At 35.9% G+C, this 72,089-nt stretch overlaps 1 protein-coding gene across 1 annotated transcript; it reads left to right on the top strand.

Moving 5' to 3' along the window:
• Positions 1–15,084: 15,084 nt before the first annotated feature.
• On the top strand, positions 15,085–69,828 carry LOC134845039 (uncharacterized). The gene is made up of 5 exons (XM_063861869.1): positions 15,085–15,727; positions 58,157–58,343; positions 63,319–63,539; positions 68,793–69,008; positions 69,515–69,828. Exons 1-5 carry the CDS (start codon positions 15,682–15,684, stop codon positions 69,826–69,828), a joined length of 984 nt encoding a protein of 327 aa, XP_063717939.1. The 5' UTR covers positions 15,085–15,681.
• Positions 69,829–72,089: the final 2,261 nt, after the last annotated feature.

Raw genomic sequence — 72,089 nt, 5'->3', positions numbered from 1 at the left:
AAACAACCTAATGAGTTAAGTATAAACTACAGCAATTTTTTTCAATAGCAAAAGTAGTAAACTTAAAAACTAAAAACATAATTAAACAATCAGTAGTTCTTCAACCTCAATCTGATAACAAATCATTCTGAATAAGAGTGTAAATTTGTTTTTAGACACCTAAATCAAAGACATACATTATTTGACACCTTGTTGAATAAATACTAGATTTTTTTTACAATAAGCTAACTCCGAACGAAACCAAGAAACTCAAAAAAGCTTAAAAAGGAATTAGACGTCCAAATAACTCAATTGATAATTTCAAAAACAAAGAAAAATAACATAGAAAGGGATGATAAAAACAAGCAAAAGCAAGTACTTGCGCTGAACTAAAAAAAAGAATTCAAAAGTTTACAATATACAACTCTCTTGTCAATAAAAAATCCACACGGAATTTTAATCAGCTACAAACATTTAGCCAAAAGAGATAACGAGACAAACAGACGTTGTAGAGTATCTGAAATCACTCTATGAGATAAACGGCGTTGTTCCCATCTCATCTAGTGCAACCATCACATATGGGAAAAAAATCCAAATTATGAAAACAATTATGGAACATAGGTAAGTAGTAGCTGGGCAAATAGCAAAAATTTTTCTCCATCAGGTTCTCACAAAAAACTAAACATTTTTATTTAATTTATTAACAGGATAATTTTTTGAGTTTTTTAAAATTTTCATTCCCAAGATGGCGTTAGAAAATCCTCAAAAACGAATTGCGCTGAAGAAAAGCTTATTTTTTCAGGGTTTAAAAAAGTTAGCCCCGCCTTATCAACCTATAATAAACCTGCTCGCTTCCGTTTTTTGCCCAAAGCTAAAAACTCCTAAGTTTCTTACCAGAATTTCTTGACGAAAATTGTTCTCAACGCTATTTGTCGTAAACTTAAAAAAGTGATCGACTCAGAATTGAAAGTTGTTTAGTTTGATATATCACTGAAAACTTTCTGATAAACCTTTGTACCACCTGAATTTATTCAAAAAGAAACAATATCAATCCAAATACCAAATTCCTCTTCATTTTCAACGGTCGGAAAAAACCGATCAAGTTAATTGAGAGTGCAGTTTTTTTGAGACCTATGGAAACCCTGAGATGATTTTTGTAGTAAAAATCACAACCAGGGAGCGATTCAGGGATTTCGAGAACCACGCCGCCCAAAATGTACCCTTTTTCCCTTGGCACTACTTTTCAACACCGATTTTTGGCCGACCATTTTCTAAAGTAGAATTTGACGCCAAGTTATTTTAACTTTTTGGAGGCTAATCCCTTAAAATATTATTAGGAAAAAAACATTTAAATAACGTATCAAACTTTCTCATTCGTATCCCCTTCTCATTTAAAATTTTCGGTACCGGAACATTCAATAAACCTTATTAAAAAGCAGATCGATATAATTTCAGATTCTTTTCTGTTATCATAATCTAACAAAACTTTTTTAAGTTTTCAAATCGAAAAAGAGCAAACTGTTTATTAATAACTCAACTTGATGTCAAAACATTGCACATACTAGCTCTATTCGAAACAACTTAATGAGTTAAGTATAAACTACAGCAATCTTTTTCAAGAGCAAAAGTAGTAAACTTAAAAACTAAAAACATAATTAAACAATCAGTAGTTCTTCAACCTCAATTTGATAACAAATAATTCTGAATAAGAGTGTAAAATTGTTTTTAGACCTAAATCAAAGACAAACATTATTTGACATCTTGTTGAATATATAGTAGATTTAGTTACAATAAAACCAACGAAATCAAGAAAAAACAAAAAGCGTCTAACAACGATTTAAACGTCCAAAAAAACTCATTTAAAATCAAAACAAAAACTAAATACAGATCACAGCAAGTGCTTATGCAGAACTGAAAATCAAAAAGAAGTCAAAAACCCCAATGATAGAACAATTTTGTCAACAAAACATTCACAAGGAATACTAATCAGCTAAAAAACGATTGCAGCAGAAGTTAGAAAAATGTTCTTGTTCGAACTGACAAAACAAAAACCCAATTCAAAATTGTACATTTCAATTACATATAAACTATCCCGTACTGAACTTTTTGTGCCATTTCACGGCTGATCATCCATTTAGCAGGGGAGAGAATATTCTCAGGACTGTTCCCCCATTATGCAGGGCTGTTCACAAGTGAGCATGCGTATTTTTCTACAGACATGGTCGTACCTGGATCTTACATGATCAGACCTGAGTGAAACATGTTCATGCCTGCCGCAGACATGATAACGCCTGACTGAAAACTTGACAAATTCATATTTATTTACACATTACTTCGCGTATCTTGACTAATTGGTCTTTGTTGTTAAAATTTCACTTTTTCAGATTTTGTTCGAAATGAGTTTATCCAAATTTACTTCCTCGAGCCAACCATCTTCTAATGAAGGAAATTATGTCGTATCTACATCCCAAAAAAGAGGACGTCAGGTTAGTTTCAGGGGGTCAACGGGAGGGATAGTCGAAAAAACTAAATATCCCCGGTTTGAACTATAATTAAAGCAATTCGTCACAAAATTTTTTGGCCAATAATCCTTCAATTTTTGCGAACCAGTAGCCGCAATAATTGCAAATAAATTAAAAAGATTTGATTGGTTTATACTATTAATCTCATTGAATAAATTAACAACAATTGTGCGACTACTTTTTAACGCATGATTTCTGCAAAATTTGATTGGAACATAAAAATCTTTAAATTTTCGCAAACCAGTAGCCACATTAATTGCGATTAAATTAAAAAGATTTGATTGGTTGATACTATTAATCTCAATGAATAAATTAACAACAAATATGCGACTACTTTTTTAACGCATGATTTTTGTCTAATTTTATTTGTTGAGCATTTATTTGAAGTGATGCAAGTAAATTGTAACAAAGTGAAGTTAAAACAGACAAAACTGCTCGCATGAGGGCAAAGCCCTGAATGTTCCGACTGCCTTTTAAGGTTTCTGGAGCAGTAATAACATTCAAAAATTAAACGAAATTAAACAAAATGAAAATTTTTTTTTCTAAAATTTTAATTTTTTTTTAATGAAAATCATCCCCCCACACGGCATACAAAGTAAAAAAGGATATTTTTTGCTCGTTGCAACAAATCAGTTATGGCAAATAAGCTGTTTTTCAGAAGTTTTTAATCAAAGTTAGTACATATTGGCGCCGGAGGTGCCTTTAGAAAAATTTTAGGTCCGTCGGCCAAAAATGGAATTCTTAAAAAGTAACAAGGCGGACCCTTTGGGTCGGCAGGTGGTCGAATCCCTGAGGAGGGGAACGTCCGCATCCCCGCAACCACTTAAATATGCCCCTGCCGTGGCCAAGAAAGCCGGGGATAACTGATAAAAAACTAACTCATTCGAAATTTCGACCAGTCCGTATGATGCAATATTCGAAATATAAAGAACGCTCTAGTGCTAATTTACTGCTTTTCATTATAGGGGTGAAACTTTTTTAGTAGAAACCATAGGGGTTGGAGGGAAATTTTAAGAAGTTAACTATTCTTTTTCCTTAGTCGTTTTTCTGTGATATTAAAGTTATCGTAAAAACGATAACGTAAAAAACGATAATTATCTTTTCATGAAAAGCATGAAAAGTCGAATGGTTTAAGCTCCTCCCCTAGAGATTGTGTGACCACTTCGATTACTCAAATTTATTTGATTCTACAAAAGAATCAAATTTTTAGGCTAATACTTAGCTTTTTTATATGAAATTTTAATAAAATAAGCAAAAATTACTCAAAACCTGGTAGTTTTAGTATCTTTTTCTATTCGAATGGCTGTCAAAAAAGTATCATATTCAGAAGAGGATCTAAAATTTTCTGAAAGATTAAAAAATAATTTGAAGCGCTTTGTCAATCTTTTTTTTGATGTCAGTCACTTATAACTTCTGAGCTCATCTGAATCGACAAACAAACTCACAAATTAAGCCAAAAATTAAATTAAAAACAAAAAAAAATGCAAAATCTAACAAACAAAAACAACACAAAAAAACGATACGTAGTAATGAAAAATATACGTAAGTGCTGAAGTTTTGACTAACAATTAGTTTTATGTTGACAGAAAACAGAGAAAAATATCCACACGCCCCGCTACCAACGACTCCCTGCTTGCAATTAAAGAAAGATGCATCTACCCACTACAGTAAATTTCAACAAAAAACATCACCGATGTCAGAAAAAATCTGAAAAAAAAACTAAAAGTTTGAAGTAAAGTGTCACATCATCAAGCTGAGTTTATGATGTTGTTACAATTTAACCATTTCTTTAATTATCTTATAATACTGAAGATAACGATTTGAGCATATTCGGTTCAGGCATGGTCATGTATCCTGCAGATGTGAGCATGTTTGGTTCAGGTATGATAATGTATCCTGCAGGAGCATATTCAGTTCAGGCATGATCATGTATCCTGCAGGTGTGAGCATATTCAGTTCAGGCATGATCATGTATCCTGCAGGTGTGAGCATATTCGGTTCAGGCATGATCATGTATCCTGCAGATATGAGCATGTTTAGTTCAGGTATGATCATGTATTCTGCAGGTGTGAGCATGTTCAGTTCAGGCATGATCATGCATGCTGCAGGTGTGAGCATATCTTCAGTTAGCACACCTGATGCATGTCTGATGCAGGTATGTGCATGCCGAATATAGACATGCTGCACATCTGTTACAGACATGAAGTTTGCATGATTTTACAATGATCAGATATGATTATGGCCAAAAAGTTCGGTACGGGATATGACATAACAAGACTTGAAACAAAAACTCGATATCTGTCAGATTAGTTCTAAGTTACACCCAATGACTGGACATACAGAACATACCTAATTTTCTCAACAGTAAACAATACATATATTGAATCGAAACGAAATTCATTTAATTATCAACAATCTAATTTATATTTAAACAGTAATGTAGTACTTTGTGAATTGCCAACCTATCTATCCAGTAAACTAGGTTAAATAAAACTAAAAATTTCGTAATTAAGACTTGAAATTAGTAAATGTAGATTAGTTTCTTATATAAAAAGCTTGACAATTACTGTAACCTTCCAACGGTTTCCAGATAAGAGTGGGAAGCTTGAGACAACAAGTGTGGTTCTTATGGGAGACTCTAACACTCTAAGTGATTACACACAAACTAATTGGTCACGGCTAGACATGACCTTCTTTGCCAAACAACATTTCCCCCTTGTTATAATCATAGCACTGGCAAAAATCTTTTCACAATTCAAAGCTTAAAGTTTCAGAATCAAATCTCAATTCCAATTTTCAGATTTCAATTTACTTTTTACTCCTTTTTAAATGATTTTTTTGAATACCCTCATGATTTTTTTGGAGACGATATAGATGAAGAGAGATACCCCGAAATGGTTTCTTTGTTGGACGAAGTTTTACGAGACGGGGAAATATGTTGATTCTGAGAAATCTCTTTCTGATGGTAATTTTCTTTCTGAGAATCACCGCATGGCTGAGGGGGCTTCAGTAAAATTGTGTTTGTCTCTTCGGCCTTCCTGGAATCCTCGAAGAGTTAGAAGCTGAGTCGTCTTCAATGTCGTCTGAGTCTGGCGAGGGGTTCTTTGTTTTCGGTTTCTTTTGCTTGGAGGCCTTCATCTTGCCTTGTTGAGGCTCTTGACGAATTGATGGGCTGAGTATCTAATCACCCCTCCGACGAAACCGGTATCACGGCCTGTATTTCAGTTACTTTTGATCTCGAGGTTGAACTCGTCGGTGCATCAAGTGGGGCTGTATCTGTCTGTATTAGTTTCTGGGATGAGGTGGCCTTTCCAGTCCCTGTTGGCTTAGACGGATCTAGTGCACTTGTTCCTATAGTTTCGGTTTGGACTATAGTTAGCGAGAGGTTTGCCGATTTAGGTGGTAATGCTTTGTCACGATCTGAGCCGGGAAAGAGTACGTGATCAGGTGGTGGAATCGCCCTCCGGTGGTGGACGATGACAACGACATATCTACAACTGGAGTGCTGGCCGGTCTCGTTTTTGTCCCTGAGAGAGATGGTTGGTCTGGTGCTGATGTTCTCAAGGTTGACTTGGGGGAGATTTTCCTCAGACGAAATGGTAGCTGTGTAGATGGTGGCAAGAGTGTGTTTTATTCAAAAACTTGCTCGTCGTGGGTTGAAACATTTTGCGACGTCGTTGTACTATCCTGTACTTTAGGCCTCTTTGTCTTTTTCTGAGAGGTTGTCTTTGATGAACTCTGTTTGCCTGAAAGGGAAATACTTTTCAAACTATATGGTGTATGGTTGTTCCGGATGACTTTACCCGACGCTGTCGTGTGTTCATTTTCGGAAAGTTATACGATATGTTCGTTGAATGCTCTGAACATTTGTAGGCCGGATCTCTTGTCTAGCGTTTTGCTAAATACCTCTACTTTAGATGGATCCGAAAGCAATTAATTATCGGTTTTGGAACGTCGGATCTGAACCTTAGGGTTCTTGATGCTGCCAATACTTGATTCCTGTCCGTCAACGTCTTCAGTGCTTCTGCACCCTGCTTGTTATTGGAACGAAAATTTAACAAATCTTTTCCAACACCAAACATGTTCAGTGGGAGTACTCAATAATATATCGAACCTTTACTTGAGGATATTTATTCATAAAATAAAACATGGTGACAATTAGGATTTTTACATGGTGACCATTGGTTGTCAGATAATACATGGTGATAATTATGATTTATACCTAATGTTCATCCATGTATGACAACCCCCTCATCATAGTGTACTATATGCATACTACTATTCATTACAATCAGACTTAACCAAACACCTAACAGATTCATTGCACTACGCGCAATTAGCCTCTGCATCAACCACTACAATCACGCAATAACACGCTACATGGAAGATACCCCAAATGAGGACGACCCTAACGGTAACCCACAACTAACAGAAAAATTCTTTATTAAATATGAATATGTAATTCACTTGATAATACTAACAAAAAATTCGATAACATCATCGCTACAGCACTAAAAATACTAAAGCATATGAATCATACCTTAATAAATTTAACCAATCAGCACTAACTTTTCAATTCCCCACATTTAAGGAACGTGACTTACACTGTTCGCATGAAATCATGTTACGAACAAAATTAACACATACACATACGTAATACAAATTGATACAACATCACTATGCACCTATCACAGCAACACGTAACCCACAACACAGATTAACATTCATTAACTCAAACGCACTTCGCCATTTTTCCTAATATTCACTTTCTGCATAAAAAACACCAATCTCCACAGCATCTCCCGTAGGTATGATCCCATTCGCCAAATGTATATATTCTGCCCACTAAACAAATCCTTTGATGCCGAACACTCCCGCCCAATAATTTTCCCCCACGAATATGTACAGCCCATTCATGTCACTATACTAGAATATATCCAAATAACTAAATATAGTCCTCAATTATTTAATTTAATCCAAAATACACGTCATGAATTCTCACTTGATTAAGAAGAACACCATCAGAGCGCCGGAGCATTTCTGGCCCCTACTTCAAAATAAAAACATCATCCATATGCTTGCAAACTTTTTCACTTCATCAGACACAATCCGCACTAACTTCCCCTACGGATTTTTCACTGATGACACCCTCCGTAAGTATGCATCAAATATTTCAACCAATCAATAAATCAAAACACTCACCATAATTTATCAGTTTCTAACTTTCCTTTTTTAGATTTCACCAATTATTCATCTAAAAAAAATCCGAATTAAGAAAAATAAACTCTTTTTAAAGCTTCAAATTTTTTCTTTAATAATGACATTGATATAATAATGCAGTAAATTTTGATAAATTAGTAATAAATTAAAAACTCAGCTGTAAAATTCGAAGCTGTAATTTCACAAATTTGCAAATAAATTGAAATAAAAACTAATCTGTTCATATAACGCTTCTTTTATACATTTTTGAAATCTTTTCACTCGCCCGCAATTCACACACTGTTTCCACCAATTCGCATTAACTCGCCCGCAAAGAATCGTTTAAACAATGAATTTCAAGATTCAACTCTAACTGATAACAATTCTACCTTGCTTCCACACGTTTAAAACTTTCCTTTAGCCCGGTTGGAAGGAATTATAAAAATAAGCTAAATCTATACAACGCAGCTTACTAACGCCACAAAACCACAATTTTATAGCATGAATAAGAAAGAAAACCCCGTGGTACCCAAACCAGACTAAAACTGGATAAATTGATCTTTTGAAACCCACTTTCAAGTTTTATTGAAAACAAGTGAAACACTGAAAAGCCAAAAAAAAACACAACAAAATACTCTAAATGTGAGAAAAGGACACAACCAAAACAAAAAAGAAAAAAATATCTGAAAAAATGAGACAAAAACTCAAACACAATAAGGGACTTCGCCAAAGGAGACGGTGAAATTGTAACCCACTCTGGCCTCACCACCCAGAAAGCTGTCGCTCGAAGTACATGCCCCCACCATGTGCTACGACCCCGATACGTTTTTTTTATATGAATGGCTCCAGGGTTAGCAACTCTTTTAAAATGACCGATTGAAATGAAAACGCTTAAGCGAAAACAACTAATTAAAAATCATAACTATAAACTGACTTCACTAACAGGATGTTAATGAATAAATGCAATGTAAAAAATTTCTAAGAGCCAAAGAAACGAGCAGCAAAGGAAATGAAAACTCGATTACATTGCAATTCTGGAATGGCAATTCTACTGGTTTGATGCCGTAGTCACTACCCTCAAAGGATTTGAAGTATGATTACATTCCATTTCTGGAAAGGAAAATCTAGTGGTTTATTGCCGTAGTCAGTACCCTCAAAGAATTTAAAGTATGGACTAAACATCGCAGCAAAGGAAACCATTGAAACAGAACAATGGCGAACTCGATGTTGATCTCACATACCGATCCTAGTCACTTGGCACTTCACTCGGAAAAAACAACCTCATCTTTCACGTACTCTCGCTCTAAGCTAAACGAGGTCGACCCATCATTGCATTGATCTAAAATCTTGACACAATCACTCAAGACGACTCACGATAAAAACAAGACCCACTTGTGGAACACGAACAACTGTTTTTCTCTACTCTGCTCAAAAACTGCATTTCTTCGCTCTTCAAGAAGTCACTACTCAAACTACTCAAAAAAAACTACCACAAAGGAAAGGAAATCTCTCTCCATCTATCGTTCACTACAATAAACAAGTTGAAAAACTAGAAACTCTCTAAACCCCGGATGAGTGGAACCAGTTCTGGACTAGTATTTATAAACAATTTATATTAAGAAATTATCTCTATAAATTATCACTAACAAACCAATTATGTTTCATCACTAACACTGAAAATTGATTGTAAGTGCTGAAATTACTTCTAGTTTCAGCACCAGAACAATTTGAATAAATCTTAGACTACAGTTGTTCTCCTATTGGACAAGCTCCAAGACTTACTCGCGAATACCAGTATACACTAGATCTATTGAGACTAGGAGATATAAGAGTAAGATTAAGATTGGTGTTAGACCAAGACGTTGCACGAATCTATCCGGCCGAAAATATGATAGCGTGACAAACAGACGGTGTACCATAACTGAAGTTATTCTATGAGAATGCTACCTCTGGCTTAAACTCAAAACAAAACTCTCTGAATTGCTACTGCGTGTCAACTCAAACCGCATAAAACGAACCAGTATAGGTCTAAAAAGATTGGAACAGTAATTCAACTACAATTTGAGGAAGAAACTTAAAAAAACACAGATAACCATTCAAAAAACCTCAAAAAACGTAATTTTTCTGCATCGTTTGATATACCCTGGATCGGTACACCTGGCTTAGAGTTTAAATTTGGTTGCTTCTCTTTTTCGTCTGTGATTATTGTTGTAAAGTTTTGTTTTACTACCCACTCCTTGTCCATAACTCATACCACAAAAGTTATTGTAAATTTGTTCATTCTGTAGTCAGAACGTTTTGAGAACAGATTGGCTAGAGCAAATTGGATTTTCAAGGCTAGTTGTTTTCTATTACTTGTTTAGGATCAATTGAGACCTAAAAATAATTAAGTAAGTTAGTTTGAAAAAAATATGGACCGAAAAAATTCACAATTCTTTGCGGCTAAAGATAGACCCCGATACAAACAGACGGGGTTCTTGATCTCAAATTACTCAATGAGAGACGAATCGAGTACCAGCAGACGTAACAAGAGAAAGTTACTTTCAAAAAATTATAAATGCAGTTTGTCCTTTATCCTACTTGAACTCTTTTTTTTTGTACAGTTTTGCGACATTCACTCACTTATGTTTTTTAAAAACTTTTTAACATATTTACTGATTCACTATTTAAATAGTTTTTTTTTCTATGCGAAAAGATAATTAAATTTTCTACTTAATTGATTTAACGAAGAGATTTTTCAATAAATTAATTGTTTGCCGATTTACTCATTTTTCTAGATTTTTAGTTGTTTATTTGATACTTCATTTTTTGATATCAAATCGTAATCTTATGTTTTTTTTTCTGGTTAATAAGGATGTCAACAATATCAATTTAGTCATTTGTTAAATTAATTTCCGAAGTATTCAAAATTTTTCACTTTTGCTTCTCTTATGGTCTGGAGCGAATGAATAATTTGGGAGTGTTAAGAATCTAGGTTCAAATGCGGTCAATTCATACTCTTTTGAAAAAAACTTTCGGTTTCAACAAACTTTCAAGCCAATCGTTGGTTTTATTTTTGTCAACTTGTTTTAAACTAATTGTTAGCTTTGTTACCACATCATTGATTTTTTTTATTGTTAAAGTTTTTTCTTTGTAATTGCACTTTATTTGATTTACCCTCAAAATTTATAAAATTACGAACCCAAATTTTTGCTATAGGCATAATTTTGCCGAAGTGGTTTTGTATAACAATTTTTGAGCTAAATTTTTACATAAAAAACATACAAAAATTGTTCTATTTAGTTTTTGGCTCAGCAGAAATTTTTTTGACACTTTCTTGGCCTAGTTGAAGCTCCATACCTGCTTCGGAACATTTTTTTGGTTTGTTTTTACTTAATGGCCTTCAATTTCTGTCTGATAGCTCGCGATGCTATATTTGTTTGGTATTGCAAGTAATTGTTCAATTAAATCTTTTAAATTTATTGATTAATCATTTAATCATTTAAGGTGTAAATTAATGTTTTGCTCATTTATTAGTGCTTTTTTGTTTATTAAGTTTTGTTTATTTGTTTAATTGCGTATTCCTTCATTTATTTTTCAACTTCCATTTTATTTTTTTATAGTTTTTGTTTTCAATAATTTTGAATTGTTTTGGTTTAATTATATCTTTCCTTATAGGTTTTTCAATTGTTCTTTTAAATTTAATCTTTCGCGTTTTCTGTTTTTGTTTGGTTTTGGAACTGAATTCTTAATTTAATTTTGATTTTTATTCTTCATCTAAATGTAATTTCTATCTATATAAATATTCGTTTGTCTCAATTAAATTTTTAGTTTTGTTGATTAATTTTTTGCTAGTTTCAATTTTTCCAAATTCTTCATTCTTTTTTTTTAATATTTTTCGAAAAGTTTATTGAATGTGCTTTTTAGTATAATTTTTTTCTTTGTATGTTTTCAGTTGGTTGTGCAATAATTGAATCCTTTGTTTCTGTTTCTATAGACTTGAATAATTTTCGTTTAAATCCATATACTTTTTTTGTGCTCTTTTTCTCAAAGAGTTAATTCATCAAAAGTATAATTATCTTTCAAAGTTTTGAAGCGGTTTTTACTTTCTTTTTTCATTTTTGCTTTTTCAAATAGTTTTTTTGCTTGAATTTTTCTTTACCACTTTTTCTACTTTATTATGTTTTTTTTTGTTACATATTTTGATGTTTATTCTTTACAGAAAGTTTAGTTGTATTTTTTGTTTTTGTTATTTAATTCTTTTTTGTTTTTTTATTCACTAGTAGTTCAATTTGATTGTTACTAAATAATTAGTAAGCGAACTGTATTGTTTTAATGATAAAAATAAGTACACCAGACAACTTACACCAAAAAAAAATAAAAGCCAATATATCACAAATAAAAAATTAAACAAAAGAATGGGCAACTTAAAAAAACATTTTAGGGAAACAAGCTAAGAAAAAAGAAGTAGGTAGATTAAAAAAACTGCGATTTTTATCAAATTAAAAAGAGCTCTTTTTCCTTTTCCCACACCACATACGAGCACGAATTTTGTGACGAAACGAGTACTTTTATATAGTTAATTTTGAATACCAAATTTGTCATGGTCTAATCAGGAACCTATTTTTTTTGATTGTTTATTTTCTCAAGTTTTTTCTACAGTTTTTCCATTTTTTATTGATTGTTTCATTTGTTTTTAAAATAATTTATTTTTTTTGTTTTATTTTCGAATGTATTGATTTTTTTATCCAATGGCAAAACAGGGTAGTATGTGTCCTAATCTTTCATAAGCAAGCTCTCACACAGCTTTTGTCTTAATAAAATCTCAACTGTACAACTTTTTGGACAAAGCGGGAGGACTTTTGTTTCCTTTTTGTCAAACATTATCTGATATCACTTACTATGCCCAGAGTTTAACTTATTCCAGGTTTCACTTGAGTTCGGTTGTAGTGTAATTATTTTTTCAAAGAAGCAATAAGTTGTTTTCTGAAACGCCTGAAGTTCATTCATGAAAAACGCAGCAACTCAACAATGAATCAGTGAGAAATCAGTTATGAAATATTGTTAAATTCAGCTTGAATCTCAAATTTTGTATGAGCAGCAGTTTTTGCTAAGTTACGCAAACCTTGCTTACTACAAAACTGTTGATGGACGCTTAGATCTTAGATTCCTGCAATGAAGTTTGAAACAAAAATGATTTGGCGCTCATTCAGTACTGATATTTTGATCGCATTTGTTTTATGATATGGAGTGTTGATAATGTTCAGAATGACACTGCTCAGAGCCTAAATAAACGATTTTGGTGGTCTCTGAATGAAACAGAGATAATCGATGCTGAGTGCTCAACTAGGGAGTTAAATTTAATCAGTTACTATGTGATGTGAGATTAGACTTGAACTCTTTTATATTCATATTCATATTCATGCCTTAGCTACCAGAAGGCTAACTAGTCGATTCCGTTCTCCATATGAAGCTTCAAGGAACTACCAAGCACTCAAAGCTCATACCAGTTGGCTTAAAAACAATGGGGCTTTTGTCCAAATGAATAGTTATCGTCTTTACGTGAGTGGTTTTTATAAAAAATTGGAGACTGTGACTTGAATTTTAGTGCTCTAATTGGCCTATATTATGTCTAACTTTCCACTCTTTTTCAATGGGTTCTTACCCGCATACTTTGCCCTCCCCCATTGATAGCCTTGATCGCATTGTTCAGCGGAAAGCCCAGGATCAACTTACTTTTGGATCTCCTTAACTGTTTTCCTTCTTTTGCAAAATTGGGGAGACTTGTTAAGTACAAAATTCACATGTGCTTAACCGTTGAATTAATTCTTCATAGGAATGGCAATTCAATACTACCCGCACTGACAAAAATGAATTAAGATCGATTTTAGTATGAAAAAAGTACGTTGATTAAATTAAGATCGATTTTAGTATGAAAAAATACGTTGATTAAATTTAGATCGACTTTAGTATGAAAAAAGCACGAAGATTAAAAAAAGATGAGGACTGATTTGGATTGATTTAAAATCGATTTAATTTGATATTAAATCTCAGCTAAAAAATATGATCCAGATCAATTTTAAATCAATTTTATTGCAATTTTTTCCAGTCTGAATTTGTTTTTATTTTTCGAATTTAAATCGAATTTTTCCATTCGAGATTTATCAGTTTTGAATTTTGATTGCATTTTTTTATTGATCATTTTTCATTTTACATCCATAGCGTATTGTAGCATAAAAAAGACCAAATAAAAATACCAAAGTATCGATAAAATTCTAAGAATTTTTTTGCATATTTTCAGTTCAAAAAGTGATCTATATTGAGCCTTTTCTTGATTTGTTTTATAAGTTTTGCCCAAAATCTGATTTCTCTTCATAATTTTCTCTTATTTAATTGCATATTAACGAGATCAATTTTTAATTTATTCTCACCCTTTTCTTGTTTGTTACATAATATTTTGCAAAATCTGAGATACAAAATTTTTCTATTTTTTCATTGCCTTATTTCGAGCTTAAAATCTGATATATGTGGATCTTTTGATTGAATTCTATAGCATCTAGTATGGTGTTTATGTTTAATAAATCGAGAATAGAAATTCCAACAATTTTTTAAAGGGTATGTTTTTTTCTCCTTGTCAGCAAAAAAAAAAAGATTTTAGTGAGTCTGAAAATCCATCCAAATCGATTTGATCGATTTTTAAGACACTCAAATCCATTTGAAGTTTTCAAAGAAGATCGATTTAATTCGATGTAAAATCCATTTAAGTTCGTAAATTGTACATTGTTAATCGATTTGGATCGGTTTAAAATCGATTTAAAATCAATTTAAATCGATCCGAAACCATTTTGGTCAGAGCGGGTAGGTATACGATAGAGGGGGGGTTTATTAGAGAGATCCTCACTTTTTTCGAAGAAAGTCAGCCATCAGCTCTGGGGATATTTTGTATTGAATGACGATTTTCTTGTCTTTTTTCACGTTTTTTTTCTCAATCCTTTGTTTTTTTTTTCACTTACCGTGCTTTTAAGTTTGCTCATTACTTTTTGAAATCTAGTTTGTTCGCTACTATGGTTAAATATTCTGAATAACGCAAGCTTCTTCATCATCTCATGCTGAAAAGAGTCTTATTGTTCATGCCGATATGTTGCAATCTGATTGGCCCCAAAAACAGGCTTGTAGCATGAAAATGTATGCGTTATTTATTGAAGCATAATTTGTTTTTGATTGAATGCGGAACTGAAGTGATGAAAAACAGCTTCAGTTCATCGAACACCTTTCGCTTATTTTTTTTTGGCTGAACAATAAGTGGCTGCGTGATCAAGAGTCATTGCGGTGATCCCTTTTCCAAGCTCGCCTCGTTTGTGGGCGGGTTGGCTTCTATTACAGGTAAGCCACTTAATATCGGGAAAGGAAGAGATGCGGGGCCACAGTTATCTTCTATCCACCGGCTTTCCCTAATTGCCAATTCAAGTCGTATTGACTGTTAACAAAATGCGTTTTTTGTTGTTGTTTGACAGAACTGAAAATTAGTTGAACAATTTTGTTATTTCAACAACTTCTGGAAGGAAAGGAGGAAAACTATAGGGACGATAAAGTTTGGGTTTCCGCTGCCTTGAATTAATTCACAGCACTTTCTTAGTCGGTTTGAGCAAAGGAAAGGAAAGGAAAGGGAGGTAGTTCACTTATCTGCAGTTAAGTCAAGCCATCGTCAATAATTGCTCCAAAGCAAGTCCATTTTTATCATATCTAACTTGAAAACAGAACAACTACAAAAGTGTTCTTCTCTCCGTATAGTTTAAAAGGAGGAATTGATTTTGTGTGACATTTGACGTACCGGTTGTTTATTTTTGTTGATTATCAGCGTCAGCAAAATAATTAGAAACTGCGTCATTTTTGACTAGCTAAATTGGTGGGACAATCAACGCTATTTTCTGATTTGGAAGTTTTCTGAGTCTGTTTTTAATAGAATTTCCTTTTACTTATCATTTCCGACCTTTGGGCTGAAATGAACAGGAAAAGAAGCTCCGGCTACAAAGTCAGCTCAGATTCACGTTAGTTGCTTTAATGATATTTTATTGTAAGTTCTTGTATTGTTTTTGAATAGCTCCCCCCCCCCCTTAAATTCTAAAGTGACTCCTAATTCTGAATATATTACCTTGATAGCTAGAACACAATGACTTTCATCAGCCGTTTAAATATTCCGGTTTGCTTATCGGGATCGTTTTGTTTGAAATACGATCGTCTCACAGCAGTCTAGCTTTTAACCTGTTTGTGGTATAGTTTTGAAGTCATATATTGGAACCAGATCTAAACTAGTATTTATAATTGGTTATTATTATCATATTTTATCTCTATAAAATATTAAATACTAACAAATCATATTCCATAAAACTAACAACCTATTTATTTGTAAAGTGTTGAAACTACTTGTAGTTTCAGCACCAGAACAATTTGAATTAAACTTAGAAAACAGTTGTTCTCATTCTGGAACTAACTCGCGTAAACCGGTGTACACAAGATCTATTGAGACTAGGATATATAAGAGTAAGATTAAGATCGTTATTAAACTAAGAAGTTGCACGAATCTATCCGGCCGAAAGTAAGATAGCGTGACGGGCAGACAGTGTACCTTATCTGAAATTACTCTATGAGTACAGTGATCTATACATAACTCATCTGGTGCGACCAAAAGTCTCGAACAGACCTTAAAAAACCTAGCATTAGACAAAATGAGATTAGAGTTAGACAAATACAACATTTCATAAAAATGATATATGACAAAAACTTAGTAGATAGGTCTCTACGCCTCAATAGATCAGATCCAATATTCCGAACAATACGAGAACTACACGGTATTGGAAGGAGACGTCGAACAAGAACCGACATACGACTAGGAAGAAATCTACCAATTGATTTCATGATAGTACGACAAAAACGAGATCAAACTTTTGTTTTTAGAATACTACCAGCAGTAAATTTAAATTTTCATTTACTGACATAATATTTGAAATTAAAAATACTTTCAAATAACCTTTCATGGCGCTAAACCTACTAAATGTACAATAACTACTGATAAAAACAACACTTGTCATTTTCCTTAAATCAGATAACATCTGTAAATCAGATAACATCTTGAAAAAACATTTATTAAAAAAAAATACAAAAATTAGTTAGTATAAATTATAAATTGTTAGTATTATATTTCATCATATCATCCCAGCTTCATCACCTAAAACATAACAGCAAACTAATTTAAAAAAGGAGAATGTCCATGCATAAAAAAAAGAATGTCCAGATGTAAAAATAAAAAGACAACTTCTCGATCACTATCTTAAAGGAATAAGTAGTCTCACATCACACTTTGAAATCTACACAATAGGAATCATATCACCAAATGCATCTCATAACAGATATCTCATTCAAACTGACGTTGTAGATATAGAATTCTCAAAGGTTTTTACACAAAACATCAAAAACATTAACAGTAATCAGCCACCAGAGAGTATATTTGAAATAAAAAGACAACTTGGGTCGCACTAATTTTAAACTATCAAGGCTTAGATTTACTTTCACTTAAATTAATTTCATTTAAATAACAGATCATCAAGGCTTGCCTTGGATCTTTACATTGAATTATATCTTAAATTTTAAAATATTTAAATTTAAATCCCAGCATTAACAGAAACTTATCGAAAAACCAACCATTTTAATGAAGCTAAACAGTGAAGAACTTCGGTTACTCATCCTTCACTTGATCCCACTCCTCTTAGATAACCCAGGCTAAAACACATAAACTTAGTAAGTCATAAAATATTATCTAACCAACTACTAGCGTTGTAATTATACCTGAACCTAGTGGATCGATTTACTTTTCTCCAAACCTTGATCACAAATCATAACCCCTAAGTAAGATTAAGTAGGTCAAATCTTAGCTTAGAATTAGCCACCAGAGAGTACAAATCATTCTTCGGAGTCGATATACGCTTTCTCCCCAGCCCGAAAATACGACCCAAGTTAGGCTAACCACAAAAAATTTAAGAACTAACAGTTTAAGGAATTAAAATCACTAATCGAGATTGTGCATCAATCATCCTAAACCTTATGTCAAAGACAATTTAGGAAACAAACAAACAATCATAATACACAATTGTTTAATTAACAACGAGAAATACGACCTTGTAATCACACCACACAGACAATCAGTAGGATATTTACGAACAAAAAGACAAAGACTAAGAAAAAAGATAATAAACAAACTAAAACAAATTATTATGAAAAAGTTCTCCAAACGAAGAAACGCAGTTTCAGAATCAGAAACAACCGCAAAACACGAACTTCATAATTTAAAAACTCAATAAACAAAAATCACCAGATAGACGATCAACTATATTTCACAGATTCAGAAACCCCATCACAATCATCAGTAAAAGGCAAACGGAAAATAAAAAAATGCTACGCAAACAAGCCAATACAATTGTACAATTGGAATCAACCAACAAGACACATTGAAAACTACACATTAACAGTAATACAACACAAAAAAGATCCCAAATGAAGATAACTCAGAAAAATCAGTACTTCCATTTTTAATATCACAACTAATATCTCGCGGACAAATAGAATTTTGTAAAAAAACTTAATTGCAAACTTCTCGATCACTATCTCAAAGGAATAAGTATCCTCGCATCACACTTTGAAATCTACACAATAGAAATCATATCACCAAATGCATCACATAACAGATATCTCATTCAAACTGACGATGTAGATATAGAATTCTCAAAGGTTTTTACACAAAACATCAAAAACATACAACACCAAAACTCTCAAAGAGCAAACTCGATATTTACAAGCGACGTATTCTCACTTATCTATAGCTATATATCTATATTAGAATTAGATGAAATCCAAAGCGAATTATCTACTCAAACATCTCGACATACAGTTGTAAGGCAGGAAATACACATATTTTCAAAAATTTTAAATGCAATTCGAGAAAACCTAACAAATGATCAAATAACACAAAATGTTAAACACGATTCACGAAAAATCTTAGCATGGTTCATAATTGATTATTTTAGTCACAATATTGATCTTATTGAACAAGCCAGAAAAAATTTTTCACCACAAAGTACAGATGATGAAACTGTACTAGCAGAGCAATCTGACTATGTATGGCACCCTGAATTATTTATCAATATACCAGCAGATATATCAAGTCAGGCAATTAGCACTATTTTTATTAATAAAGATTATGTTAGAGAATATCCACTTACTGTTGACGCAACACCTTTACACTACAATTCATTTTTACCTGAAAGAACACGAAATAATAGTTTAAATTCCAAGCTCATAAAAAATGATTATCTAAACGGAACAAGAAATCTTACACAACAAGATGTACAAACCCATCACATTCTGTAAACGATGAAATTGTTGAAAGAATAACAACAATAGAAGCACAACGAAGTATCTCACCTGTTCAACCAAAATTTACAACTCCAAAACTAAAAAATCCAACGTTACAACAAACAATCATACAATCCACAGTAAAACCCTCTGTTGCAAAATAAGTATTCACTGATGGATAACCAAAGATTTCGACCCGTAAAAAAGCCATCATACAGACAACACAGAAATAATTTTGCAGAACACAATTACAAGTATGTCAACTAACCAAAAACGACAAAAACAAAAACAAATACTCAAATATATTCACACAAAGTCAAAATGTATCACAACCAATCTAAAACTCAGTAAATTTTCATAATCAACCACGATCCTTGCAAGAACAAGATGGAAACTACCCATTTTTCCAACCACGGAAACACAATGCAAATAAATACCATACTAGAAATCAACCTCATCATTACGCACAAAATTATTTTCCATCAGACGATGATGAATACTATAATCAAAATCATCAACGACTTTCCTCAAATCCAAGAACTCGTTCTTACAGTATTGATCAACCAGATATTTTTGAACCATACTCTTGAAATGAACAAATAGGACAACCTAGAACTAACCCAACACCTTACAACCATAATTTTAAACAACAAAATCCAGTTAATACAATTTCATACCAACCAACTCAGATGCAAAATGAAAATCCACTACCATATTGTTTACAACAACACGAAATAACAAAAAGCCAACTAAAAAGGTTTTCTCAAATGCCACATGCCGCAGAATCTCTACAAATGACTATGAATCCGTACCTAATGGGTGGATCATCAATAACATCAAATAAACCAGTAATGGTATTCAAAGGCACATATCCTGATTACTCTGTAGAAGATTATCTAAACGCAAACACAGCAAATTTAATTTTAAATATAGGACCTGAACCAGTAAACACGCCACTTCATCAAAATGGGATTTATAGACGCACAGCTCTAATCCAAACTACCTTTGACAGCGCAGCTGAAAAATGGTTTTCAGTTTTACCTATAGAAATAAAGTCAGATTGGAAAAGATCCGCACAAGAATTCTCTACAAAGTTTGACTCAGGAAGAAACAAACAACATCAAAGAGTTTTATGCAACAAAATTCGTAGACTACCTAATGAAACAATAAAACAACTGGCAGTAAGAATAGAAACACTAATCCGAAAAACATATTCACTTAATTTTCATGATTATAAAAACACAAAGATGACAGAAATCCTAAGGATGACTCTAACACCTCAATTACGAAAAAAAGCAATAAAAAAGAGAGCAATCCGAGAACCAGATTTAGATTTTAAAACTTAAGTTTTTTTTAGAAAACTTAAAACTTCAATATGTAAACAACATCCAGACCACTTTTTTGCACATAAACAATATCAACGACTCTGATACTGATTTATCCGAAAAAAATCACCAAAATTTTGAACATTTACGAAAAAAAACCCAAATTTCAAAAGCAAACCGTCATTCAAAAAATGGTGTAATTATTGTCGATGATACGGACACAGTATCGCTGAATGCAGACAAAAACAACAAGATAACCAAAATAAACCAGCAAAACATAGAGAACCCAACAATTATTTTCATCAAAACACAAAGAAAGATCAAAATCTACCCAACAAAAACATTCATAGCAATTATAGTTCAGGAAAGCCCCTTCCAGATTACTCCAACTACTCTAGACAACAATCACCCTATAATACAAATTATAGTGGATGATCACCATACCAAAGAATTTCAAAAAATTTCTCACAAAACAGATATAGTTGATCAAATAGTCGAAATAATCAATATCAAAATAATTATTCAAGATCAAATTTAAATCAACACAGATTTAACGACAGATCCCATTCAAATTCTAGAAATCGAAATTATTCAAATAATAGATCTAGAAACTGCTCATACAATTGGTAAGGAAATTATTCTAACGATCGGTATAGACGCTATTCAAACAATCGAAACACTAGATATCAAAATAATCGATCACGCGATTATTCAAACAATAGATCAAAATATAATAATTATCAAAACAGATCAAGCAATATTTCACAGAACAGAAGCTCAAGCTATAACAACAGACAAAGAAACTACTCTCAATCACCACATAGGAATAACACACATTATCATAATTCACAACACAATTATGGAGTAATACACCTAAACATCAAAGACAAATCATTCAAGTACAATCAATTGAAAAATCTCAACCAGATCCCCCCGGTATTGAAAAAAACGAAAGCACAGAATTGCAATTAAACACAACATCAATTGCGAATTCACAGATAGCAAAAGTGATACAGAAAACACAATTTCAATTAACATGATAAATGTTGAAAATGACTATGAGCCCATTATATATGAACAACCGATATTTTCAAATATATATCAAAACCATGACCAATTTCATTTAAACTATTTTACAAGACCAGTATAAGATCACATCATCTGGCAGTTGTAGCTCTGAGAGTGGATAAACTACCATTATAATTAGTTCAATAGAAAAAGGTCACATCATCTGGCACTTGTAGCTCTGAGAGTGGATACCCTAACTTTACGTCTAGTTCAATAGAAAAAAGATCACACCATCTGGATTTTGTAGCTCTGAGAGTGGATACCCTACCATTACGTCTAGTTCAAAAGAAAAAAGATCACATCAACTGGCAGTTGCAGCTCTGAGAGTGGATACCTTACCATTACGTCTAGCTCAATAGAAAAAAGATTACATCATCTGGATTTTGTAGCTCTGAGAGTGGATACCCTACCATTACGTCTAGTTCAAAAGAAAAAAGATCACATCAACTGGCAGTTGTAGCTCCTAGAGTGGATACCCTACCATTACGTCTAGTTCAATAGAAAAAAGATCAAATCATCTGACAGTTGTAGCTCTGAAAGTGGATACCCTACCATTACGTCTATTTCAAAAGAAAAACGATCACATCTTCTGGCAGTTGTAGCTCCTAGAGTGGATACCCTACCATTACGTCTAGTTCAATAGAAAAAGATCACATCATCTGGCATTTGTAGCTCTGAGAGTGGATAACCTACTATTACGTCTAGTTCATTAGAAAAAAGATCACATCATCTGGCAGTTGTAACTCTGACAGTGGATACCCCACCATTGCGTCTAGTTCAAAAGAAAAAAGATCACATCAACTGGCAGTTGTAGCTCTGAGAGTTGATACACTACCATTACGTCTAGTTCAATAGAAAAAAGATCACATCATCTGGCAGTTGTAGCTCTGAGAGTGGATATACTACCATTACGTCTACTTCAATAGAAAAAAGATCACATCAACTGGCAGTTGTAGCTCCTAGAGTGGATACCCTACCATTACGTCTAATTCAGTAGAAAAAAAGATCACATCATCTGGCAGTTGTAGCTCTGAGAGTGGATACCCTACCATTACGTCTATTCCAAAAGAAAAAAGACCACATCATCTGGCAGTTGTAGCTCCTAGAGTGGATGCTCTACCTTTGCGTCTAGTTCAATAGAAAAAAAATCAAATCATCTGGTTGTTATAGCTCTGGGAATGGATACCGTACAATTACGTCTAGTTCAATAGAAAATAGATCGCATAATCTGGCTGTTGTAGCTCTGAGAATAGATACCCTATCATTACGTCTAGTTCAATAAAAAAAAGATCACATCATCTGGCAGTTGTAGCTCTGACAGTGGATACCCTACCATTACGTCTAGTTCAAAAAAAAAAAGATCAAAACATCTGACGGTTGTAGCTCTGAGAGTGGATACCCTACCATTAGGTCTAGTTCAATAGAAAAAAGATTACATCATCTGGCAGTTGTAGCTCTGAGAGTATATACCCTACCATTACGTCTAGTTCAAAAGAAAATAGATCACATCGTAGATCACAAAACGGCAAAACAAAAACAAATACTCAAATATTTACACAAAGTCAAAATGTACCACAACAAATCTAAAACTCAGTGAATTTTCATAATCAACCACAATCCTCGCAAGAACAAGATGGAAACTACCCTTTTTTCCAACCACGGAAACACAATGCAAATAAATACCATACTAGAAATCAACCTCATCATTACGCACAAAATTATTTTCCATCAGACGATGATGAATACTATAATCAAAATCACCAACGAATTTCCTCAAATCCAAGACCTCGTTCTTACAGTATTGATCAACCAGATATTTTCGAACCATACACACGAAATGAACAAATATGACAACCTAGAATTAACCCAACACCTTACAACCATAATTTTCAACAACAAAATCCAGTTAATACAAATTCAAACCAACCAACTCAGATGCAAAATGAAATCCCACTACCATTTTATTTACAACAACACGAAATAACAAAAAGCCAACTAAAAATTTTTTCTCAAATGCCACATGCCGCAGAATACCTACAAATGACTATGAATCCATACATAATGGGTGGATCATCAATAACATCAAATAAACGACTAATGGTATTCAAAGGCACAGATCCTGAATACTCTGTAGAAGATTATCTAAACGCAGTCACAGCAAATTTAATTTTAAATATAGGACCTGAACCAGTTAACACGCCACTTCATCAAAATTGGATTTATAGACGCACAGCTCTAATCCAAACTACCCTTGACGGCGCAGCTGAAAAATGGTTTTCAGTTTTACCTATAGAAATAAAGTCAGATTGGAAAAGATCCGCACAAGAATTCACAAAAATGTTTGACTCAGCAAGAAACAAACAACATCAAAGAGTTTTATGCAACAAAATTCGTAGACTACCTAATGAAACAATAAAACAACTGGCAGTAAGAATAGAAACACTATTCCGAAAAGCATATTCACTTAATACTCATGATTATAAAAACACAAAGATGACAGAAATCCTAATGATGACTCTAACACCTCAATTACGAAAAATAGCAATAAAAAAGAGAGCATCATGTCCTTCCTCAATCCGAGAACCAGATTCAGATTTTAGGCAACTAGTAGATGAACTAGAACAAGCAGAAATCATTATGAAAATGGAAGAAACAGAAAATTTAAAACTTCAATATGTAAACAACATCCAGACCACTTTTTTGCACATAAACAATATCAACGACTATGATACTGATTTATCCGAAAAAATCACCAAAACTTTGAACATTTACGAAAAAAAACCCAAAATTTAAAGGCAAACCATCATTCAAAAAAATGGTGTAATTATTGTCGACGATACGGACACAGTATCGCTGAATGCAGACAAAAACAACAAGATAACTAAAATAAACCACCAAAACATAGAGAACCCAACAAACGTTTTCATCAAAACATGAAAAAAGATCAAAATCTACCCAACAAAACATTCATAGCAATAGTAGTTCAGGTAAGCCCCTTCCAAATAACTCCAACTACTCTAGACAACAATCACCCTATTATACAATTTCTAGAGGATGATCACCATACCAAAGAATTTCACAAAATTTCTCACAAAACATATATAGTCGATCAAATAGTCGAAAAAATCAACATCAAAATAATTATTCAAGATCAAATTCAAATCAACACAGATTTAACGACAAATCCCATTCAAATTCTAGAAATCGAAATTATTCAAATGATAGATCTAGAAACTCCTCATACAATCGGTATAGAAATTATTCTAACGATCGGAACACTTAATCGGTTAGAAATTATTCTAACGATCAAACAATCGAAACACTAGAAATCAAAATAATTGATCACGCGATTATTCAAACTATAGATCAAAACATAATAATTATCAAAATAGATCACGCAATATTTCACAGAACAGAAGCTCAAGCTATAACAACAGACAAAGAAACTACTCTCAACCACCACATAGGAATAACACACATTGTCAAAATTCACAACACAATTATAGGAGTAATACACCTAAACATCAAAGACAAATCAATCAAGTAATTGAAGAAACTCAAGCAGACCCCCCCCCGGTATTGACAATAACGAAAGCACAGAATTGCAATTAAACACAACATCAATTGCGAATTCACAGATAGCAAAAGTGATACAGAAAACACAATTTCAATTAACATGATAAATGTTGAAAATGACTATGAGCCCATTATATATGAACAACCGATATTTTCAAATATATATCAAAACCATGACCAATTTCATTTAAACTATTTTACAAGACCAGTATAAGATCACATCATCTGGCAGTTGTAGCTCTGAGAGTGGATAAACTACCATTATAATTAGTTCAATAGAAAAAGGTCACATCATCTGGCACTTGTAGCTCTGAGAGTGGATACCCTAACTTTACGTCTAGTTCAATAGAAAAAAGATCACACCATCTGGCAGTTGCAGCTCTGAGAGTGGATACCTTACCATTACGTCTAGCTCAATAGAAAAAAGATTACATCATCTGGATTTTGTAGCTCTGAGAGTGGATACCCTACCATTACGTCTAGTTCAAAAGAAAAAAGATCACATCAACTGGCAGTTGTAGCTCCTAGAGTGGATACCCTACCATTACGTCTAGTTCAATAGAAAAAAGATCAAATCATCTGGCAGTTGTAGCTCTGAAAGTGGATACCCTACCATTACGTCTATTTCAAAAGAAAAACGATCACATCTTCTGGCAGTTGTAGCTCCTAGAGTGGATACCCTACCATTACGTCTAGTTCAATAGAAAAAGATCACATCATCTGGCATTTGTAGCTCTGAGAGTGGATAACCTACTATTACGTCTAGTTCATTAGAAAAAAGATCACATCATCTGGCAGTTGTAACTCTGACAGTGGATACCCCACCATTGCGTCTAGTTCAAAAGAAAAAAGATCACATCAACTGGCAGTTGTAGCTCTGAGAGTTGATACACTACCATTACGTCTAGTTCAATAGAAAAAAGATCACATCATCTGGCAGTTGTAGCTCTGAGAGTGGATATACTACCATTACGTCTACTTCAATAGAAAAAAAGATCACATCAACTGGCAGTTGTAGCTCCTAGAGTGGATACCCTACCATTACGTCTAATTCAGTAGAAAAAAAGATCACATCATCTGGCAGTTGTAGCTCTGAGAGTGGATACCCTACCATTACGTCTATTCCAAAAGAAAAAAGACCACATCATCTGGCAGTTGTAGCTCCTAGAGTGGATGCTCTACCTTTGCGTCTAGTTCAATAGAAAAAAAATCAAATCATCTGGTTGTTATAGCTCTGGGAATGGATACCGTACAATTACGTCTAGTTCAATAGAAAATATATCGCATAATCTGGCTGTTGTAGCTCTGAGAATAGATACCCTATCATTACGTCTAGTTCAATAAAAAAAAGATCACATCATCTGGCAGTTGTAGCTCTGACAGTGGATACCCTACCATTACGTCTAGTTCAATAAAAAAAAGATCAAAACATCTGACAGTTGTAGCTCTGAGAGTGGATACCCTACCATTAGGTCTAGTTCAATAGAAAAAAGATTACATCATCTGGCAGTTGTAGCTCTGAGAGTAGATACCCTACCATTACGTCTAGTTCAAAAGAAAATAGATCACATCGTAGATCACAAAACGGCAAAACAAAAACAAATACTCAAATATTTACACAAAGTCAAAATGTACCACAACAAATCTAAAACTCAGTGAATTTTCATAATCAACCACAATCCTCGCAAGAACAAGATGGAAACTACCCTTTTTTCCAACCACGGAAACACAATGCAAATAAATACCATACTAGAAATCAACCTCATCATTACGCACAAAATTATTTTCCATCAGACGATGATGAATACTATAATCAAAATCAACAACGAATTTCCTCAAATCCAAGACCTCGTTCTTACAGTATTGATCAACCAGATATTTTCGAACCATACACACGAAATGAACAAATATGACAACCTAGAACTAACCCAACACCTTACAACCATAATTTTCAACAACAAAATCCAGTTAATACAAATTCAAACCAACCAACTCAGATGCAAAATGAAATCCCACTACCATTTTATTTACAACAACACGAAATAACAAAAAGCCAACTAAAAATTTTTTCTCAAATGCCACATGCCGCAGAATACCTACAAATGACTATGAATCCATACATAATGGGTGGATCATCAATAACATCAAATAAACGACTAATGGTATTCAAAGGCACAGATCCTGAATACTCTGTAGAAGATTATCTAAACGCAGTCACAGCAAATTTAATTTTAAATATAGGACCTGAACCAGTTAACACGCCACTTCATCAAAATTGGATTTATAGACGCACAGCTCTAATCCAAACTACCCTTGACGGCGCAGCTGAAAAATGGTTTTCAGTTTTACCTATAGAAATAAAGTCAGATTGGAAAAGATCCGCACAAGAATTCACAAAAATGTTTGACTCAGCAAGAAACAAACAACATCAAAGAGTTTTATGCAACAAAATTCGTAGACTACCTAATGAAACAATAAAACAACTGGCAGTAAGAATAGAAACACTAGTCCGAAAAGCATATTCACTTAATACTCATGATTATAAAAACACAAAGATGACAGAAATCCTAATGATGACTCTAACACCTCAATTACGAAAAATAGCAATAAAAAAGAGAGCATCATGTCCTTCCTCAATCCGAGAACCAGATTCAGATTTTAGGCAACTAGTAGATGAACTAGAACAAGCAGAAATCATTATGAAAATGGAAGAAACAGAAAATTTAAAACTTCAATATGTAAACAACATCCAGACCACTTTTTTGCACATAAACAATATCAACGACTATGATACTGATTTATCCGAAAAAATCACCAAAACTTTGAACATTTACGAAAAAAAACCCAAAATTTAAAGGCAAACCATCATTCAAAAAAATGGTGTAATTATTGTCGACGATACGGACACAGTATCGCTGAATGCAGACAAAAACAACAAGATAACTAAAATAAACCACCAAAACATAGAGAACCCAACAAACGTTTTCATCAAAACATGAAAAAAGATCAAAATCTACCCAACAAAAACATTCATAGCAATAGTAGTTCAGGTAAGCCCCTTCCAAATAACTCCAACTACTCTAGACAACAATCACCCTATTATACAATTTATAGAGGATGATCACCATACCAAAGAATTTCACAAAATTTCTCACAAAACATATATAGTCGATCAAATAGTCGAAAAAATCAACATCAAAATAATTATTCAAGATCAAATTCAAATCAACACAGATTTAACGACAAATCCCATTCAAATTCTAGAAATCTAAATTATTCAAATAATAGATCTAGAAACTCCTCATACAATCGGTATAGAAATTATTCTAACGATCGGAACATTTAATCGGTTAGAAATTATTCTAACGATCAAACAATCGAAACACTAGAAATCAAAATAATTGATCACGCGATTATTCAAACTATAGATCAAAACATAATAATTATCAAAATAGATCACGCAATATTTCACAGAACAGAAGCTCAAGCTATAACAACAGACAAAGAAACTACTCTCAACCACCACATAGGAATAACACACATTGTCAAAATTCACAACACAATTATAGGAGTAATACACCTAAACATCAAAGACAAATCAATCAAGTAATTGAAGAAACTCAAGCAGACCCCCCCCCCCCGGTATTGACAATAACGAAAGCACAGAATTGCAATTAAACACAACATCAATTGCGAATTCACAGATAGCGAAAGTGATGCAGAAAACACAATTTCAATTAACATGATAAATGTTGAAAATGACTATGAGCCCATTATATATGAACAACCGATATATTCAAATATATATCAAAACCATGACCAATTTCTTTCAAACTATTTTACAAGACCAGTATAAGATCACATCATCTGGCAGTTGTAGCTCTGAGAGTGGATAAACTACCATTATAATTAGTTCAATAGAAAAAGGTCACATCATCTGGCAGTTGTAGCCCTGAGAGTGGATACCCTAACTTTACGTCTAGTTCAATAGAAAAAAGATCACACCATCTGGCAGTTGCAGCTCAGAGAGTGGATACCTTACCATTACGTCTAGCTCAATAGAAAAAAGATTACATCATCTGGCGGTTGTAGCTCCTAGAGTAGATACTCTACCATTACGTCTAGTTCAATAAAAAAAAGATCAAATCATCTGGCAGTTGAAGCTCTGAGAGTGGATACCCTATCATTACGTCTATTTCAAAAGAAAAAAGATCACATCATCTGGCAGTTGTAGCTCCTAGAGTAGATACCCTACCATTACGTCTAGTTCAATTGAAAAAGATCACATCATCTGGCAGTTGTAGCTCTGAGAGTAGATACCCTAACATTACGTCCAGTTCAATAGAAAAAAGATCACATCATCTGGCATTTGTAGCTCTGAGAGTGGATACCCTACTATTACGTCTAGTTCATTAGAAAAAAGATCACATCATCTGGCAGTTGTAGCTCTGAGAGTAGATACCCTAACATTATGTCCAGTTCAATAGAAAAAAGATCACATCATCTGGCATTTGTAGCTCTGAGAGTGGATACCCTACTATTACGTCTAGTTCATTAGAAAAAAGATCACATCATCTGGCAGTTGTAACTCTGACAGTGGATACCCCACCATTACGTATAGTTCAATAGAAAAAAAGATCATATCATCTGGCAGTTGTAGCTCTGAGAGTTGATACAATACCATTACGTCTAGTTCAATAGAAAAAAGATCACATCATCTGGCAGTTGTAGCTCTGAGAGTGGGTATACTACCATTACGTCTAGTTCAATAGAAAAAAAGATCACATCAACTGGTAGTTGTAGCTCCTAGAGTGGATAACCTACCATTACGTCTAACTCAATAGAAAAAAATCACATCATCTGGCAGTTGTAGCTCTGAGAGTGGATACCCTACCATTACGTCTATTCCAAAAGATAAAAGATCACATCATCTGGCAGTTGTAGCTCCTAGAGTGGATACTCTACCATTGCGTCTAGTTCAATAGAAAAAAGATCAAATCATCTGGCAGTTATAGCTCTGGGAATGGATACCGTACAATTACGTCTAGTTCAATAGAAAATAGATCACAAAATCTGGCTGTTGTAGCTCTGAGAATGGATACCTTATCATTATGTCTAATTCAATAGAAAAAAGATCACATCATCTGGCAGTTGTAGCTCTGAGAGTGGATACCCTACCATTACGTATAGTTCAATAGAAAAAAAGATCATATCATCTGGCAGTTGTAGCTCTGAGAGTTGATACAATACCATTACGTCTAGTTCAATAGAAAAAAGATCACATCATCTGGCAGTTGTAGCTCTGAGAGTGGTATACTACCATTACGTCTAGTTCAATAGAAAAAAAGATCACATCAACTGGTAGTTGTAGCTCCTAGAGTGGATAACCTACCATTACGTCTAACTCAATAGAAAAAATCACATCATCTGGCAGTTGTAGCTCTGAGAGTGGATACCCTACCATTACGTCTATTCCAAAAGATAAAAGATCACATCATCTGGCAGTTGTAGCTCCTAGAGTGGATACTCTACCATTGCGTCTAGTTCAATAGAAAAAAGATCAAATCATCTGGCAGTTATAGCTCTGGGAATGGATACCGTACAATTACGTCTAGTTCAATAGAAAATAGATCACAAAATCTGGCTGTTGTAGCTCTGAGAATGGATACCTTATCATTATGTCTAATTCAATAGAAAAAAGATCACATCATCTGGCAGTTGTAGCTCTGAGAGTGGATACCCTACCATTACGTCTAGTTCAATAGAAAAAAGATCACATCATCTGGCATTTGTAGCTCTGAGAGTGGATACCCTACTATTACGTCTAGTTCATTGGAAAAAAGATCACATCATCTGGCAGTTGTAACTCTGACAGTGGATACCCCACCATTACGTATAGTTCAATAGAAAAAAAGATCACATCATCTGGCAGTTGTAGCTCTGAGAGTTGATACAATACCATTACGTCTAGTTCAATAGAACAAAGATCACATCATCTGGCTGTTGTAGCTCTGAGAATGGATACCCTATCATTATGTCTAATTCAATAGAAAAAAGATCACATCAACTGGCAGTTGTAGCTCTGAGAGTGGATACCCTACCATTACGTCTATTCCAAAAGATAAAAGATCACATCATCTGGCAGTTGTAGCTCCTAGAGTGGATACTCTACCATTGCGTCTAGTTCAATAGAAAAAAGATCAAATCATCTGGCAGTTATAGCTCTGGGAATGGATACCGTACAATTACGTCTAGTTCAATAGAAAATAGATCACAAAATCTGGCTGTTGTAGCTCTGAGAATGGATACCCTATCATTATGTCTAATTCAATAGAAAAAAGATCACATCCTCTGGCAGTTGTAGCTCTGAGAGTGGATACCCTACCATTACGTCTAGTTCAATAGAAAAAAGATCACACCATCTGGCAGTTGTAGCTATGAAAGTGGATACCCTACCATTAGGTCTAGTTCAATAGAAAAAAGATCACATCAACTGGCAGTTATAGCTCTGGGAGTGGATACACTACTATTATGTCTAGTTCAATAGAAAAAAGATCACATCATCTGGCAGTGGTAGCTCTGAGAATGGATACATTACCATTACTTCTAGTTCAAAAGAAAATAGATCACATCTTCTGGCAGTTGTAGCTCTGAGAGTAGATACCCTACCATTACATCTAATTCAATAGAAAAAAGATCACATCAACTGGCAGTTAAAGCTCCTAGAGTGGATACCCTACCATTACGTCTAGTTCAATAAAAAAAGATCAAATCATCTGGCAGTTGTAGCTCTGAGAGTGGATATCCTACCATTACGTCTATTTCAAAAGAAAAAAGTTCACATCATCTGGCAGTTGTAGCTCCTAGAGTGGATACCCTACCATTACGTCTGGTTCAATAGAAAAAAGATTACATCAACTGGCAGTTGTAGCTCTGAGAGTGGATACACTACCATTACGCCTAGTTCAATTGAAAAAGATCACATCATCTGGCAGTTGTAGCTCTGAGAGTTGATACAATACCATTACGTCTATTCCAAAAGAAAAAAGATCACATCATCTGGCAGTTGTAGCTCCTAGAGTGGATACTCTACCATTGCGTCTAGTTCAATAGAAAATAGATCACAAAATCTGGCTGTTGTAGCTCTGAGAATGGATACCCTATCATTATGTCTAATTCAATAGAAAAAAGATCACATCATCTGGCAGTTGTAGCTCTGAGAGTGGATACCCTACCATTACGTCTAGTTCAATAGAAAAAAGATCACACCATCTGGCAGTTGTAGCTATGAAAGTGGATACCCTACCATTAGGTCTAGTTCAATAGATTAAAGATCATATCAACTGGCAGTTATAGCTCTGAGAGTGGATACACTACTATTATGTCTAGTTCAATAGAAAAAAGATCACATCACCTGGCAGTGGTAGCTCTGAGAATGGATACATTACCATTTCTTCTAGTTCAAAAGAAAATAGATCACATCTTCTGGCAGTTGTAGCTCTGAGAGTGGATACCCTACCATTACATCTAATTCAATAGAAAAAAGATCACATCAACTGGCAGTTAAAGCTCCTAGAGTGGATACCCTACCATTACGTCTAGTTCAATAAAAAAAAGATCAAATCATCTGGCAGTTGTAGCTCTGAGAGTGGATATCCTATACCATTACGTCTATTTCAAAAGAAAAAAGTTCACATCATCTGGCAGTTGTAGCTCCTAGAGTGGATACCCTACCATTACGTCTGGTTCAATAGAAAAAAGATCACATCAACTGGCAGTTGTAGCTCTGAGAGTGGATACACTACCATTACGCCTAGTTCAATTGAAAAAGATCACATCATCTGGCAGTTGTAGCTCTGAGAGTTGATACAATACCATTACGTCTATTCCAAAAGAAAAAAGATCAAATCATCTGGCAGTTATAGCTCTGGGAATGGATACCGTACAATTACGTCTAGTTCAATAGAAAATAGATCACAAAATCTGGCTGTTGTAGCTCTGAGAATGGATACCCTATCATTATGTCTAATTCAATAGAAAAAAGATCACATCATCTGGCAGTTGTAGCTCTGAGAGTGGATACCCTACCATTACGTCTAGTTCAATAGAAAAAAGATCACACCATCTGGCAGTTGTAGCTATGAAAGTGGATACCCTACCATTAGGTCTAGTTCAATAGAAAAAAGATCACATCAACTGGCAGTTATAGCTCTGAGAGTGGATACACTACTATTATGTCTAATTCAATAGAAAAAAGATCACATCATCTGGCAGTGGTAGCTCTGAGAAGGGATACATTACCATTACTTCTAGTTCAAAAGAAAATAGATCACATCTTCTGGCAGTTGTAGCTCTGAGAGTGGATACCCTACCATTACGTCTAGTTCAACAGAAAAAAGATCACATCAACTGGCAGTTAAAGCTCCTAGAGTGGATACCCTACAATTACGTCTAGTTCAATAAAAAAAAGATCAAATCATCTGGCAGTTGTAGCTCTGAGAGTGGATATCCTACCATTACGTCTATTTCAAAAGAAAAAAGGTCACATCATCTGGCAGTTGTAGCTCCTAGAGTGGATACCTTACCATTACGTCTGGTTCAATAGAAAAAAGATCACATCAACTGGCAATTGTAGCTCTGAGAGTGGATACACTACCATTACGCCTAGTTCAATTGAAAAAGATCACATCATCTGGCAGTTGTAGCTCTTAGAGTTGATACAATACCATTACGTCTAACTCAATAGAAAAAAAAACACATCATCTGGCAGTTGTAGCTCTGAGAGTGGATACCCTACCATTACGTCTATTCCAAAAAAAAGATCACATCATCTGACAGTTGTAGCTCCTAGAGTGGATACTCTACCATTGCGTCTAGTTCAAAAGAAAAAAGATCAAATCATCTGGCTGTTATAGCTCTGGGAATGGATACCGTACAATTACGTCTAGTTCAATAGAAAAAAAATCACACCATCTGGCAGTTGTAGCTCTGAAAGTGGATACCCTACCATTACTTCTAGTTCAATAGAAAAAAGATTACATCATCTGGCGGTTGTAGCTTTGAGAGTAGATACCCTACCATTACGTCTAGTTCAATAGAAAAAAGATCACATCAACTGGCAGTTAAAGCTCCTAGAGTAGATACAGTACCATTATGTCTAGTTCAAAAGAAAAAAGATCACATCATCTGCCAGTTGTAGCTCTGAGAGTGGACACGCTACCATTGCGTCTAGTTCAAAAGAAAAAAGATCAAATCATCTGGCAGTTGTAGCTTTGAAAGTGGATACACTACCATTACGCCTAGTTCAATTGAAAAAGATCACATCATCTGGCAGTTGTAGCTCTGAGAGTGGATATCCTACCATTACGTCTATTCCAAAAAAAAGATCACATCATCTGGCAGTTTTAGCTCCTAGAGTGGATACTCTACCATTGCGTCTAGTTCAAAAGAAAAAAGATCAAATCATCTGGCAGTTGTAGCTCTGAAAGTGGATACACTACCATTACGCCTAGTTCAATTGAAAAAGATCTTATCATCTGGCAGTTGTAGCTCTGAGAGTGGATATCCTACCATTACTTCTAGTTCAAAAGAAAATAGATCACATCTTCTGGCAATTGTAGCTCTGAGGATGGATACACTACCATTACGTCAAGTTCAAAAAAAAAAGATCACATCATCTGGCATTTGTGGCTCTGAGAATAGATACACTACCATTATGTCTAGTTCAAAAGAAAAAAGATCACATCATCTGCCAGTTGTAGCTCTGAGAGTGGACACGCTACCATTACGTCTAGTTCAAAAAAAAAGATTCACATCATCAGGCAGTTGTAGCTCTGAGAGTGGATACGCTACCATTACGTCTAGTTCGATAGAAAAAAGATCACATCATCTGCCAGTTGTAGCTCTGACAGTGGATACCCCACCATTAAGTCTAGTTCAATAGAAAAAAAAGATCACATCATCTGGCAGTTGTAGCTCTGAGAGTTGATACACTGCCATTAGGTCTAGTTCAATAGAAAAAAGATCACATCTTCTGGCAGTTGTAACTCTGAGAGTGGATACACTACCATTATGTCTAGTTCAAAAGAAAAAAGATCACATCAACTGGCAGTTGTAGCTCCTAGAGTGGATACCCTATCATTACGTCTAGTTCAATAGAAAAAAGATCACATCATCTGGCAGTTGTAGCTCTGAGAGTGGATACCCTACCATTACTTCTAGTTCAATAGAAAAAAGATCGCATCATCTGGCAGTGGTAGCTCTGAGAATGAATACCCTACCATTACTTCTAGTTCAAAAGAATATAGATCACATCATCTGGAAGTTATAGCTCTGAGAGGGGATGCACTACTATTATGTCTAGTTCAATAGAAAAAAGATTACATCATCTGGCAGTTGTAGCTCTGAGAGTGGATACACTACTATTATGTCTAGTTCAATAGAAAAAAGATCACATCATCTGGCAGTGGTAGCTCTGAGAATGAATACCCTACCATTACTTCTAGTTCAATAGAAAAAAGATCGCATCATCTGGCAGTGGTAGCTCTGAGAATGAATACCCTACCATTACTTCTAGTTCAAAAGAATATAGATCACATCATCTGGCAGTTATAGCTCTGAGAGGGGATGCACTACTATTATGTCTAGTTCAATAGAAAAAAGATTACATCATCTGGCAGTTGTAGCTCTGGGAGTGGATACACTACCATTACGTCTATTTCAAATAAAAGATCACATCATCTGGCAGTTGTAGCTCTGAGAGTGGATACCCTACCATTACGTCTTTTTCAAAAGAAAAAAGATCACATTATCTGCCAGCTGTAGCGCTGAGAATAGATACCCTACATTAGGTCTAGTTCAATAGAAAAAAGATCACATCATCTGGCAGTTATAGCTCTGAGAGTGGATACACTACTATTATGTCTAGTTCAATAGAAAAAAAGATCACATCATCTGGCAGTGGTAGCTCTGAGAATGAATACCCTACCATTACTTCTAGTTCAATAGAAAAAAGATCGCATCATCTGGCAGTGGTAGCTCTGAGAATGAATACCCTACCATTACTTCTAGTTCAAAAGAAAAAATATCACATCATCTGGCAGTTGTAGCTCTGAGAGTGGATACCCTACATTAGGTCTAGTTCAATAGAAAAAAGATCACATCATCTGGCAGTTATAGCTCTGAGAGTGGATACACTACTATTATGTCTAGTTCAATAGAAAAAAGATCACATCATCTGGCAGTGGTAGCTCTGAGAATGAATACCCTACCATTACTTCTAGTTCAATAGAAAAAAGATCGCATCATCTGGCAGTGGTAGCTCTGAGAATGAATACCCTACCATTACTTCTAGTTCAAAAGAATATAGATCACATCATCTGGCAGTTATAGCTCTGAGAGGGGATGCACTACTATTATGTCTAGTTCAATAGAAAAAAGATTACATCATCTGGCAGTTGTAGCTCTGGGAGTGGATACACTACCATTACGTCTATTTCAAATAAAAGATCACATCATCTGCCAGTTGTAGCTCTGACAGTGGATACTCCACCATTAAGTCTAGTTCAATAGAAAAAAAAGATCACATCATCTGGCAGTTGTAGCTCTGAGAGTGGATATCCTACATTAGGTCTAGTTCAATAGAAAAAAGATCACATCATCTGGCAGTTATAGCTCTGAGAGTGGATACACTACTATTATGTCTAGTTCAATAGAAAAAAGATCACATCATCTGGCAGTGGTAGCTCTGAGAATGAATACCCTACCATTACTTCTAGTTCAATAGAAAAAAGATCGCATCATCTGGCAGTGGTAGCTCTGAGAACGAATACCCTACCATTACTTCTAGTTCAAAAGAATATAGATCACATCATCTGGCAGTTATAGCTCTGAGAGGGGATGCACTACTAAGATGTCTTGTTCAATAGAAAAAAGATTACATCATCTGGCAGTTGTAGCTCTGGGAGTGGATACACTACCATTACGTCTATTTCAAATAAAAGATCACATCATCTGTCAGTTGTAGCTCTGACAGTGGATACTCCACCATTAAGTCTAGTTCAATAGAAAAAAAAGATCACATCATCTGGCAGTTGTAGCTCTGAGAGTTGATACACTACCATTACGTCTAGTTCAATAGAAAAAATATCACATCATATGGCAGTGGTAGCTCTGAGAATGGATACCCTACCATTACTTCTAGTTCAAAAGATAATAGATCACATCTTCTGGCATTTGTAGCTCTGAGGGTGGATACACTACCATTACGTCTAGTTCAAAAGAAAAAAAAGATCACATTATCTGGCATTTGTGGCTCTGAGAGTGGATATCCTACCCTTACGTCTAGTTCAAAAGAAAAAAGATCACATCATCAGGCAGTTGTAGCTCTGAGAGTGGATACGCTACCATTACGTCTAGTTCCCTAGAAAAAATATCACATCATCTGGCAGTGGTAGCTCTGAGAATGGATACCCTACCATTACTTCTAGTTCAAAAGAAAATAGATCACATCTTCTGGCATTTGTAGCTCAGAGGGTGGATACACTACCATTACGTCTAGTTCAAAAGAAAAAAAAGATCACATTATCTGGCATTTGTGGCTCTGAGAATGGATACACTACCATTACGTCTAGTTCAATAGGAAAACGATCACATCATCTAGCAGTTGTAGCTCTGAGAGTGGATATCCTACCCTTACTTCTAGTTCAAAAGAAAAAAGATCACATCATCAGGCAGTTGTAGCTCTGAGAGTGGATACGCTACCATTACGTCTAGTTCCACAGAAAAAAGATCACATCATCTGCCAGTTGTAGCTCTGACAGTGGATACCCCACCATTAAGTCTAGTTCAATAGAAAAAAAGATCACATCATCTGGCAGTTGTAGCTCTGAGAGTTGATACACTACCATTACGTCTAGTTCAATAGAAAAAAGATCACATCATCTGGCAGTTGTAGCTCTGAGAGTGGATACACTACCATTATGTCTAGTTCAAAAGAAAAAAAGATCACAACAACTGGCAGTTGTAACTCCTAGAGTGGAACCCTATCATTACGTCTAGTTCAATAGAAAAAAGATCACATCATCTGGCAGTTGTAGCTCTGAGAGTGGATACCCTACCATTACGTCTATTTCAAAAGAAAAAAGATCACATCATCTCGCAGTTGTAGCTCCTAGAGTGGATACCCTACCATTGCGCCTAGTTCAATAGAAAAAAGATCAAATCATCTCGCAGTTGTAGCTCTGAGAGTGGATACCCTACCATTACGTCTATTTCAAAAGAAAAAAGATCACATTATCTGCCAGCTGTAGCGCTGAGAGTGGATACCCTACCGTTACGTCTAGTTAAATAGAAAAAAGATCACATTCACATCATCTGGCAGTTGTAGCTCTGAGAATGGATACCCTACCATTACGTTTAGTTCAATAGAAAAATTTTGTAATCATCTGGCAGTTGTAGCTCTGAGAGTTGATACACTACCATTACGTCTAGTTCAATAGAAAAAAGATCACATCATCTGGCAGTTGTAGCTCTGAGAGTGGATACACTACCATTATGTCTAGTTCAAAAGAAAAAAAAGATCACAACAACTGGCAGTTGTAACTCCTAGAGTGGATACCCTATCATTACGTCTAGTTCAATAGAAAAAAGATCACATCATCTTGCAGTTGTAGCTCTGAGAGTGGATACCCTACCATTACGTCTATTTCAAAAGAAAAAAGATCACATCATCTCGCAGTTGTAGCTCCTAGAGTGGATACCCTACCATTGCGCCTAGTTCAATAGAAAAAAGATCAAATCATCTCGCAGTTGTAGCGCTGAGAGTGGATACCCTACCGTTACGTCTAGTTAAATAGAAAAAAGATCACATTCACATCATCTGGCAGTTGTAGCTCTGAGAATGGATACCCTACCATTACGTTTAGTTCAATAGAAAAATTTTGTAATCATCTGGCAGTTGTAGCTCTGAGAGTTGATACACTACCATTACGTCTAGTTCAATAGAAAAAAGATCACATCATCTGGCAGTTGTAGCTCTGAGAGTGGATACACTACCATTATGTCTAGTTCAAAAGAAAAAAAAGATCACAACAACTGGCAGTTGTAACTCCTAGAGTGGATACCCTATCATTACGTCTAGTTCAATAGAAAAAAGATCACATCATCTGGCAGTTGTAACTCTGAGAGTGGATACCCTACCATTACGTCTATTTCAAAAGAAAAAAGATCACATCATCTCGCAGTTGTAGCTCCTAGAGTGGATACCCTACCATTGCGCCTAGTTCAATAGAAAAAAGATCAAATCATCTCGCAGTTGTAGCGCTGAGAGTGGATACCCTACCGTTACGTCTAGTTAAATAGAAAAAAGATCACATTCACATCATCTGGCAGTTGTAGCTCTGAGAATGGATACCCTACCATTACGTTTAGTTCAATAGAAAAATTTTGTTATCATCTGGCAGTTGTAGCTCTGGGAGTGGATACCGTACAATTACGTCTAATTCAATAGAAAATAGATCACATAATCTGGCTGTTGTAGCTCTGAGAGTGGATAACCTATCATTACGTCTAGTTCAATAGAAAAAAGATCACATCATCTGGCAGTTGTAGCTCTGAGAGTGGATACCCTACCATTACGTCTAGTTCAATAGAAAAAATATCACATCATCTGGCAGTTGTAGCTCTGAGAGTGGATACCCTACCATTACGTCTAGTTCAATAGAAAAAATATCACATCATCTGGCAGTTATAGCTCTGAGAGTGGATACACTACTATTATGTCTAGTTCAATGGAAAAAAAGATCACATCATCTGGCAGTGGTAGCTCTGGGAATGGATACCGTACAATTACGTCTAATTCAATAGAAAATAGATCACATAATCTGGCTGTTGTAGCTCTGAGAGTGGATAACCTATCATTACGTCTAGTTCAATAGAAAAAAGATCACATCATCTGGCAGTTGTATCTCTGAGAGTGGATACCCTACCATTACGTCTAGTTCAATAGAAAAAATATCACATCATCTGGCAGTTGTAGCTCTGAGAGTAGATACCCTACATTAGGTCTAGTTCAATAGAAAAAAGATCACATCATCTGGCAGTTATAGCTCTGAGAGTGGATACACTACTATTATGTCTAGTTCAATGGAAAAAAGATCACATCATCTGGCAGTGGTAGCTCTGAGAATGGATACCCTACCATTTCTTCTAGTTCGAAAGAATATAGATCACATTATCTGGCAGTTGTAGCTCTGAGGGTGGATACACTACCATTACGTCTAGTTCAAAAGAAAAAAGATCACATCATCTGGCAGTTATAGCTCTGAGAGTGGATGCACTACTATTATGTCTAGTTCAATAGAAAAAAGGTTACATCATCTGGCAGTTGTAGCTCTGGGAGTGGATACACTACCATTACGTCTATTTCAAAAAAAAAGATCACATCATCTGCCAGTTGTAGCTCTGACAGTGGATACTCCACCATTAAGTCTAGTTCAATAGAAAAAAAGATCACATCATCTGACAGTTGTAGCTCTGAGAGTTGATACACTACCATTACGTCTAGTTCAATAGAAAAAAGATCACATCATCTGGCAGTTGTAGCTCTGAGAGTGGATACACTACCATTACGTCTAGTTCAAAAGAAAAAAAAATCACATCAACTGGCAGTTGTAGCTCCTAGAGTGGATACCCTATCATTACGTCTAGTTCAATAGAAAAAAGATCACATCATCTGGCAGTTGTAGTTCTAAGAGTGCATACCCTACCATTACGTCTATTTCAAAAGAAAAAAGATCACATCATCTGGCAGTTGTAGCTCCTAGAGTGGATACCCTACCATTGCGCCTAGTTCAATAGAAAAAAAAAGATCAAATCATCTGAAAGTTGTAGCTCTGAGAGTGAATACCCTACCATTACGTCTATTTCAAAAGAAAAAAGATCAAATTATCTGCCAGCTGTAGCGCTGAGATTGGATACCCTACCGTTACGTCTAGTTCAATAGAAAATTTTTCTAATCATCTGGCAGTTGTAGCTCTGGGAGTGGATACACTACTATTATGTCTAGTTCAATAGAAAAAAGGTTACATCATCTGGCAGTTGTAGCTCTGGGAGTGGATACACTACCATTACGTCTATTTCAAAAAAAAAGATCACATCATCTGCCAGTTGTAGCTCTGACAGTGGATACTCCACCATTAAGTCTAGTTCAATAGAAAAAAAGATCACATCATCTGGCAGTTGTAGCTCTGAGAGTTGATACACTACCATTACGTCTAGTTCAAAAGAAAAAAGATCACATCATCTGGCAGTTATAGCTCTGAGAGTGGATGCACTACTATTATGTCTAGTTCAATAGAAAAAAGGTTACATCATCTGGCAGTTGTAGCTCTGGGAGTGGATACACTACCATTACGTCTATTTCAAAAAAAAAAAGATCACATCATCTGCCAGTTGTAGCTCTGACAGTGGATACTCCACCATTAAGTCTAGTTCAATAGAAAAAAAGATCACATCATCTGGCAGTTGTAGCTCTGAGAGTTGATACACTACCATTACGTCTAGTTCAATAGAAAAAAGATCACATCATCTGGCAGTTGTAGCTCCTAGAGTGGATACCCTATCATTACGTCTAGTTCAATAGAAAAAAGATCACATCATCTGGCAGTTGTAGCTCCTAGAGTGGATACCCTACCATTGCGCCTAGTTCAATAGAAAAAAAAGATCAAATCATCTGAAAGTTGTAGCTCTGAGAGTGAATACCCTACCATTACGTCTATTTCAAAAAAAAAGATCAAATTATCTGCCAGCTGTAGCGCTGAGATTGGATACCCTACCGTTACGTCTAGTTCAATAGAAAATTTTTCTAATCATCTGGCAGTTGTAGCTCTGGGAGTGGATACCGTACAATTACGTCTAGTTCAATAGAAAATAGATCACATAATCTGGCTGTTGTAGCTCTGAGAGTGGATACCCTATCATTACGTCTAGTTCAGTAGAAAAAAGATCACATCATCTGGCAGTTGTAGCTCTGAGAGTGGATACCCTACCATTACGTTTAGTTTAAAAAAAAGGATCAGATCATCTGGAAGTTATAGCTCTGGGAATTGATACCGTACAATTACGTCTAGTTCAATAGAAAAAAGATCACATCATCTGGCTGTTGTAGCTCTGAGAGTGGATACCCTACCATTACGTTTAGTTCAGTAGAAAAAAGATCACATCATCTGGCAGTTGTAGCTCTGAGAGTGGATACCCTACCATTACGTTTAGTTTAAAAAAAAGGATCAGATCATCTGGAAGTTATAGCTCTGGGAATTGATACCGTACAATTACGTCTAGTTCAATAGAAAAAATATCACATCATCTGGCAGTTGTAGCTCTGAGAGTGGGTAACCTACCATTAGGTCTAGTTCAATAGAAAAAAGATCACATCATCTGGCAGTTATAGCTCTGAGAGTGGATACCCTACCATTACGTTTAGTTTTAAAAAAAGGATCAGATCATCTGGAAGTTATAGCTCTGGGAATTGATACCGTACAATTACGTCTAGTTCAATAGAAAAAAGATCACATCATCTGGCAGTTGTAGCTCTGAGAGTGGATACCCTACCATTACGTTTAGTTCAATAGAAAAAATATCACATCATCTGGCAGTTGTAGCTCTGAGAGTGGATAACCTACCATTAGGTCTAGTTCAATAGAAAAAAGATCACATCATCTGGCAGTTATAGCTCTGAGAATAGATACACTACTATTATGTCTAGTTCAATAGAAAAAAGATCACATCATCTGGCAGTGGTAGCTCTGAGAATGGAAACCCTACCATTACTTCTAGTTCAAAAGAATATAGATCACATTATCTGGCAGTTGTAGCTCTGAGGGTGGATACACTACCATTACGTCTAGTTCAAAAAAAAAGATCACATCATCTGGCAGTTATAACTCTGAGAGTGGATGCACTACGATTATGTCTAGTTCAACAGAAAAAAGATTACATCATCTGGCAGTTGTAGCTCTGGGAGTGGATACACTACCATTACGTCTAGTTAAAAAAAAGATCAGATCATCTGGAAGTTATAGCTCTGGGAAGGGATACCGTACAATTACTTCTAGTTCAATAGAAAATAGATCACATAATCTGGCTGTTGTAGCTCTGAAAGTGGATACCCTACCATTAGGTCTATTTCAATAGAAAAAAGATCACATCAACTGGCAGTTGTAGCTCTGAGAGTGGATACCCTACCATTAGGTCTAGTTCAATAGAAAAAAGATCACATCATCTGGCAGTTATAGCTCTGAGAGTGGATACACTACTATTATGTCTAGTTCAATAGAAAAAAGATCACATCATCTGGCAGTGGTAGCTCTGAGAATGGATACCCTACCATTACTTCTAGTTCAAAAAAAAGATCAGATCATCTGGCAGTTGTAGCTCTGAGGGTGGATACACTACCATTACGTCTAGTTCAAAAGAAAAAAGATCACATCATCTGGCATTTGTGGCTCTGAGAACGGATACCCTACCATTTCTTCTAGTTCGAAAGAATATAGATCACATTATCTGGCAGTTGTAGCTCTGAGGGTGGATACACTACCATTACGTCTAGTTCAAAAGAAAGAAGATCACATCATCTAGCAGTTATAGCTCTGAGAGTGGATGCACTACTATTATGTCTAGTTCAATAGAAAAAAGGTTACATCATCTGGCAGTTGTAGCTCTGGGAGTGGATACACTACCATTACGTCTATTTTTAAAAAAAGATCACATCATCTGCCAGTTGTAGCTCTGACAGTGGATACTCCACCATTAAGTCTAGTTCAATAGAAAAAAAGATCACATCATCTGGCAGTTGTAGCTCTGAGAGTTGATACACTACCATTACGACTAGTTCAATAGAAAAAAGATCACATCATCTGGCAGTTGTAGTTCTGAGAGTGCATACCCTACCATTACGTCTATTTCAAAAGAAAAAAGATCACACCATCTGGCAGTTGTAGCTCCTAGAGTGGATACCCTACCATTGCGCCTAGTTCAATAGAAAAAAAAAAGATCAAATCATCTGAAAGTTGTAGCTCTGAGAGTGAATACCCTACCATTACGTCTATTTCAAAAGAAAAAAGATCAAATTATCTGCCAGCTGTAGCGCTGAGATTGGATACCCTACCGTTACGTCTAGTTCAATAGAAAATTTTTCTAATCATCTGGCAGTTGTAGCTCTGGGAGTGGATACACTACCATTGCGTCTAGTTCAAAAAAAAAGGATCAGATCATCTGGAAGTTATAGCTCTGGGAATGGATACCGTGCAATTACGTCTAGTTCAATAGAAAATAGATCACATAATCTGGCTGTTGTAGCTCTGAGAGTGGATACCCTATCATTACGTCTAGTTCAGTAGAAAAAGATCACATCATCTGGCAGTTGTAGCTCTGAGAGTGGATACCCTACCATTACGTCTAGTTCAATAGAAAAAATATCACATCATCTGGCAGTTGTAGCTCTGAGAGTGGATACACTACCATTATGTCTAGTTCAAAAGAAAAAAAATCACATCAACTGGCAGTTGTAGCTCCTAGAGTGGATAGCCTATCATTACGTCTAGTTCAATAGAAAAAAGATCACATCATCTGGCAGTTGTAGTTCTGAGAGTGCATACCCTACCATTACGTCTATTTCAAAAGAAAAAAGATCACATCATCTGGCAGTTGTAGCTCCTAGAGTGGATACCCTACCATTGCGCCTAGTTCAATAGAAAAAAAAAGATCAAATCATCTGAAAGTTGTAGCTCTGAGAGTGAATACCCTACCATTACGTCTATTTCAAAAGAAAAAAGATCAAATTATCTGCCAGCTGTAGCGCTGAGATTGGATACCCTACCGTTACGTCTAGTTCAATAGAAATTTTTTCTAATCATCTGGCAGTTGTAGCTCTGGGAGTGGATACACTACCATTGCGTCTATTTCAAAAAAAAAGGATCAGATCATCTGGAAGTTATAGCTCTGGGAATGGATACCGTACAATTACGTCTAGTTCAATAGAAAATAGATCACATAATCTGGCTGTTGTAGCTCTGAGAGTGGATACCCTATCATTACGTCTAGTTCAGTAGAAAAAGATCACATCATCTGGCAGTTGTAGCTCTGAGAGTGGTTACCCTACCATTACGTCTAGTTCAATAGAAAAAATATCACATCATCTGGCAGTTGTAGCTCTGAGAGTGGATAACCTACCATTAGGTCTAGTTCAATAGAAAAAAGATCAAATCATCTGGCAGTTATAGCTCTGAGAGTGGATGCACTACTATTATGTCTAGTTCAATAGAAAAAAGGTTACATCATCTGGCAGTTGTAGCTCTGGGAGTGGATACACTACCATTACGTCTATTTTAAAAAAAAAGATCACATCATCTGCCAGTTGTAGCTCTGACAGTGGATACTCCACCATTAAGTCTAGTTCAATAGAAAAAAAGATCACATCATCTGGCAGTTGTAGCTCCTAGAGTGGATACCCTATCATTACGTCTAGTTCAATAGAAAAAAGATCACATCATCTGGCAGTTGTAGTTCTGAGAGTGCATACCCTACCATTACGTCTATTTCAAAAGAAAAAAGATCACACCATCTGGCAGTTGTAGCTCCTAGAGTGGATACCCTACCATTGCGCCTAGTTCAATAGAAAAAAAAGATCAAATCATCTGAAAGTTGTAGCTCTGAGAGTGAATACCCTACCATTACGTCTATTTCAAAAGAAAAAAGATCAAATTATCTGCCAGCTGTAGCGCTGAGATTGGATACCCTACCGTTACGTCTAGTTCAATAGAAAATTTTTCTAATCATCTGGCAGTTGTAGCTCTGGGAGTGGATACACTACCATTGCGTCTAGTTCAAAAAAAAGGATCAGATCATCTGGAAGTTATAGCTCTGGGAATGGATACCGTGCAATTACGTCTAGTTCAATAGAAAATAGATCACATAATCTGGCTGTTGTAGCTCTGAGAGTGGATACCCTATCATTACGTCTAGTTCAGTAGAAAAAAGATCACATCATCTGGCAGTTGTAGCTCTGAGAGTGGATACCCTACCATTACGTCTAGTTCAATAGAAAAAATATCACATCATCTGGCAGTTATAGCTCTGAGAATAGATACACTACTATTATGTCTAGTTCAATAGAAAAAAGATCATATCATCTGGCAGTTGTAGCGCTGAGATTGGATACCCTACCGTTACGTTTAGTTCAATAGAAAATTTTTCTAATCATCTGGCAGTTGTAGCTCTGGGAGTGGATACACTACCATTGCGTCTAGTTCAAAAAAAAAGGATCAGATCATCTGGAAGTTATAGCTCTGGGAATGGATACCGTGCAATTACGTCTAGTTCAATAGAAAATAGATCACATAATCTGGCTGTTGTAGCTCTGAGAATGGATACCCTACCATTACTCCTAGTTCAAAAGAATCTAGATCACATTATCTGGCAGTTGTAGCTCTGAGGGTGGATACACTACCATTACGTCTAGTTCAAAAAAAAAGATCACATCATCTGGCAGTTATAGCTCTGAGAGTGGATGCACTACGATTATGTCTAACTCAACAGAAAAAAGATTACATCATCTGGCAGTTGTAGCTCTGGGAGTGGATACACTACCATTACGTCTAGTTAAAAAAAAGATCAGATCATCTGGAAGTTATAGCTCTGGGAAGGGATACCGTACAATTACTTCTAGTTCAATAGAAAATAGATCACATAATCTGGCTGTTGTAGCTCTGAAAGTGGATACCCTACCATTAGGTCTATTTCAATAGAAAAAGATCACATCAACTGGCAGTTGTAGCTCTGAGATTGAATACCCTACCATTAGGTCTAGTTCAATAGAAAAAAGATCACATCATCTGGCAGTTATAGCTCTGAGAGTGGATACACTACTATTATGTCTAGTTCAATAGAAAAAAGATCACATCATCTGGCAGTGGTAGCTCTGAGAATGGATACCCTACCATTACTTCTAGTTCAAAAAAAAAGATCAGATCATCTGGCAGTTGTAGCTCTGAGGGTGGATACACTACCATTACGTCTAGTTCAAAAGAAAAAAGATCACATCATCTGGCATTTGTGGCTCTGAGAGTGGATACACTACCATTACGTCTAGTTCAAAATAAAAAAGATCACATCATCTGCCAGTTGTAGCTCTGAGATTGGATACCCTACCATTACGTCTAGTTCGGAAGAAAACAGATCACATCATCTGGCAGTTGTAGCTCTGAGAGTGGATACCCTACCATTACATCTAGTTCAATAGAAAAAAGATCACGTAATCAGGCAGTTGTAGCTCTGAGAGTGCATACCCTGCCATTACGTCTAGTTCAGTAGAAAAAAGATCACATCATCTGGCAGTTGTAGCTCTGAAAGTGGATACCCTACCATTAGGTCTAGTTCAATAAAAAAAAAAATCACCTCATCTGGCAGTTATAGCTCTGAGAGTGGATACACTACTATTAAGTCTAGTTCAATAGAAAAAAGATCACATCATCTGTCAGTGGTAGCTCTGAGAATGGATACCCTATCATTACTTCCAGTTCAGTAGAAAAAAGATCACATCATCTGGCAGTTGTAGCTCTGAAAGTGGATACCCTACCATTAGGTCTAGTTCAATAAAAAAAAAGATCACCTCATCTGGCAGTTATAGCTCTGAGAGTGGATACACTACTATTAAGTCTAGTTCAAAAGAAAAAAGATCACATCATCTGGCAGCTGTAGCTCTGAGAGTGGATACCCTATCATTACGTCTTGTTCAATAGAAAAAAGATCACATCATCTGGCAGTTGTAGCTCTGAAAGTGGATACCCTACCATTAGGTCTAGTTCAATAGAAAAAAGATCACATCATCTGGCAGTTGTAGCTCTGAAAGTGGATACCCTACCATTAGGTCTAGTTCAATAAAAAAAAAGATCACATCATCTGGCAGTTGTAGCTCTGAAAGTGGATACCCTACCATTAGGTCTAGTTCAATAAAAAAAAGATCACCTCATCTGGCAGTTATAGCTCTGAGAGTGGATACACTACTATTAAGTCTAGTTCAATAGAAAAAAGATCACATCATCTGTCAGTGGTAGCTCTGAGAATGGATACCCTATCATTACTTCCAGTTCAGTAGAAAAAAGATCACATCATCTGGCAGTTGTAGCTCTGAAAGTGGATACCCTACCATTAGGTCTAGTTCAATAAAAAAAAAGATCACCTCATCTGGCAGTTATAGCTCTGAGAGTGGATACACTACTATTAAGTCTAGTTCAATAGAAAAAAGATCAAATCATCTGGCAGTTGCAGCTCTGAGTGTGGATACACTACCATTACGACTAGTTCAAAAGAAAAAAGATCACATCATCTGGCAGCTGTAGCTCTGAGAGTGGATACCCTACCATTACGTCTTGTTCAATAGAAAAAAGATCACATCATCTGGCAGTTGTAGCTCTGAAAGTGGATACCCTACCATTAGGTCTAGTTCAATAAAAAAAAAAGATCACATCATCTGGCAGTTGTAGCTCTGAAAGTGGATACCCTACCATTAAGTCTAGTTCAATAAAAAAAAGGATCAGATCATCTGGAAGTTGTAGCTCCTAGAGTGGATACCCTATCATTACGTCTAGTTCAATAGAAAAAAGATCACATAATCTGGCAGTTGTAGCTCTGAGAGTGGATACACTACCATTACGTCTAGTTCAAAAGAAAAAAAAATCACATCAACTGGCAGTTGTAGCTCCTAGAGTGGATACCCTATCATTACGTCTAGTTCAATAGAAAAAAGATCACATCATCTGGCAGTTGTAGTTCTGAGAGTGCATACCCTACCATTACGTCTATTTCAAAAGAAAAAAGATCACATCATCTGGCAGTTGTAGCTCCTAGAGTGGATACCCTACCATTGCGCCTAGTTCAATAGAAAAAAAGATCAAATCATCTGAAAGTTGTAGCTCTGAGAGTGAATACCCTACCATTACGTCTATTTCAAAAGAAAAAAGATCAAATTATCTGCCAGCTGTAGCGCTGAGATTGGATACCCTACCGTTACGTCTAGTTCAATAGAAAATTTTTCTAATCATCTGGCAGTTGTAGCTCTGGGAGTGGATACACTACCATTGCGTCTAGTTCAAAAAAAAAAGGATCAGATCATCTGGAAGTTATAGCTCTGGGAATGGATACCGTACAATTACGTCTAGTTCAATAGAAAAAATATCACATCATCTGGCAGTTGTAGCTCTGAGAGTGGATAACCTACCATTAGGTCTAGTTCAATAGAAAAAAGATCAAATCATCTGGCAGTTATAGCTCTGAGAATAGATACACTACTATTATGTCTAGTTCAATAGAAAAAGTATCACATCATCTGGCAGTGGTAGCTCTGAGAATGGATACCCTACCATTACGTCTAGTTCAGTAGAAAATAGATCACATAATCTGGCTGTTGTAGCTCTGAGAGTGGATACCCTATCATTACGTCTAGTTCAGTAGAAAAAAGATCACATCATCTGGCAGTTGTAGCTCTGAGAGTGGATACCCTACCATTACGTCTAGTTCAATAGAAAAAATATCACATCATCTGGCAGTTATAGCTCTGAGAGTGGATACACTACTATTATGTCTAGTTCAATGGAAAAAAAGATCACATCATCTGGCAGTGGTAGCTCTGGGAATGGATACCGTACAATTACGTCTAATTCAATAGAAAATAGATCACATAATCTGGCTGTTGTAGCTCTGAGAGTGAATACCCTACCATTACGTCTATTTCAAAAGAAAAAAGATCAAATTATCTGCCAGCTGTAGCGCTGAGATTGGATACCCTACCGTTACGTCTAGTTCAATAGAAAATTTTTCTAATCATCTGGCAGTTGTAGCTCTGGGAGTGGATACACTACCATTGCGTCTAGTTCAAAAAAAAAAGGATCAGATCATCTGGAAGTTATAGCTCTGGGAATGGATACCGTACAATTACGTCTAGTTCAATAGAAAAAATATCACATCATCTGGCAGTTGTAGCTCTGAGAGTGGATAACCTACCATTAGGTCTAGTTCAATAGAAAAAAGATCAAATCATCTGGCAGTTATAGCTCTGAGAATAGATACACTACTATTATGTCTAGTTCAATAGAAAAAAGATCACATCATCTGGCAGTGGTAGCTCTGAGAATGGATACCCTATCATTACTTCTAGTTCAAAAGAATCTAGATCACATTATCTGGCAGTTGTAGCTCTGAGGGTGGATACACTGCCATTACGTCTAGCTCAAAAAAAAAGATCACATCATCTGGCAGTTATAGCTCTGGGAAGGGATACCGTACAATTACTTCTAGTTCAATAGAAAATAGATCACATAATCTGGCTGTTGTAGCTCTGAAAGTGGATACCCTACCATTAGGTCTATTTCAATAGAAAAAAGATCACATCAACTGGCAGTTGTAGCTCTGAGATTGAATACCCTACCATTAGGTCTAGTTCAATAGAAAAAAGATCACATCATCTGGCAGTTATAGCTCTGAGAGTGGATACACTACTATTATGTCTAGTTCAAAAAAAAAGATCAGATCATCTGGCAGTTGTAGCTCTGAGGGTGGATACACTACCATTACGTCTAGTTCAAAAGAAAAAAGATCACATCATCTGGCATTTGTGGCTCTGAGAGTGGATACACTACCATTACGTCTAGTTCAAAATAAAAAAGATCACATCATCTGCCAGTTGTAGCTCTGAGAGTGGATACCCTACCATTACGTCTAGTTCGGAAGAAAACAGATCACATCATCTGGCAGTTGTAGCTCTGAGAGTGGATACCCTACCATTACATCTAGTTCAATAGAAAAAAGATCACGTAATCAGGCAGTTGTAGCTCTGAGAGTGCATACCCTGCCATTACGTCTAGTTCAGTAGAAAAAAGATCACATCATCTGGCATTTGTGGCTCTGAGAGTGGATACACTACCATTACGTCTAGTTCAAAATAAAAAAGATCACATCATCTGGCAGTTGTATCTCTGAAAGTGGATACCCTACCATTAGGTCTAGTTCAATAAAAAAAAGATCACCTCATCTGGCAGTAATAGCTCTGAGAGTGGATACACTACTATTAAGTCTAGTTCAATAGAAAAAAGATCACATCATCTGTCAGTGGTAGCTCTGAGAATGGATACCCTATCATTACTTCCAGTTCAGTAGAAAAAAGATCACATCATCTGGCAGTTGTAGCTCTGAAAGTGGATACCCTACCATTAGGTCTAGTTCAATAAAAAAAAGATCACCTCATCTGGCAGTTATAGCTCTGAGAGTGGATACACTACTATTAAGTCTAGTTCAATAGAAAAAAGATCACATCATCTGGCAGCTGTAGCTCTGAGAGTGGATACCCTACCATTACGTCTTGTTCAATAGAAAAAAGATCACATCATCTGGCAGTTGTAGCTCTGAAATTGGATACCCTACCATTAGGTCTAATTCAATAAAAAAAAAGATCACATCATCTGGCAGTTGCAGCTCTGAGTGTGGATACACTACCATTACGACTAGTTCAAAAGAAAAAAGATCACATCATCTGGCAGCTGTAGCTCTGAGAGTGGATACCCTATCATTACGTCTTGTTCAATAGAAAAAAGATCACATCATCTGGCAGTTGTAGCTCTGAAAGTGGATACCCTACCATTAGGTCTAGTTCAATAAAAAAAAGATCACCTCATCTGGCAGTTATAGCTCTGAGAGTGGATACACTACTATTAAGTCTAGTTCAATAGAAAAAAGATCACATCATCTGGCAGCTGTAGCTCTGAGAGTGGATACCCTACCATTACGTCTTGTTCAATAGAAAAAAGATCACATCATCTGGCAGTTGTAGCTCTGAAATTGGATACCCTACCATTAGGTCTAATTCAATAAAAAAAAAGATCACATCATCTGGCAGTTGCAGCTCTGAGTGTGGATACACTACCATTACGACTAGTTCAAAAGAAAAAAGATCACATCATCTGGCAGCTGTAGCTCTGAGAGTGGATACCCTATCATTACGTCTTGTTCAATAGAAAAAAGATCACATCATCTGGCAGTTGTAGCTCTGAAAGTGGATACCCTACCATTAGGTCTAGTTCAATAAAAAAAAAGATCACATCATCTGGCAGTAATAGCTCTGAGAGTGGATACACTACCATTAGGTCTAGTTCAATAAAAAAAAAATCACCTCATCTGGCAGTTATAGCTCTGAGAGTAGATACCCTACCATTACGTCTAGTTCAATTGAAAAAAGATCACATCATCTGGCAGTTGTAGCTCTGAGAGTGGATACACTACCATTACGTCTTGTTCAATAGAAAAAAGATCACATCATCTGGCAGTTGTAGCTCTGAAAGTGGATACCCTACCATTAGGTCTAGTTCATAAAAAAAAAGATCACATCATCTGGCAGTAATAGCTCTGAGAGTGGATACACTACCATTACGTCTAGTTCAAAAGAAAAAAGATCACATCATCTGACAGTTGTAGCTCTGAGAGTGGATACCCTACCATTACGTCTAGTTCAATAGAAAAAAGATCACATCATCTGGCAGTTGTAGCTCTGAGAGTGGATACATATACCATTACGTCTAGTTCAATAGAAAAAAGATTACATCACCTGGCAGTTGTAGCTCTGAGAGTGGATACGCTACCATTACGTCTAGTTCAATAGAAAAAAGATCACATCATCTGGCACTTGTAGCTCTGAGAAAGGATACGCTACCATTACGTCTAGTTAAAACCAAAAAAGATCACATCATCTGGCAGTTGTGGCTCTGAGAGTGGATACACTACCCCTACGTCTAGTTCAATAGAAAAAAGATCACATAATATGCAGTTGTAGCTCTGAGAGTGGATACATAACCTTTACGTCTAGTTCAATAGAAAAAAGATCACATCATCTGGCAGTTGTAGCTCTGAGAGTGGATACCCTACCATTACGTCTAGTTCAGAAGAAAATAGATCACATCAAATGGCAGTTGTAGCTCTGAGAGCGGATACCCTACCATTACGTCTAGTTCAAAAGAAAAAAGATCGTATTATCTATCAGTTGTAGCTCCTAGAGTGGATACCCTACCATTACGTCTAGTCCAATAGAAAAAAGATCACATCATCTGGCAGCTGTAGCTCTGAGAGTGGATACACTACCATTACGTTTACTTCAGTAGAAAAAAGATCACATCATCTGGCAGTAATAGCTCTGAGAGTGGATACACTACCATTACGTCTAGTTCAATAGAAAAAAGATCACATAATCTGACAGTTGTAGCTCTGAGAGTGGATACCCTACCATTACGTTTACTTCAATAGAAAAAAGATCACATCATCTGGCACTTGTAGCTCTGAGAAAGGATACGCTACCATTACGTCTAGTTAAAAACAAAAAAGATCACATCATCTGGCAGTTGTGGCTCTGAGAGTGGATACACTACCATTACGTCTAGTTCAATAGAAAAAAGATCACATCATCTGACAGTTGTAGCTCTGAGAGTGGATACGCTACCATTACGTCTAGTTCAATAGAAAAAAGAGCACATCATCTGACAGTTGTAGCTCTGAGAGTGGATACCCTACCATTACGTCTAGTTCAATAGAAAAAAAGATCACATCATCTGGCAGTTGTAGCTCTGAGAGTGGATACATATACCATTACGTCTAGTTCAATAGAAAAAAGATTACATCACCTGGCAGTTGTAGCTCTGAGAGTGGTTACGCTACCATTACGTCTAGTTCAATAGAAAAAAGATCACATCATCTGACAGTTGTAGCTCTGAGAGTGGATACCCTACCATTACGTTTACTTCAGTAGAAAAAAGATCACATCATCTGGCAGTAATAGCTCTGAGAGTGGATACACTACCATTACGTTTACTTCAGTAGAAAAAAGATCACATCATCTGGCAGTAATAGCTCTGAGAGTGGATACACTACCATTACGTCTAGTTCAATAGAAAAAAGATCACATCATCTGACAGTTGTAGCTCTGAGAGTGGATACCCTACCATTACGTTTACTTCAGTAGAAAAAAGATCACATCATCTGGCAGTAATAGCTCTGAGAGTGGATACACTACCATTACTTCTAGTTCAATAGAAAAAAGATCACATCATCTGATGACAGTTGTAGCTCTGAGAGTGGATACGCTACCATTACGTCTAGTTCAATAGAAAAAAGATCACATCATCTGACACTTGTAGCTCTGAGAAAGGATACGCTACCATTACGTCTAGTTAAAAACAAAAAAGATCACATCATCTGGCAGTTGTGGCTCTGAGAGTGGATACACTACCCCTACGTCTAGTTCAATAGAAAAAAGATCACATCATCTGCCAGTTGTAGCTCTGAGAGTGGATACATAACCATTACGTCTAGTCCAATAGAAAAAAGATCACATCATCTGGCAGTTGTAGCTCTGAGAGTGGATACACTACCATTACGTTTACTTCAGTAGAAAAAAGATCACTTCATCTGGCAGTAAGAGCTCTGAGAGTGGATACACTACCATTACGTCTAGTTCAATAGAAAAAAGATCACATCATCTGACAGTTGTAGCTCTGAGAGTGGATACCCTACCATTACGTCTAGTTCAATAGAAAAAAGATCACATCATCTGGCAGTTGTAGCTCTGAGAGTGGATACATATACCATTACGTCTAGTTCAATAGAAAAAAGATTACATCACCTGGCAGTTGTAGCTCTGAGAGTGGATACGCTACCATTACGTCTAGTTCAATAGAAAAAAGATCACATCATCTGGCACTTGTAGCTCTGAGAAAGGATACGCTACCATTACGTCTAGTTAAAAACAAAAAAGATCACATCATCTGGCAGTTGTGGCTCTGAGAGTGGATACACTACCCCTACGTCTAGTTCAATAGAAAAAAGATCACATCATCTGCCAGTTGTAGCTCTGAGAGTGGATACATAACCATTACGTCTAGTTCAATAGAAAAAAGATCACATCATCTGGCAGTTGTAGTTCTGAGAGTGCATACCCTACCATTACGTCTATTTCAAAAGAAAATAGATCACATCAACTGGCAGTTGTAGCTCTGAGAGCGGATACCCTACCATTACGTCTAGTTCAAAAGAAAAAAGATCGTATTATCTATCAGTTGTAGCTCCTAGAGTGGATACCCTACCATTACGTCTAGTCCAATAGAAAAAAGATCACATCATCTGGCAGTTGTAGCTCTGAGAGTGGATACACTACCATTACGTTTACTTCAGTAGAAAAAAGATCACATCATCTGGCAGTTGTGGCTCTGAGAGTGGATACACTACCATTACGTCTAGTTCAAAAGAAAAAAGATCACATCATCTGGCAGTTGTAGCTCTGAGAGTGGAAACCCTAACACTACGTCTAGTTCAATAGAAAAAAGATCACATCATCTGGCAGTTGTAGCTCTGAGAGTGGACACACTACCATTACTTTTACTTCAATAGAAAAAAGATCACATCATCTGGCAGTTGTAGCTCTGAGAGTGGATACACTACCATTACGTCTAGTTCAATAGAAAAAAGATCACATCATCTGGCAGTTGTAGCTCTGAGAGTGGATACACTACCATTACGTCTAGTTCAATGGAAAAAAGATCACATCATCGGGCAGTTGGAGCTCTGAGAGTAGATACACTACCATTACGTCTAGTTCAATAGAAAAAAGATCACATCATCTGGCAGTTGTAACTCTGACGGTGGATACGGTACCATTACGTCTTGTTCAAAAGAAAAAAGATCACATCATCTGGCAGTTGTTGCTCTCAGAGTGTATACACTACCATTACGTCTAGTTCAATAAAAAAAGATCACATCATCTGGCAGTTGTAGCTCTGAGAGTGGATACCCTAATATTACGTCTAGTTCAACAGAAAATAGATCACATCATCTGGCAGTTGTAGCTCTGACAGTGGATACGGTACCATTACGTCTTGTTCAAAAGAAAAAACGTCACATCATCTGGCATTTGTTGCTCTCAGAGTGTATACACTACCATTACGTCTATTTCAATAGAAAAAAGATCACATCATCTGGCAGTTGGAGCTCTGAGAGTAGATACACTACCATTACGTCTAGTTCAATAGAAAAAAGATCACATCATCTGGCAGTTGTAGCTCTGACAGTGGATACGGTACCATTACGTTTTGTTCAAAAGAAAAAAGATCACATCATCTGGCAGTTGTTGCTCTCAGAGTGTATACACTACCATTACGTCTAGTTCAATAGAAAAAAGATCACATCATCTGGCAGTTGTAGCTCTGAGAGTGGATACCCTAATATTACGTCTAGTTCAATAGAAAATAGATCACATCATCTGGCAGTTGTGGCTCTGAGAGCGGATACCCTAATATTACGTCTAGTTCAATAGAAAAAAGATCACATCATAGAAAAAGTGACTGGCTGGTTAGGAGGGTGGTTTACAATGGAGGCTTTTTGAAATTGTTTTGTTCGACCATTTTTTGAAACTGCAGTTTTGTTTTCAACACTGCAGAGACATTAAAAAATCACTGCCACAAGCTATTTTTTGAAATTCGGTTTTTTTGCTGTTAGTTAAGGCGTTTTTGTGATATGCTATTAGCTCGTAATGACTTTGGACTCTTCGCCTATTTTATTTTTCTCTGCATTTTTTCTTAAGAAAAGTTAATTAAATTTACTGCTTTTGATTTATCAAATTGTAAGAAGACATGAAGGCGCTAGGAAGCCAATAAGTTAGAACCAAATTTCTATTACGCAGTTTTCCATTCAAAATCAGGCACCACAAATAGCCATCAAAACCAGCCAAGAGATTTATCATTTTGAAACCATTTCAGTCGTGATTCAGAGGATATGTCAAAAATTTTCGGTTTTTTAATTTAAATTCGAGCAAATAAAGCGAGCGGGCAGGCTAGCAATAGCTTATTTATGCTTAATTTAAGCCGTGAAAACCGAGATGTACTCAAATAAAAGTAGTTTTTGGAGTTTTTAGCGCCATTTTGCGAATCAAAAAACTCATAAATTAAAAAACTGTTTTCTTTTCAATTGTTTTTCAGTTTGCCCACTTCGTTTTGACAGTCGAGTTTGCCTTTGTTCTAATTTTCTGTTCAGATCTGCTTATAGCACCACACAGAAAGAACGACCCGAATTTGAAAAAAAATCTGTGTTTTCAAATACGATGGTCAAAAGTTCTGTGCTACTTGCACACTAAGCGGCTATCTTTGTTTATATATCTTTTTTGTTTTCGACTCAGAATCAGGTACCATCAATAATCATCAGAATGGGTTCAGTGAAATATCATATTAAAGCCCTTTCAGCCGTGATTCGAACGACATTAGATAATTTCCAACGCAGTGTCCCAGTATCGACAAAAAACAGGTTTAAAATTCTTGATCGTTATTTTTGGCACAAGCCGATGCTGCCCTTAGAAACATTTCAGCCAAAAATGGATATCTCAAAATAGTACAAAATTGGACCCTTTGGGTCGGCATCCCCCCTCGCCCCCTAAATCCGCTTTTGCCACGAATGTTGATTAATATGGATCGAGTCATATACATTATTCAAGCCCTTTCAGTCGTGTTTTGAAAAACATTACAAAATTTTAAAAAAGGTTGCAGCGAAAAAAACTGGTTTGAAATTTTTGCAATTTTTACTAATTTCTCGCAATCGTAAGGTAACGCAATCGAGTAAGGTTCGTTATATAAAAACTGATAAAAGTTGGTCAATTCAGCTAAAAAATGATTTCACTAAAATCAGAACTAGTTGTGGTAGCTTCATTTAGCGCTTCCTTGCCATTTAAAATTTTCCCAAAAAAGTTGGTTGTTGTTGTAAATTTTGCCTAATCCGCTCACTTCAACGCGTTTTTGTAGTTCTCTCATCACACCACCACAAAAGACAACAATAAATTGAAGAAAAAAAAATTGTTTGTATTTTTTTTAATATGGTCGGAATACTCTGTGCTGCTTGCACAGCAACCGGCTATCCTCCTCATAATCGAATTTAGCCAAAAGCGAAAAACTCTCAGTTCCGCAAGATATTTTCGTTGAAAGGAGTTTTTTTTCTTTTGCTGCTTGTTGTCTTAGTTAGTTTTTTGTTCAGATCTAGTGGACTGGCAGCAGGTGAAGCGAATGTACAGTAGGAAGACTCACTACATTGGCTTCGTGGATCTCTGCTCCACAGACAACAAGTTCTGCAAACTCCTCATCAAGAGTCTAGAGCACAATTGCAGCCTACTCAAAACTTCCCTCTTCCCGTCAAGGAAATCATCCGACCACACATCCATAAGGTCAGCAATGGTAACAAGTAATAGCCTTAAGATACTACCCAAAAATGCGGAAGGCTCCACTTACAAAATTTTTGACTAACATTATAAAAAAAACCGACCCTCACCCAAATCAACAAATCCTGTTCACGCCTCTGATGGCAAACAAGTACAGGACATAAGTTATAAACCTCTAACCTATGTCTATTTATATGGGTTTGTCTACAATGGCGTGAAAGGTTTTTTGACTGAGGTAGTGGACGGTTGGTTTAGAAAAAAAAAACAATTTTGTATGCTCAGCATTCCGTATTTTTTTTTGCAGCGCAGGTGGATTTTTGTAGCATAAAAATGTTGTTTTTAAGCATTCCTAGGCTCACTAAGACTAAAAATTTGGTGAATGGCCCCTGAATCCTGAGCACTCTAACTAAAAAGATATCACAGTTTGTAGGATCCGAATTTTTTTCGCCAAACTCGGTAGCTTGGTATTCACTGATAAATACGATAAGTTAAAAAAAAGTACACCAACGGTCGAGTCCAAAATAAATTCGAGTCTGGAAAGAAATAGTCCCTCCTCTGGTGAAACTTATAAGACGGGACCGATATGATAAACCAACCCCGCATGGAAACTAAGCAATCTAATTTTATGAAACTCCCAAACCCCTTTGAAAGCATGTAAAAACCCGGACCCCTCAGGCCCCTGGCGCAAGCGATAACTATTCCCGTAAGTGCAAAAAGCCCTATTGGAATTCGGTAACTAGCAGTTGGACTGGGACCAATATTTAGTATGTAAAAGACCTAGTTGACGGAAGCTTGCGTTTAGAACCCCAAACTCCCTGGACCCCTACTTCCGTTGTTATGCCCTGAGCAAATAGTCCCCACTCCGACGTTTTTCGGGCCCCAATTAATGCAGGGAGCTAAAAATTGATATGTAATGATAAAGTACATCTTGTATCATTATTCTAGACAAATCTGACAGTTGGACCAGAAGTTCATAGCACTTGGGAAAACAACCCTTTGACCAAAAATAGGCAATTTATGTAAGACGATAAGCAAACCAATATTGATTTTATGACGGCAATTGACACAACATAATAACCACAAAAAAGACCCCTCGTGAAAAAACTCCTCCGGGGACTTCTTCCGTTGTTAATAGCCTTTCCCCGGAATAACTTGAGAAATATTAATGGGATATAGATTGAAATTGGAGGATGAAACCCCAATGGGTTTTTGAACCCGGATGGGTAAGATTGACCCCGGGTGATCCCGGGGTGTCTTTGAATGACCTTAAGGCGTTTATGACGAAAATTGCATGGAAATGGGAATCGATCACCTGAATTATGAATGGGGGAACTTATCTGTAATGAACTGAAGCAGGAGCTCAAAGTCATATAGTTTTTGCGTTGTATTCTTGAAGTAGTGGGTGGAACTAATTAGAGTGGACTTGGCAAACTTAAAATTTAGCTTAGCTTGGCGATTAAGCTATTTGAAGAAATTCAATTAAACTTAGAAAAATAGTCTCAAGGTAACATACAGTAATAGGTGTATGGCATGAGAAGAAGGTCTTCTAATTAACATGAACGGACGGGAAAAAAACTTAGCTCTCCGGAGTTGACTTTTTGGCACAAGTTGACCCTACTTTCTCCTGATAGCTAGAAAGTCTGGATTGGAACAGTGTAGAATTATAGATGCTTGGAAGGAGTTAGCTACCCTTGATAAGGGTTTTCCCCTACCCCCGGGAGGTCGGAACATTAACGGAATAATAAAATAAAGTATTTGGCAGCATGATTAGTTAAACATTAATTGGTTTAGAGATGAAACTTGACTTGGTATTTGCACACATTAGTTAGAGTTATCTATGGTGAACCTATTATGTTCAAAGTCTTGAGCAAAGGGTACCAAAATAATTGTCAGGACTTTTAGAGCTGATCCTCAATCTAACTATACCCAAAACTCAAGTTGACAAACATGGCGAAAAGTTAACGGGTATCCTACGCTTAGGTAGAAAAATTGTGCTATGAGAGCGAAGGTTGTTTCGCATTGTTAGTTTAAAAAAGAGAGAACAAAATTAGCCACTAGTGAGAGTAGTTGGTTTCTCGTAGTTAGTTGAAAATTAGTTCAATTTTTGTGAGGATAGAGATTCTCCCAGGTGAGTGTGAGTACGTTAGGTCACTTATTTCTCAATTGTAAGAAATAGTTGATTGAGCTATTGAGGATAGCAGGAGTTAAGAAATTTTTGTTAGCTTTAACGGTAAGTTGAAATGCAATCGTGTAATAGTTTAGATGAATCGCGGACCCTTTTCCTTTGATTAGATTTTTAGGTTGTATCCTAGCCATCCATTCCTTCTGTATTTGGACTTATAGTTATCTTTCGGATTTTATGACGTCAACTAACCACAAAAAAGACCCTTCGTGATTAAAACTGCTCCGGGGACTTCTTCCGGTGTTAATAGCCTTTCCCCGGGATGACTTGAGAAATTTTAATGGGGGAGATAGATTGAAATTGAAAAATAAAACCCCAATGGGATTCTAAACCCGGATAGGTAAAATCAACCCCGAGTGTCCCGGGGTGTCTTTGAATGACTTTAAGGACAAAATTGCATGAAAATGTTTGAAAGATTGCGTTATTACCAGCCACAACTGCTGAAAATGGGAATCAATCACCTGAATTATGATTGGGAGGGAACTTATCCATTATGAACTGAAGCAGGAGCTCAGAGGGATACAGTTTTTGCGTTGTAATGTAGAAGAAGTGGAACTAATTAGAGTGGACTTGGCAAACATAACGTTAAGCTAAGCTTGGCGATTAAGTTATTTATAGAAATTCAACCAGACTTACGAAAATAGTCTCAAGGGATCATAAAGTAATAGGAGTGTGGCATGAGAAGAAAATCTTCCAACTAACATGAACGGACGGGATAATTACTTAGCTCCTCGGAGTTGACTTTTTGGCACAACTTGACCCCTACTTTCCCCTGGTAGCTAGACGGTCTTTTTTGGAATAGTGTAGAGATGGGAATTTTAGATACATCGAAGGAGTTAGCGACTCATGAGTAGGGTTTTCCCCTACCCCCGGGAGGTCGGATGGTTACGGGATATTTAAAAAAAATATTCGGACGATTGATTATTTAAATACTAATTGGTTTAGAGATGAAACTGGACTTCATATGTGCTCAAGTTAGTTAGACTTATCTATGATAAACCTATTCTGGTTAGCTTCTTGCGCAAAGGGTACCAAGAGCAATGTCAGGACTTGTAGGGCTGATCATTACTCGAAGTATAACTTAAACCCAAGTTGACAAACATAGCAAAAAAATAATGGGTGCCCACCCTTACGCAGAGCAAATGTGCTCTGAGAGCAAACAGCTTGTTCTGATTGTTAGTTAGAAATCAGTTGGTACTAAGTTGGTTTATAGTTGGTTCTCATCAGTAAAAGAACAAAATTAGGTACTAGTGAGAAAAGTTAGTTGAAAAACGGTTCGACATTTGTGATGATAGAAATACTCCCAAGTGAGCGTGAGCACCTTAGGTCACTGATTTTTCAAGAGTGAGAGATAAGTGACTGAGCTATTGAGGATAGCAAGAGTTTAGAATTATTTATCAGCTTTAACGGGAACTTGAGTTGCAATCGTGCAATCGTTTAGATGATTTGCGAACCCTTTTCTTGTGATTAGATTATTAGATTCTTTTCTGGCCACTCAGACCCTTCTGTATTTGGACTTTTAACTATCTGAAATAGAAATTATTGGGAAATCTTGCGATCAATCGTGAGTGCGAGCGATACAACCACAAGAGCAGTGACAAAATGGGGCAAGCAACATAGTACAGTACAGTACAATTGCACCAAGTTAACCCTTATGAGACTGTGGATAGTAGTGAATCTCAGTCATCCCGCTGAATTCACCACCCACGGGACCAATTTACGGCGTCGTTAAGAGAGAGATAATGAACCTAGAGACGCAATCCTTTGAAGTCTACAAAGTTCAGTCATTCATGCACAAATAAGGTATCAGCAAAAAAAACTTTAAAGTAACAACCTATGGACAGTGCCACTTTTCCGATGCTCAGAAATCGAAAAAAAACCGCAACAAAAGAACAGAAAAGCAAACTGTTAGATCGATGTCCCAGTAATGGAAAACTTTTGGTTTTATTTTATGTTATACCTTGTCGGCCAAGTTTTTCAAAAAGTTCCTGAGGCGCCAATAAATACTTATTTTCAAGGGGCATTTTTAACCTGTTTTTTCAATTTTTATAATGTTCTGGGGCGTTCGGAAAATCAATCCGGTCAGCCTAAAAAAAGTCAATAAAAAGTTTCAAAAAATATGAAAGTCCGCTTCCCCACTCTAGAAAATCGCAGACCGGCGCCTGATCACTAAGACATTTTTGCCATTCAAACATGCGCATCCCTTACTGGAGTTTCATCTGTAAAAATCGATTTTGTTGGAATTTTCAGTGTGAATGTTCAGGGGGTTGCGGGGCTATAAACTGAGAGGGGAAAATAATGACTGAATTAGTGCCTGCCAAAGTGACTGCGAAATAATTAAACAGGGTCATGATTAATTGTGAATGAGCTCTGCGTAACAATGTTTTCAGAGGAGGTAAAGAAAATTGCCAAAAGTTGTTGGTTCAAATTTTGTTCGAAGAAAAAAGAAAATCCCTACATGAAAACTCCAAAATTATATTTGTGAAAAAAGCGTTATCGTTTTATCACATAAAAATACTCTTGGCAATTGCCTTTGAGACTTTCAAATCATTAAATACAAGGGAAATAAAGAGCGCTAGCGTGAAACTTAAAAACGAGCCAAATATTTTTTTGTGCGTTTTGATGCTTAATATTGATTGATTGCAATGTTCTGAAGAATTTTTAAGAGAAATTAGTTAAAATGAAGCGCACCTCTCTGGTTAAATTATTTCCCCTTTTCTTAGAAACAGTTAGTTATCTACAAAAAATGATTATTTTGACTGAAACTGGGGGCCTGGTAGGTAATGACTTTGCTTCTAGGTCGTTCCAATTAGACGAAGATCAGGAGCCTCTGATTGAAAACTCGGATGAGGAGTGTGGGGCTGAAAGTGAGGCGCTCGCTGCTCTTCAGAATTCATACGTGGACGAGACTGAGAAACTGGCTCTGAAGGTAGCATCGTTCAACTTCTGGGAAGCTCTCGCCTGCATCAACCTCCAAGTCAAAACAAAGCAATCGGACCGACTCGTAGGGATGATAAAAAGTAGGATTAAAATTCACACTAACATAATTCGGTTTCCACACTTTCAACTCTAAACAAATTAACACCATAAAAATTCACTCCCTAATTTTTGTTGCCTTAGCAATTAAAAACCACTACATTTTAAAACTATTTCCATAATTTGACTACGTTTTAATTCAAAATGAAAAAAGAACTTACTTCAAAGGGGTCTTTGGTTAACATCAAGGAATAAAGCAGGAATATTTGGCCATTTACAGCCAGAGAATTTTGCGCTACTTAATTTGCGTAAGTTTTGAATGAAAATGACCTGGCCAATAATTCTGTTTGTTAAAATCACTCGAACCAACAATGAGGAATATTTCAACAAATTTTAGGGGCCTGCAATGAATTCAACGTTCTTTGACTAAAACTGATGTGAATTTTCAGACATTTTAAGCCAGTGCAGAAAAATTAAGAAAAAAGTTTAAACAAAGCCAAAAAGCTAAAAATCCTTCAATTTTAGAATTATTCTCGAATTTAATTTTATAACCCGAATGGTTTGTTCAATTTTCTTGAATTGTTGGCGCATAAATGCAAAACTACAGGGTTAGCCAGCGCCTAGTCCCCACCTAGCATCCTGAAATCAAAGACAATTGTCCCGGGATTGAATTGTAGTCCACGTGTAAAATTTTGGCCTTTAGTTACGTTTTCCGGGAGTATGCAAGGGAACGTCTTTTCGAAAACTGCTGACAAAAGTTTAAGTAGGAGTAAAGTTTGATTTTTTATGATACGGATGACAAAACCGAGAAAGGACAAATTTTACTTTGGCTTAACACAAACAAGAAAGCGCTCTGAAAAAGTACAAACCTGTATAGTCGTCGGAAGCGGGCCTTATTTTTTTTCTTTTTCCTTCAGTACACTGTGATTTTTCTTCTTGTTTTGACTTTCCTAACGAAAATTACTGAATATTTTTGCTCGAGTTTTTCTATTTCTTCTGACAAAAGAAGCCCTTCTTGACGATCAAGAACTAGCCCTTTTCGACGAATTTTTTTTTTCCTTCAGAAGAGATTGTTGTCTTGAGCTTGAACTAGAAAAGACTTTTCATCAGTGGAAACTTTTTGCAAAATTATGGGATTTAAATGTTGCCTTTTGGCCAATTAGGAACATAATACGCGCGATATATTTCGCGCTATTTGCACGTAAGCGGTCATCTAATCTGCTCCATATTGGTAGAAAGAAGCTTATTTGCCGTAATTGATTTGTTACTAGGAGCGAAATCTTACAGTATTGGTTGAAGGAAGCGTATTTGCCGTAATTAATTTGTTACTAGGAGCGAAATCTATCAATTTGTACTTGTTTTGGCGTGATACGATTTTACACTGATCTCAAATAAAAAGTATATATTTATTTTCTTACGTTTAGCTTTTTCATGTTCTTACTGCTCCCTAGACCTTAAAAGGCAGTCAGAATTTCCAGGGCTTCATCCTGTTTTTAGCTGTCTTGTTGTGAATTTATGGCCACACGATGCATCAAATAATTTTGGTTCTTGTACGGAGGCGTCTTTGTGCGGGCTGCTCACTTTTTTCCCCATATTTGGGTGGGCTCTGCTGAAGCAGTATTGGATGCCGAAACACCATCTTTGGCCAGAATTGGTTGTTCTAGCAATTCCACTCACGGGCCTAACTCGCTGGTTCCAAAAGAAGGGTGGGAAAAAAAGATTCACGGTTTGGCACTATGCTTTTTGTATAGATAGAGCCAAATTACATACAAAACTACCAACACATCAGTTTTTTCATTTTTTTCGGGTTCTCAACAATTTCTGTCTCATGCAATCTGAATTTCCTAAACGATCATATCATAGGCGTAGCCAATCTTACTTTGTACTGAAATGCAAGGGAAGGCCAGTCTTTGAAGAACAGGGCTAAATCTTGATTCATTTCCTAGGACACTTTCGGACCCTTTCACTTGAACTTTCTCATGTAATTCTGTAAGAGATGGAAAAATCCGTTAATTGAGCTCCTGCGATTTTTTAAAGAAAAACTGAAGTGCAGCTTGCTCAAAACCTAACATAACTTTTTCAGGCCGACAGTAGGGAGCTTAAAAAAAGTCTGCAAAAAGTGATTAAATGTTTTTTTTTTGAATTTGTTGAGAAGGAAGGCGTAAATGCAAGCTGATGCAATTCCAGATACACTAACATGAATTGAATATAGCTGATAGAACTTTTTAAGGTTCCATCGGCTAACCAGAAAGATGATTTTTCCAGAACTCTTATCATTTTGGGGTCTCTGTACAAATTGATTTGCTATCGATCAATTAGTCAACAGTCATACCGGATAAAACTTACAAAAATTTCGGTGTTCTCGAAAGTTCGCGCAACTGTGGTGGGTAACGTTTGTGCGCGCAGCCGTTTGAATCACTTTTTCTTTTGTTGGAGGGCAACTTGAGCGGCCCAATCGAAACTGCGACTGTTGGGTTAAATCTCTCGCTGAGAACTTTTATATGGTTGATAACGTTTCGGGAATCTTATTTTCTTGGTGAAATGTCTTGGTTATGCTTTCAACGCACCATCAGTTGGCTGTTTTCTGTGATGACAGACGCTCGACATTTTTATGCATGAAATAAAACTCGTGGCCGGACGCTATAAAATTGGCTTGTTTTTAGATGAACATGTGAGTTCAAAAGACGACTCAACCGAATTTTGTATTTGCAGTTTGCGTTTGTTTATCACTTGAGGACAGCAGAATTATTTATTTGTCAGGAAAATTACCTCAAGTTATAATGAATTAGCATAAACGGGTTTCTTAATTAAAAATACGTCAAAGAAACGTCTAAAACAAAATACGAACTTGTCGATAAGAGTCTTAAGTAATTTAGGAAGTCTCAATGCAGCATGTATAACTGAATCAAAGCAAGTTTTTCATCGTGATGCGTGCTTTGTTTGCGAATTTAACTTTGGTGTGATAGTATTTGAGACAAGGAGTTAATTTTGGTGTTAAGTTACAGAATAGGAGTTAAATTGTTGTGAACTTAAATTAGTTAGTAGTCAATGACTAGGTAATAAAATGTACGGCTTAAGTTTGCTAGTATTAAACTGTAGTACACCATAATTCCGTTTCAGTTTTTTTTCAGATCAGCTATATCGAAACTTTTTAGTTCTGCCGAAGCCTAGAGTGATTTCAAATCGGCAAACAATTCATAGCGAAACATGTCGTTTTTGAACAACTTTTGAATGAAAACTAAAAGATTTGTGCGAAAAACTATATGATGGATTGCTTAACTAGAACATGTTGTTACACTTGCTCCAAAGTAGACTAAAATGAAAATACGCCGGTTTTTTTATACCGAGAAAATTGTAAAATAACTTTAAATCTGATCCAAGCCAATAAAAAATTTAGAGATTTAGAGAAAAAATCGAAAAAATTATTGTCAATTGTCAGTACCTGTCAATCCAAGACATGATGAAGCAATTAAACCGACTCGTAGGGATGATAAAAAGGAGGATAAAAAGTCAAAATATTACTCAAATTCTTTTTTTTTTCAGAGCAAACGTGACGAAATCTTTGAGTTATGCCGAAACCTAGAGCAATCCGAAATCGATAAACAAATACTGGACCCTCTATTTGCCGTTTTTGAGTCATTTTTAGGCACTTTTTGAAAACTTGACAAAAGATGGAAAAATGAGAGCCGAATCCTTGAGGAATTTTTTGAACTCTCTTTTCAATGAGAGCTAATTTTTTTTCTCAATGAGTGCTCCGTTTGCTTATTCTCATTTCCAGTTATCAAACTTAAGTTATGTCTTTTCGAATGCGAACAGTCTCTCTTAATTCTAAATGATATCCGATATTCCCAAATCTCCACCTACACTCCTAGTTTTTTTTTCAAAATAGACTTTCAATGATACATTATTAGCCAATTTGAAATGTTTGAAGACCTGAAACTTCCAGAAAAATGAGTGTTTTTATGTGGTATAAAACGACAAAACCGTTTGTAACTAAATTTTTGTTAAGTCGTTTTTTTGAAAGCTTCAGGGCTTAAAATATTTCAAAATGACTTACAAGGTATCTTTAGTAACAAGCTCTGTTATGAAAAAATATATATTTTAAAATTATTCAAAAAATCAAAGCAATTTCTGCAAAAAAAAAGTTCAAACTAAAATTTAAGGAAATTTATTGTTTAACTGTTTTTAAAGTTTTTTAGTTCAAACAATAATTTCACTGGAGTAGAACTAAAGTTTCAAGTCTCCTCCTTCTATAATAAGCTTGTTCACTTCTTTAACTCGCTTGAAATTAAACTCAAAAACTTCAAACCGATTTCTCGACACTGGGACAATTTTTGTCCCAGTGTCGACAAAGGTCTTTAAATTGATATATCACTCGACTCATTCGGATGATTCTTTGTGGTAAATGTTTTGATTGAAAATCAAAATAAGCCTGCTCGCTCTCCTTTTTCCCTCGAAACTAGACATAAACTCAAAAAAGCCGGGACAATTTTGGAATTTTTTAAATATCGACCGAATCACAACTGAAAGGGTTTTATTAAGTTATATCACTCGACCCATTCCGATGAGTGATTGTGCTACCTGATATTGCGTGAAAAACAAGAAAAAAATCTGAAACATTCCGAATACAAAATTCCTCGCCATTTTCAATGGTCCGAACCAAAATCTTTTTGAAGTCCAAATTTCAAGTTTGCAGCTGACTGAAATCTCAGACTAATTTCTGTAATTTTCTCTTTAGTTCTTCTACAGCAAAATTTGAGATGGATATGCTGGGCCGAGAAAGTTACTGGTTGGTATAGATATAGACTGCTACCAGTTGGCTCGAATTACGCTTTTGTCAGCTGCCTTTACAATTACTATGATGCAGTTTGTTACTTCAAGTGTTTTTTTTCTCAGCATTATCTACATTGGAAATCAGAAATTATGAAAAACTCAAAATTGGACTTGAACAGAATGAAAAGACGGTTTTTCAAGTGCAACTATGGAAAAGGGGAAATTTGGTCTGAGTGTTTGAATATGAAACCACCGAACTCGGCGTGGGAACATCAACTCAGTAATCATAACACAAAACAGAATGGAATTTGGAGTGTGAATAAACCAGTCGATAAGTTTAAAACAGCCGAAAAAACCTCATATCAATTAAATTTTCTTGAATTTCGTAACTGTAACATAATTTTTACATAACTAATATGTAACAGTTTCATTTAATCGGTTGTTTTATGTGGTAGCTCGTTTATATTTCCTCTGGATTATATACCAGCAGAATTTGAAAGGTAGAGCTATCATTTTTGTTTAAGGTGTGCTCTCTCGATCCTTGTTAGCGCTGGAAATGGACTCGCAAGGAACGGAAATATTTGACTACCTTCTGCCAAAGAAGGAAGCGGAGTTTCGGGAGAGGCTGAACAACCTGTTAGTCGGTTTCATAATAGTCACAAACAGCGATGACGTCATAACTTCCAGTCAGAAGCACTTTCCGTGCGACCAAGTTGAGAAAAAAATGAACGAGTTGAAAGGCGCAGATCAGTTTAACTTTCGAATGCAGAGTGTTCATATGAATTATCCGAGGCGGTTTTTCAATCACATGAAAATGTTTACCACCTTTTTAGATCAGCCAGTTCAATTTTGGGAATCCCTAGAAACGCTAGAAGGTTAAGATGCGTTTTTCTAGTGCGCGCCCTTTCAAAATAAATTGCGGCTCCCATAGAACAAAGGTAACTTTAGACGAAATTGTTTATATAAAATAGTACAATTATGGGAACCCTTTGGAAAAATATTATTGCACACATAACTGAGGAAGAAGCAGGGTGGTTTATTATTAGTTTTAAAGAAGGCAAGTTTGATCGGAGTTTAAAGATGGCGCAGGGTGTTTTGAAACAGAAAATAAAATAGTTTCAGGGTTTCTTTTTGAAAAAAAATCAAAAATCAAAATTGACAAACCCAAGAAAGCGATTAAATGTTTCTTCTACAAAACAGCGCAACTTGTTAAAAAGAGACATGAAGTTAAACTGCTGCACGAAAGTTGCCATGAGCGAGCAGTACAGTTTACACGACATTCTGCAGCGTGATCTCGGGGCACGTCGTGAGCCGAGGAAGTTTCCACTCGTTTTCGTCAACCCTGCGGGCTCCGAGTACAAAAACGGGCCAACTATGATCAGTCAGGAGATTTTTTTGCTTTCCGAAACTTCCTGTGCAATTTGTATGGCTTTAAGTTCAAACTATAATTGCGCGTTTGCTGCGGACATGACACAGGCCATGGCTTTTTTGATGGACCAGGACATATTCATCAAATACCCAGAAGCGATAGACAGAGCTACCCTTGAGTTAATTTGTTGATAAATTCGCACACTATTTCCAATATCCGCTTATTGTTGATGCATTTCCAAAAATTCGTTGTATAGATTTTGCTGATTATAGATTTTTTGTCAAAATAAGTGGAAGTTCAAGCGCGTTGAAGTACAAGAGCGACGAAAAAAACTCTGTTCAAGAGTGCCTTGAGGAATTGAGAAGCAATGAAACTTTTGAAAAATTTTCGAATTTTTTCAATTTTCTAATGACATTACCGTGAGTTTGTTGCTATCGTCTTTTAGAGTTGAAATGGTCTTTTAGGTAAAAACACATTTTTTTAACGTTATGATCAGATGAGCAAATAAATCAAATCTGAACTGTCAGTTTGAAATAGTTTGATTTCAAGACTTTAAAGAAACCAAAGATTTTGTTGATTGGGGCTATATGTCATCAAATTAGCTAGTAGCAACCTGTTTTTCATCAGAAACCTGTATTATTTGGCAATTTTTGAGAGTTTGTGAAAAAGTGATATTACGGGCACTTATTTTAGTTTTAAATCTACCTTTTAATTGCGCAGAGAATAGACGATTTATCGGGCATCCCAAACTTGTGAATTGATTTGCCAAGTAACCGACTAAGAAAAAGATTGTACTCTAGCAGTTATCAATCAATGCTTTTCAAAATAACTTCCGGTTCTCTATTTTTAAAACCCTTTTGCCTCAGCGCTCTTCTTTTAAACCCAAAATCAACAAGAAATTCTTTATAAAAGTCAATATGTTTTGAAATAGCTTAATTATGCTAGTTATTTCAGTAGGGGTGCACTGAACAAAAGTTTCTCAGTTGTTTTGTTTTCACATCCAGTTCTCTATATGAGCTCGTTGTTTGGATGAAGGACTTCGCTAGAAGAGCTGAGACAATTTCCATCTCTTCATTCTAACACTTGATTTGTTTTGGCTTTGATACCTTTTGGTTGGTAGATGCCCTCCGACTTTTCAGCTCTTTTTTCAGTTTTCTCAATTGTTTCTTGCTCTCATATACTACGGGTGGCTGAGTGTGTTCAATAAACTATGTAATTGGCTTTGAAAACTCAGGTTCTATTTTTATCTAATTCAGGCCAAACTTCGATTACTTTTTGTTAAACACTGCAAAAACTCGAAAAAGCCACCAGAACTCAAAACGTGCTGGTTCAACGAAAAACCAGCATTTCGTTTTGCAGTTTTTGTTGCAAAAGTTTGCGCTAAAAACTGCTGTTTGATCTCAAACTGATTTTAGCTAGAACATTTGTTAGTATTCGATCAACAAACTACTTTCAAAAAAATTCAGACAAATAATCGTAAGTTTTTTGTATGTAGGCTGAGTAGCAATTTTTAATTTCGTTTTAACTTAAAAATTCACAATTTTGGTCCTTTCTTTATAATTTCTTCAAGAAATTTCTAAATTAATTATGACCTGTTACAACTTTGCTTAACAATTGAAATCAAGTTTTGAGTTTGATTTTAGTTTTAGAGTATTCCAGGTATCTTTTTAAACTTGCTGGCCTATTCTTCCTAATTATGTGACCCATAAGTTTTTATATAGAGCACTAACCTGCAGCCCGTTGACGTTTCTAGACAATTCTCCAGCACTAAGTTAAACACACAGACAATTATTGTTAATGGGGGGTAGGAAATTAGACGCTAAGCAAATTAGACGTGACCAACAAAAACAAATTTAGACGTTAAATTGTTTTTGCAAATGTGCCAGTCGGTCATATTTGGAAGTTTGACCTTGAGAGAAGCAAAAAACACTTAGTTTTGGGGTGAAATTTAATTTTTCAAAAATTCGAATGGAGCCTGTCATGCACGATTTTCTCGCGATATCTGAAAGTCAAAAAAAAGAGAAGTCAGAACAATCGAGTGACAATCGCGGGAAAGTTGCAAGAGAAATCAGTAGGAAATTGCTATTCGCAATTTCCGTCACAGTAATAATCTAGGGTAGAGCTGTCCCATTCGAAACAGAGAGAAGCGTATTCCCACGAACTGGATTATTGTGACTTGACTGGAGTATTATTCTAAACTGGACTAGAGTGAACTTTCGGTGGAAAGGTGGACAGCTTGAGTGTCCCAATGGTTCACGAGAAACTACAGTCTAGAGTACAAACTTGTTCTTGTTGTTAAAACTGACAAACATTAAACTCATTTTAGTTACATTATTTAATTCTCGAGTTGATTACCGACTTGATTACTCCCAATTCTTGAGCGTGCTACAATGTGAGTACTAATTTAAATTTCTAGAGTGTGTTTTATAATTGTTATGTTGAGGTAAGGCGA

This window comes from Symsagittifera roscoffensis, chromosome 4 (assembly GCF_963678635.1).
Source record: "Symsagittifera roscoffensis chromosome 4, txSymRosc1.1, whole genome shotgun sequence".
Classification (NCBI taxonomy): domain Eukaryota; kingdom Metazoa; phylum Xenacoelomorpha; order Acoela; family Convolutidae; genus Symsagittifera; species Symsagittifera roscoffensis.
Note: the sequence above shows the minus strand (reverse complement) of the source record. Positions and strands in the feature narration are given on the sequence as shown.

Coding starts and splice junctions, on each gene's coding strand:
- LOC134845039 (XM_063861869.1), top strand. CDS start 15,682: ATGAACAGGAAAAGAAGCTCCGGCTACAAAGTCAGCTCAGATTCAC. Junction 58,344..63,318: donor TCCGACCACACATCCATAAG/GTCAGCAATGGT, acceptor CTTTGCTTCTAG/GTCGTTCCAATTAGACGAAG. Junction 69,009..69,514: donor AAAAATGAACGAGTTGAAAG/GCGCAGATCAGT, acceptor GCTGCACGAAAG/TTGCCATGAGCGAGCAGTAC.